This window comes from Benincasa hispida, chromosome 8, assembly GCF_009727055.1.
Source record: "Benincasa hispida cultivar B227 chromosome 8, ASM972705v1, whole genome shotgun sequence".
In the NCBI taxonomy this organism is placed as follows: Eukaryota; Viridiplantae; Streptophyta; class Magnoliopsida; order Cucurbitales; family Cucurbitaceae; genus Benincasa; species Benincasa hispida.
In genome coordinates, this window is record NC_052356.1 from 37,577,434 (window position 1) to 37,649,522 (window position 72,089).

The window sequence follows — 72,089 nt, forward strand, 5'->3', positions numbered from 1 at the left end:
CTAAACGATCGTGTACCTACAGGAGCTAAGCGACGCATTCATTTGCTATACGATAGCATTACGCGATCGTTTAGTTTTAGTCGTAGGGACTAGACGATTCGTTGATTTTGCTAAACGATGACGCTATACGATCGTTTAGCAATGATGCGAGCTAAACGATACGACGAAATGCTACGCGATAGCACTGAGCGTTTGTTTGGTCGCGGAGCAAAGGATCGTGTAGATAAATGCTATACGATGCGATGATGTTCTATACGATAGAGCTGTGCGATCGTTTAGCTGCGGCGTATACTTAATGATGACTTGAATGCAATGGGCAATGGTGTTATGCGATCATTTAGTACTATGCGTTGGAGCTAAACGATTACACTGCAATGGAACTAAACGATCGTCTAGTCTCATGCGATAGAGCTAAATGATCGTCTAGCTTCCAGCAAACACTATGCGATCGTGTACTTCCTCTCAACCCAAGGCGACGACGCTAGACGATTACCTTCAGGCACTACATGATCCGCCTTAGCAGCATATTGAGGTTGGACCGAGAGCAAACGATTCGACTGGTTTACTCAAGGTTCAATCTGGTGCAGCCTCAAATGGTTGTGGTTGGTCTGGTTCAGGCTTTGTTGGTTCGGTTCAGACTCGTCAGCCCGGTTCAAATTGTTTTGGGTTCGGTTTGGAGCGGTTCAAAGACGGTTATGAAGCTGTTTAATAGTTAGCTATCTGTTTGCTTGTTTATGCCAAAACGAAAAACATAACAGTTAATATTTAATTGTTTATGCATGAGATGTATGTGATAATTAAATAAATTAATGTATATGCATACAGTATGCCATGTAGATTTAAAACCCCACTGTAGGAAGCATGTTACATGCATTGACAGTATGTTATAATTGTTATGATATATAGTATGCATTATGTTTAATATAATAGTTATATTAGATACCTTCGTTGTTTGTCGTGGATGTTAAGCATGTCTAAATTTTGTAAACTGTTATAAAATTGGGTTAGACGTTTAAAATCCATAAAAAAGAACAGTAGCATGCTCACTTAGGTTAACCACTTATTTTAATAGTTAAAATAGGTCGTTAAACTTGTAAAACTATGGTTACAAACTCAACCAGTATATAATCCTGTCGAAGGCTGGGGGTATTTAAGTTGACGGTCTACGAAACACCTTCTACCTGGGGATTATAGCCGAATAATTTAGCGTTGGTAACCGGTTTTATGAGCATTTGTGAGCTATGTGAGGTAATAAAATGGTTTATCACTTAGACATTGTAGGTTAAATCCAATTATAAGAGTTATATTTGGATAAACTACTTAGACTTAGGTTGTATGAAATTAACCGTCTAACCTAAGTATAAATATACCCAAACATTTAGAACACTTCAGTGGGAGAATAAAAGTTATTAACTCTCACGTCCTTAAGAGATTGAATGATCATTACTTGTAGGGAGCATTTTTCTTTTGACGAAGTATAACCACATATTGGCTTCTAGCATTAGATTGTGTGGTGACAATATCTTGTCCCCTTGGGCTGAGATGTTCCATTTTGTCCCGGGTAGTGCTACCACCTTCAGCACTTCTTTTTGTTCCTTAGATGTTGGGCTTTCGATTATCCTATTTCCTTCAGCGTGAAAACTGTCTTCCAGATTGTATAAATGGTTAATATTCTTGACGCCGAATCCTATGGTTGCTTCCCCAGCATCTGCTCGGTAGCGCCCAGTATAAGGCTTTCCTTCGTAGAACGCAGTCACCACAGATGGTTTGACCGTTCTTGCCCCTTCACAGAAGTTTCTCCACCACAATGCGTCAATCATGTTTGTGATGAAATGCGGTAGAGACGTACTTTCCGGGAAGAAGCCCATCTCAATTAGAATAAGGGGTCTCTTTTTTGGAACTTTTTTTTCCTCCACTGCAGGCACCTTGCCCTTTTCTTCCTTTCTTACTGCTGCTTGCTTTGGCGCTTTTTCCTTCTTTAAAATACTATTGATAGTGCCCTTCTTCATCTCTTCCAACCCAGACTTATCTTCTTTCTTTTTCCTCTTATCTTCTTCCCTAATCAGTCGTTTTTCTTCCCTAATCTTTTGCAAGTTGCGCTTAATGCGCTTAGCCTTTTCCTATTTGGCTCTTTTCTCTTCATCACTTTCGTTGCACATTTCCTTTTCAAATTCCAGCGTAGTGTGCTCCACACTATCTGGAGATTTCTTAAACTATGGATGCGATGGACTTCCTGTGCGTTCAAGCTCTTCTTCGCGTATCTCAAGATGGACTTCAGTTGTCGCGATTAGGGATGCAACTTCCTTTCTTATTTCTCCTAAGTCTTTCTCAATCCTTCTGGCCTTCTTTTGGAATTCTTTTGCCATCGCCTTTGCAGAGGAAGTGGGGATACTAGCACCATCGCTTCTTCTTCTTCCCCCTTTCGTATTTTTCCTTAAGAGGGGCTCCTCTTCAATGTTAATCAATTCAATGCCACCTTGTTTCCCCTTTTTTATCACATGGCTAGACCCATACAAAGATACTTCAACCCTACCCTTCTAACTGTTTGGTTGATTTACTACTCCATCTAAGGAGACGAACTATTTTAGGTTTTTTTAGAATGTCCCCATAGACTTCTTGTTTGTCCCGTCGCCTAGCTTCACTTGTGGTGAAGTAGTTGGTTGTAGGTGATCTTGTGGCGATGAGGACTGCGATAGGATAGAAGCTGATGGGATGAATATGGGATTGAATGAGGAAGGTGAAGCCACCATGGGTGGAGGTGCATAAACTGACATAACGACGCTTGTGAAGGAAACAGGCTGGATAGAAACGATTGGGGATAACACCTCATAGAAATAGGTGGGAATGGAGGAATGAGTGGAGGAAGGGGTATTTTGGTGGGCCATTTAGAATGCGAATAGGTTGGGTATGAAAGAAAGGCAGGTTGGAGAGCTTGAAACTTCGCCAGAGAATTTCCAGAATTCAGAGGGTTTATAGTTTTGGTGAAGCGTAAGGATCTTGGGTTGTTTGAGAAGAAAGGTTTAAATAGGTGAAGTAAGAGTGAAATAGGAAACGATGGGTCGCCTCGCGATTCAAGTTAATCATAACGATTCACGCAATAATGGCAATCTGATGGAATACCAGACGACACATATTTTCACCGACTTATGGTAAAATGACGTATGTTCCCTCACATGCGATGAGCTTTTTAGGGATGCGTTAGCCTACAAATTTCCACGTATCGCCAAGCTCATCACATCACTTATCACCTTAGAAACCCTAATTTCCCTTCCCCAAAATTTGTTCAACTTTGGCTAGCAATCATTGTTCACAAAATAAGAAATAAGAAAAGCATAAACAAATGAGCAATTAATTAAAAAGAACAGGTAACAAAAGTATAAAATGATACAGAAAAAGGATATGATTTGCCCCTAAAAAAGATATTGCTTTATGGCATAAAGACTCCTTATATCGCATTACTCAGGTTTTCCCACGTCTATAGAGGTCTTTTCGCGACTGAAATCACCTTCATAGTAAGGCTTGATCCTTTGTCCGATCACCTTGAATGCGTTGGTCCCGTCTTCACTGATCAATTATACAGCTTCGTGTTGGTAGATTTCCTTGATAATTAAAGGTTCTGACCAACGTGATTTCAGCTTTCTTGGAAAAAGACGTAGTCAAGAGTTAAACAATAGTACTTTTTGGCCAATTTCAAAATCTTTCTTACGAATGCATTGTTCATGCCAACGCTTTTTTCATTCCTTATAGATTTTGGCATTCTCGTATGCTTGTATCCTCCATTCGTCTAGTTCCAATAGTTGGAGCTTCCTCTCCTCCCTTGGAGCTTTCAAGTCAAAATTGAGTTTTTTTTTTTTTGTAGCCTAAAATGCTTTATGTTTAAGTTCCAATGGCAAGTGGCAAGCTTTATCGAAGACCAGAGCGTATGGGGACATTCGTATAAGAATTTTATATGTAGTGTGATATGCCCATAATGCTTCATCTAGTCTTTGTGCCCAATCTTTATGCATTTGATTGACAACCTTCTTCGGTATTATCTTAATTTCTCTATTGGATATTTCAACCTGACCATTTATCTAGGGGTGATAAGTTGTGGCTATTTTGTGATGAATGTTGTATTTGATCAGAAGTTTGCCAACAATGCGATTGATGAAATGTGTGCCTTCATCGCTTATAATAGCATGCATAGTGCCAAAGCAAGTAAAGATGTTTCTCTATAACATTTTTTAGACAGTAATCACATCGTTTGAAGCACATGAGATGGCCTCTAGCCACTTAGATACATAGTCAACAACTAACAAGATGTAGTTGTGGCCATTGGATGGCAGAAATGGACCCATAAAATCGATCCCCCAAACATCAAATAATTCCATTTCCAGAATAACATTCATTGGCATTTCATTCTTCTCATAAATGTTCCCGGTGCGTTGGCATTTATCACACTTTATGATATATTCGCATGCATCCTTGAATGAGGTGGGCTAATAATATCCGCTTTGCAGCTGTACATTGAATTCTGAAATGCCCACCATAGGGCAATTCATGGCATTGATAAAAGATGCGTTGAAATGTTGTTTTGGGAACGCATTGCCTCAAAATTTGGTCAGGTCCTCTTTTATACAGGTTAGGCTCGTCCCAATAAAGAAATTGACGATGTCTGCAAACCAGGGCAAGTACTTGTCAATCTTCAATAGTAACTCATCAGGGAATGAGGCGTTTATAGTGGGTTGAATGCGATCATTTTCATGCTTTTCAAATCACGATAGATGATTTACAACTTTATTCTCTAGCCATTTTCTGTCTATTATTTCTGTATCAAACTTTTGAAGCAATATAACCCATCTAATCAGTCTTGGCTTCGCATCTTTCTTTGTCATCAAGTATTTAATAGCTGAGTGGTCTGTATGGATGATGACCCTTGATCCCAACAGATAATGTTTGAATTTTTCGATGGCAAAGACTACCGGCAGTAGCTTTTTTTCAATAGTAGTGTATGTTGGGGTTGATGCCTTAAATCTCGTAGGGTCTTATAGTTTGTAATTGTAATGTACAAATAATTTTATTTATGAAATAAAAAATTTGATGTTTTATTTCAAAATTAGTTTCATTAATCACAAATCAATAAACTAACATCCAGGGTTATCTTGTAGCTTAAACGTGTATGTAGAGACATACGGGTGGATCATGTTTAAGTGATAACCTAAATGATCTATAGTAGATGGATGAGGCTGGATACTTTATCTTGGTGACACTATGAGTATGACCCATTTTATAGGTGTTACCATTGTTTTAAAGTGTTACAAATGACCTGGTCTTGATTATTCATGTGGGGACATGTGAATGGGGATATTCTATACAAAGGAGTTTGTATAAGACTGGACCATGAAATGTTTAGTCTCATTATATAACACCGTTCATAATAGAGACTTACATTTCACTAGGATGACCATAGGTAACATAACCTGAATCCTGAGTGAGTTGTGAACTCCTGCCTATGAGGGTGGTCCTTTGATTTGTATGGGTGAGAGTGGCAAGATCGCCGACTCAACAACCCTACCATTTTGGAGATTCGTCTGATTGGGGAGCTGGGAACATAGTTACACAAGAAGTCACTCCTTCCCCCAATGTCAGGGCAAGCAGATAAATTGCTCTCTTAAGGACTGATTCTGGGGCTTGAACAATGTGACGCTTCACCCTCTCCAGGTCCGAGAGGGATTTGATCATAGTTGGATTATGATTTATTGTTCATTCGAGAGATTAGTGATACTTAAGAAGTTAGATGTAACTATAGGGGCAAAACGGTAATTGGTCTAGTTGTACTTACGAGCAAGTGAAGAGTCATTGTACTGTTGATTGGTCATATCCAATGGACACAAAAAGATATCCGAAGTGTGAAGAGTGTAACTATCGGTCTTTAGTGGAGTGCTCGATAGTTAAAGAATGGTGAATAATTTAATTAAAGAGTTTAATTAATTATTCACGTACCGTTGGAGCTTCAAGTTACAGGTCCATAAGGTCCTCTCAGTAGCTCAATAGGACTAAATGAGAATCAGATTATATGTTATATTTGATATAACATATAGTTTAATATATATTACATGATAAGGTAGTCATCATATTAATATATATTAAATTATTTATTTAATTAGATATATTAATTAATATTATTTAATTATATTAAATAAATTATCTGGAGGGAGTTCCCTCTTTTTTCTCTCCACTTTCACGTAAATGGAATTGGTTTTTCTAATTTGGCTTATCTCCATCATGCAAAAATAGATAAGAGATATAGAAAGATATAGAAAAGTTTTGTAATTTTTTTTTAAAAGAAAATCTCATATCTCTCTTCCTCTCTAAATTTTTCTCTCCTTCCTTTAAACCTCCAACATAGCCAGAGCACTCACTCCTCCTGGGTTTTCTACCTGAGGATACCGAGGTCGCCGTTTGTGGTTGTGTTCAAGGATTACATTGAAAATCTTCTTCAAAGGTAAGGGTTTTTGAAACCCTATTTCGTTTCTTTCTTTTTCATAAGCATGTTGTATTTTTCTTTTCCCTTAAATGCATAATTTCTTTTTCACCTTAAAAATTCCAATTCTGAAAAATTGGGATTTGGGAGATCTGCTTACGCTCAAGGGTCCCTTCAATGTGGAACCTTCAGTGTAATTCTCCTGAGCACTATTAAGAGTCTTACTTACGTATGCGATGAGATGAAGAACCTTTTCTATTCATTGAGCCAAAACTTCCCCCATCGCACATTAGCTCGAATGTTTTTGTCCATTCGGGTGTAATAAAAACTGGAGCTAAGACTAGCACATTCTTTAATTTTTCAAATGCGTTAAGGCAACTGGCGTCAAAATCAAAAGGTCTATCAGCTTTTAGCAACATGTTCAGTGGTCTGACAATTTTTGAGAAATTTTTGACAAATTTTCAATAGAACCCAACATGTCCTAGGAAACTTCTTAGAGTCTTCACATTTGTAGGTGGTGATAACTTTTCAATGGCCTCAAATTTTTCTTTATCAACTTCTAGGCTATATTTGGAAACTTTGCGTCCGAGAACAATTCCCTCAGTTACCATGAAATGTCACTTCTCCCAATTCAGAAATAAATTTGTGTCCTCGCACCACTTTGGGATCTTTTCCAGATTTTCTAGACCGTCCTTCCATAGACTGAAAAATCATCAATGAATATTTTTGAAGAGTCCTCAATGTAATCTGAAAAGATAGCCATCATGCACCTTTGAAAGGTACTCGGGTCATTGCATAGTCTGAAAGGCATGCGTTGAAAGACAAACATCCCATACAAGCATGTGAAAGTTGTTTTTTTCTTGATCCTCAGGTGCGATCATTATTTGATTGTACCCCGCGTATCCATCCAAAAAGCAAAAGTAGTTGTTCCCTGCTAGTCTGTCCAACATTTGGTCAATGAAGGGCAATGAGAAATGATCTTTTTTGATCGTCGCATTGAATTTTCAGTAATCCATGCAAATCCTCCAATCGGTGATTGTGCGCATTGGTATTAGTTCGTTGTTCTTATTGGGTACAACTGTCATTCCATCTCGTAGGACTATGTCCCTAGTTATCTATCTGGTCTTATCCCCAAAATGGGAGGTTTGTTGAGCAGTGCTGTTAAACTACTCTCACCTATACAGATCAAAGGATAATCTCGAATAAACATGAGTTCATAGTTAGCTTAAGATTAAGATCGATTTACCCTAAGTCATCGAATTGAAATAATTAGTTTTAACAATAAACAGTCATTATAAAGAAAAGTGACTATTTCATGGTACGATCTTATGTAAAACTCTTTTGCATAGAATGTCTCCACTCACATGTCTTCACATGAACGATTTCAGGATCACATAATTTGTATCGGTATACAAAGTAGGCCGTATCCATAATGTCCCCAAGATGAGGTACCCAATCTCATCCATATATTTATAGACATTTTTGGTTATATACTATAACTTGGTCCTCTTTTATGTCTCTACGTAAAGTTAGAGTATTCATACTATAGCCATGGATTCGTTATTGGATTTTATATCATAATGCAACTTCGATTTCAATAACACTCTTACTGAATAAATTCTTCAATAATACTTTTATTGATAAATATAATTGTTTCCATGATTACGAACTACAAGTTTTAGGACAATCCCAACACTCTCGAGGTTGTGAAGCGCAGTGTCGAACCGGGCTCAACTATTTTCCCGATTGGTATATTTTCTCTGTGTTGGATAGCCAGCTTGGAAACCGTGAATCTGACTTTTTCCTTTTTGGATATGTATTCCCTAATGTCGCCTTCCAGTTTTCTGGGCTTTATGGTTTGCTTAGGGCAACACTTGACAGATTGCAAAAATTTCAAAAGGAACACCTTTTAGTCCTAGAAGTTAGAAAAAAAAAATATTACTAACGATCTGACCATTAAGGTATGTTTGGGAGTGATTTTGAATAAAAAAAAGTTATTTTAACAAATTTCAAAATCATTTTCGAACATACACTCAATTAATCCTACAAAATAATGATGTGGAAGTAAGAAATGACTACACTAAGCTAATGTAGCCCATTTATATTGACTTGACTAAAAGTATGACATTTTCTTTCGAATAATATTGCTAAAACAATAAACTTCAATGTAGTTAAGACAAATATCTTAGGAGCTAATTTCATAAATATCTTAGGAGCTAATTTCATCTCGAGAAGAAGAAATATATATGCTCATGTTGTAATTTATCATTACATTCGACTTTATATAGCTGTTTTTTTTCTAACATCCTAGTGTGGCCGAACCTAAATTGATTTTAACTAAAGAAAATCAAATTGCCTTAATAACTTCCAATCTATGGGGGATCGTTGGATTAGATCAGTGGGGAGTGTACGGTTAGGATTACAAAGACTAGGAGAACTAAAATAGGGAACATCGTGGGGAAGCGAAACCCACCCCTCATAAAAGAGCTGGTAGAAGTCGGCTATATAAATTCCTTGTGTCCACCTTCGAATTTGGATCGCGTTGCTTTGCTCCTAGTCCCCTGCCCAGGCTATGTGCTTGCTATGGCCAAGCCTCGCAAGCCAAAGAACACCGACGACGCCAAGCCACCTGACAACTCCGGAGCTGTAGTTCGTCACCAGAAGCTGTGTCTTTCCATCGACATTGACAAACGTCGCGTTTATGGGTTCGTATTGGCTCTATCTCCTTCAATTCTGATCGCTACTCCCTCTTCCCATCTTCCCATTTGCGTTCTTTCTTGGTGGAATCTTGGTTTTGTTTAATTTTCTCCTATGCGTTTGAGTTTGTTGTTGGCTTTCTTCGTTGGAATTTGTTTTATTGAATCTGATACTCACCGTTCTTGTTGCTGGATTTTAGGTTCACCGAGTTGGAAATCGCGGTTCCCGATATTGGCATAGTTGGGTTGCACGCGGAGAATCTTGGGATTGTGAGTGTTTCAGTGGATGGTGACCCTACTGAATTTGAGTATTATCCGCGGCCTCAACATGTGGAAAGTGAGAAGAGTTTTAAAGCTGTGTCGTCGCCGAACTCTGCTGCAGATGTTGCGTCGTCAATTTATATGTCTTCGATTGAGAAAGAACTGGTTCCTAATTTGTTGATAAACTGCTGCAAGGCTTTCAAGAGCGGAAGTGAGCAGCATGACCAGCCATTTCTGGAGAATGGAGTGCAACCTGCGGACGAGGACAAGCAGGTTTGTAGCTGTTAGTTATTATTATGATGCCAGTAGTATATATGGGGGAGAATATGCACGTGGTTGCTAAATGTGGTGCGCTAGTTTCGATCTTCAATCAAGTTATTTGTTTTTCTGTGTATTATGGCATGCAAATACTGTTGTTATGAGTATATCATACATGACATATTACTTGGCTTTCCTTGGAAATGGTCTGGTTAAATTTATTGTTCATTCGGTTCCTATAGCTTGGAAGCTTGGTAAGTCTTTTGAATCATCTATATGTAATGAGCAGAACTCATCATCCGTTTAGTAGGTGGTAGGTTTGGAAATGAAGAAGTTATCTTTGTTTAAGCATCCATTTTTCTCACGAGTAGAAAGAAATCAGTATCATTCTTGCTTAGTTCAAACTGCAGAAACTGAGAGATTTGAGGTTAAGGTGAAGAAAATTGCACGTGAATAAGAAGATTAGTTTCAAGTTGGGAACAAGTCATTTTTTCCGCATAAAGCCGTGTGCATATCACAAACCAACTTAGGCAGTTATAATTGATGTAAGTCTACAGACTTTTGAGAATACCAAGGAAAAAGGTTCTCTTATGATATGTAATTGTTTCTGAAGCTACTGAAGTTCTATCATAAGTCATGTTTATGGAATCTTACACGTAGCACCTTGGGTTTTGCGTTGAGTTTTATTATTTCTTTTGTGGCTACTGATAAAGGACAATGTTTGATGCAGAATGTAAGGCTGGTTCGTATTGATTACTGGGTAGAGAAATCAGAGGTAGGTATTCACTTCTATAACCATATGGCTCACACTGACAACCAAATAAGGCGTGCAAGGTGCTGGTTCCCTTGTATGGATGATGGCCTACAACGATGCAAGTAAGGATACGATGATCTGACTGGGTTATCTCGTGACAATTTTAATTTTTCACGATCTATTTATGTTCTCCATGCTTTCTCATGTTCAGGTATGACCTCGAGTTTACCGTCTCTCAAAATCTTGTGGCTGTCAGTAATGGAATTCTGTTGTACCAGGTGAGAAATACTCTGAAATGAGATGTTTGTGTATCAGTTCTATGATGGAAAGCAATTTTGTTGAGTAATGTGAACCATATTTTATTTTTCCTCTTGTATACTTCTTTTTTGGATTAGAAACAATTTCATTGATTGAATGAAATAATCCAAAGAGGTAAAAAAGGGCCCTCATGAGATTAAAAAGATGTCTCCAATTTGCAACAATAAAATTTAAACTAAAACTGTTAAAGGGGTGTGTATTTTTCCACCAAAGAAATGCATGGAAGATTGATAGATCTAATGTTTCCTTAGAGGTTCTATCTTTGCATTTGAAAAGCCGAGCATTTCCCTCATTTCACAATTTCCACAAGACGGCATTGACAATATTTGTCCATAGGTGACCCTTGGTATTTTTGAAAGGGTGTTCATTGAACATCATTCTCAACCAATTCATAGAACCCTGCGGAGGTGCATGCTCTAGACCAATCAAAGGTAGAAAGTAATTCACCCCACATATGAGCAGCTAACAGGCAGCGGATGAAAATGTGACTTTGAGATTCATGATCATTCTGACAGAGGCAGCAGCAAGAGGGAGAGAGGCTTATCCATGGACATCTCTATTGGAGCCAATCCATAGTGTTGAGACAAGAGTGGCTAATTTCCCAAATGGGAACTTTTACTCTGTTTGGGCAATGGAATATCCACAATTTCCTTTAAAAATCAGCATTAAGAGAGGACCCATCAGAGGAGAGGTGTATGAGCAAAGAATTTGTGGAGAAGACAACACTGTTATATAACTTCCATCTCCAGTGGTTAGGCTGTTGTGAGAGATGAATGTTGGGATAAAGCTATGTGAAGGAGACCCATTCATTGATTTCATCATCTTTAAGATTCCTTCTAGTTCTAGTATTCAAAATCCACGAGCTGTTTTCTGTGCTCCAAACATCTGATGTAGGGGCAGATTTAGACTCTGATGTTGCCAAAAGCTTGGGGAATCTATTTTTGAGAGGATCATTACCAGTCCATTGATCAAACCAAAAGGATGTAGGTTTGCCATCACCAACAATGGTAAAGATACCCGTTGGTTCAAGATGTATTTCCTAGGCATCTTTCCCGTTGGTTTCCTAGGGATTTTTTGGATTATCTAATGAGACACAATTTTTAACCATCATGGTTTAGCCCAATTTGTAAAAAAGGATAATGGGTTCAGTAAAGGACTTAGAGGAAATGTGTCCAATCCATGGTGGCTACCTACCTAGGATTTAATTTCCTACAGATTTCCTCCCACTCAAATGTTGTATGGTTTGTGGATTGTCTTGTGAGATTACTCGAGGTACACGTAAGCTGGTTAGAATACTCATTGATATCGAAAAAAAAAAGAAAGAAAAGTAAAAAATAAGGCACAATCTGTTTCCTTGAAGTTTATCGTATTGATCTTCACTAACTATTCTCTCATTCCCTAGATAAAGAACAACAAAATTATGGAATCTCAAATTGCTATCAAAGAAGTTTGTTAAGAAACGATCTTTTTCCTTGAAGTTTATTGTATTGATCTTCAGTAGCTATTCTCTCAGCCTCTAGATAAAGAACACAAAGTTACAGAGTCTCAAATTGCTTAAATCAACTAAGTTTGTTCTTAGTAGTATTCACCCTTATTAATACTCGATTCTAAATGTTCATTTGCTCCTTGCCAAATTTAACAGAATCAGTAATCCAGTAGTCAGCATATTGATGAAAACTTGGCACATTTAGTAGTTTGACCATATTCAATGTTCAATGGAGAACTGTATAGTATAAATGATCTCGACTGTTGGTCTCTTTCTTGATTTTTTCTTCATGGAGTTAAATGCAAATTTGGCTTGAAGGAGAGCAGCATCCCCTTGAAGGATGATAAATGGAAATACATAGTAAATAGCCCCAAATGTTCACGTAGGTTCTATCTGGCCACTTTTTGGAGATAACAAGTAGTACATTATTTCATACTATTAAATATTCTCCCTAAAAGCTTACCTAAGTGACCAAGAAATTATTGGTCTCAATGTGAATAACTAATCAAATTTCATGAAATTGAATAAGACATATAAGATGAGACATCTTGCTAAATTTATCCAAATCATGAATTCAAAATGAACTCCTCTTTTATGATTGTGGGAAATAATGACAAACTTTTCTTCTCCAAATGTTATCGGGAACATGGACTTGTGAGTAAAGATTACTTGTTCAAGCTATTCAATTCTTCATCTACTTTGGCAATGTCGTGAACAGAGTTTTTTTTTTTTTTTTTTTTTCAATGAACCGAGCTTTCATTGAGGAAAATGAAAGGATTTTGTGAACAAAAGCACATTCCTTTGATATATGTTCAGAAATCTATCTCAAGGTTTTTCTAAACAAGAGATAACTGTCAAGCCCATTTAGATGTATCTTTTAATGTACATGTTCTTGTGGAAAAATTTGAGTGGAGGCCTTTTCTTTGATGGCTCCCTTTTATTGTGGGCTTGTTTTTTTTTTAGATGTCTATGTACTTTTCATTTTTTTTCTCAATGGAAGTCATTCATATATTAAAGAAAGATTAGAATAAAGTTGTCTAATAGTGCCAAATCACCAGTGCTCTAGTTTTTATTCAAGAAAGTTTTTGTCAAGATTAATTTATGTTTGAGGTTTCTCAGGGCTTTGTAGATATTATATTTCTTATTATATTGAAATGATTGCTAGAGAATTAAATTTATTTTAATTTAAACTCCCTCTCTCTGTTTTGATGCTCCTATCTTGAATGTGCTTTTGAGGGTGAGGGGTCAGTATATTATGTTTTATGGCAGAGTAGGATTTTTAGTGTATGTGTTTGAATTAAATACCTCCTAGATTGGACTCTTTATTGAGTACAATTGTGCCTCCAATTCAACTGGGGCTCGATTCCGGAAGGTGCCTAATTGCGGGGATAGCTCAACTGGGAGAGCATCAGATTGAAGATCTGAAGGTGGCGTGTTCAATCCACGCTCACCGCACTTATCTTTGGGATTGATTCTACCCTTTTCCCATGTGAGCCAAGGGTTGGGCAAAAAGACTCACCTGGAGCAATATTCTGTTTGAACACAGTTATTTTTATGAATTTTTAAAGATAATGACCTTGATATCATTATCTTATAACCGCTGCTTCAAAACATATTTCCGTCCCATATTGTACGAGGATATTATTAGTTATGATATTATTTGTCCTAGCTGGGTCAGTGCAAAACCATGTTATGCTACCTTATTTAATAAATGAAAAACTGTGAAGGTTTTTTGAACTTATATTTATATATTCACTCTTTCAGGGAGGCTTCCATTTATTACCTAAAAGAATTGAAACTATGTACTGTGCTTTCAAATGGTGTGGACCACAACTTTTGTATGTTGAAATATTATTTTTCATTCAGATGATTATCTCAAATTACTCATCCAAAATCTCCTATCCATTGTCTCCCAAACTCCGTCTCTTTGTTTTACAAGTGGAGAGGAGGTAGGACAGGCACATGTCCTGTGCAAGATCCTTATGTGGCTTGTATTTATCCATTTGAGTTGGTGGAAAATGTATAATTAGTCGTTAGCTTGTGAAATGTTTTTCATGTACCAACCTTGATTGGATTTTTAGAAGGTTTGCAAGACCCCTTGGGAGGTCTGGTCCCTTGTTTAGTACCACGCCTCTCTTTGGAACTGCGTGTATACAACTTTTTGTAATTATATTTTAGATCTTATCTTGCTTGACTGGAGCCACTTCCTAGATTAGTTGGGCTCCCCTTGAATGTTTCTTTTTGCATCTTTATTTTATCTCAATGAAAGCTTGGCCTTCAATTAAAAAAAAACTCATTGTAACTAATTTTGAGATTTGAGGGGAGATTGGAGTGCATGCCAATACCACTGAGCTAAACTTACTTTGGGGAGATTTGAGGGGGGATATTTCTGCGAAATGTATCTTGAAAATAAACCAATGTAATTAACAATAAGATGAGTTGCATGCATGTTTATTTTGTCTTGAGTTTGACCATTGTGGTGGGGTGGGTAGTCGAACCATTGATCTAATAGCTTACTTATCCCACTATGCTATGCTTGGATTGGCCATGCAATGTTTATTGTATCCAGTGATAAATCAATTTAACTAACATTAACATGAGCTGCACATAAGCATGTGGATTTATTGGCATTGTAAAACCATGGGGGATCTGGTTTTCATTGTCTTCCTCTTGATTGCATTTTGCTTATCTAAGAGACATATCAGTGTGAAGATCCCCTCATATAGAAATCTCGAAATTCAAAGCTTGGTTAGAGGTAGCATATTACTTCTTGCTGCAAGGTGCCTCTAATCCGGCTATGCAGATACGTTTTCTTGTCCAAGGCAATCTCGTTTCTTGTTTGTACTCCATAAGCTTCAAGCATTTTTTATGTTTAAATGTGCACATATTACTTCTTGCGCAGGTGATTTTTGAATGTATATATATCAAGTTTCTCTCTACATTTCAAATCAACTTCAAGCATTTTGGATGTTTTGACTTTCCATATATCTCCATTCCTTTCAGGTCTTGAGCAAGGACAATCCTCCCCGCAAAACTTATGTGTATCAGGTAGACATCCCTGTCAATGCACATTGGATATCACTTGCCGTTGGTCCGTTTGAAATCCTTGCTGATCACCAAAATGGACTTATATCACACATGTGCTCGCCTGTTAATTCTTTAAAGCTCAAGCATACGGTGGAATTTTTTCATAGTGCATTCAGGTCTGTTGTTCAATTTTTTGAATGCTGCAGTAATGATTACAAAGTACAAGTTCTATATTTTAAAATTATTTCTTACTTTGAAATTTACTTTGCATAGCTGCTATAAGGATTACCTCTCTGTGGACTTCCCATTTGGGTCGTACAAACAAATCTTCATAGAGCCGGAGATTGCAGTATCATCAATATGTTTGGGAGTTTCCATGTGTATATTTAGTTCTCATCTTTTGTTTGATGAGAAGATCATCGATCAGGTTTGTTTATTTATAGGGCTTGTATAGCATGGGCTCAACAATTAATTTGTTTTGAAGTTTATATCTGTTGTAGGTGGACATTCAGTTTCGTGGATATATATATATCATATGCTTAAACCATGAATTTTTTGTTGTGTATCGATGCCGGAAATGCATCAGTATGGGGTCCCACATATGCAATACTGTAGCGTTTGCAAATATCCACAATCAACTAAGCACCAATACAACCACCATGGGCTAACCTAGTGGTTTCTAGGGCTGGGGAAATGGTGAAGTAGTGAAGGGACATGTATGAGTTCAAACTATGGTGGCTACCGAATTAGGATGTTAAAATTCTATGAATTTCTTGGCAGCCAAATATTATAGGGTTTGGTGACTATCCTATGAGATTCATCGAGTTATGTACAAGTGGGTCCAAATACAATATCTTGATATAAAAAAGGGAAAAAAAAAGGAAAAAAAGAAGTGAAGCACCAATCTCCCTCTCTCTCCCTCTTTCGTTTTGTCTGGTTTGAGTCTGTCCAAATAACCACCAACTTTTGTTGGTAAGGTGTCTGGCTCCACAGTGCACACGAGAATCATTTAATGTTTTATTTATTTGTTTGTTATTATTATTTTTTAATAATAAATTTATTTTAAATAATAACAATGATAGTGTCTATATATAGGTAAGGATCCGAGAGAAATGACATAAATGACTTGAATGCTAAAAACTCGTTTGGTTTGCTTCTCTAATAATTGTGTTTTGGTCAATGTTCTTTTTTCACAGACCATAGATACGAGGATTAAACTTGCTTATGCTCTAGCAAGACAGTGGTTTGGCATTTATATTACCCCTGAAGCCCCAAATGATGGTAAATGATTATCATATGTTCTCATTACAATTTACTGTTTCATCTTCGTTCATCTTATTTTTGATCACGCATGTGTGATTCTTATTGCTAGAGTGGTTGTTGGATGGTCTTGCTGGTTTTCTGACTGATTTATTTATCAAGAAGAACTTGGGAAATAATGAGGCACGCTACCAGAGATACAAGGTTCGCTTCATCATTTTCTTAGTTGCTTGCAGTTATTCTGTGTGAAATTTCTCTGTCTTTCCTTTCTTTTTTCTTGAGGGCTTGGAGCTACTTTTCTCTCAGTTGGTCAATCAAAGTAGGTTTACTATTTCTGGTGTCATTAAGCATAAAAATCAGAGATAATTGCACTTTGTACCTTGCCCATTTAGCAATTAGAATAATTTACGTGGTCTTATATTTAATGTATTAATCCTACCACCGATGTCATTTGTAATTAGTCCTCTGGTTAAGTCCTACCAATGAGTTTCTTGTTAAAAAACATTTCACATTTTCATATATCAATTTATGTTGAAAAAACTCTGTTATGCTTTTATGCAGGCAAATTGTGCTGTTTGCAGAGCAGATGATAGTGGTTTGACCACCTTGAGTTCCTCTTCTGCTTGTAAAGATTTGTATGGGACCCAACGTATTGGTATATATGGAAAAATAAGATCATGGAAGTCTGTAAGTTCACTATGTTTAGTTAGGTTTTTACTTCTGATTCAACTTTCTAATGATTTCTTTCTATTTTCAAAAAGGTGGCAATCCTTCAAATGTTGGAAAAGCAGATGGGCCCTGAGTCTTTCCGCAAGGTAATGGGTCTGGTTCTGGTTCATGAAAATTGTGAAGATATTAAGTAGAAAGATGTAAGGATGATTATAGATTGTGCCGTTGGTTGCATTTTAACTTCTTTTGGCTGGATAAAATAGAAGTGTTTTCTTCTCCATTTTTTTTTCCTTGAACATTTGTGGATTTGGACTACCACATGGAGACTCTTACGTGCTAAAATATTCTTTTCCCTTTGGCGACTTTAACTTGGGGCCTTGGGCTAGAAGCCAGCCCCTAGCTCTAACCAATCCAAGTGTCCCCCCACCAACAAAAAAAAGAAAAAAAAGAAAACATTTTGTTGGTTTCCTTTTTGACCATTTAACTTTCTTGAGTCGTAGTGCATCCTGATGTTGCATATGTTATGTGACTTGATTTTGTCAATTAATTTTCCTAGTATGTTTGAATACACATTGTGCTAGAAAGACCTACTATTTATAGAAGATAAGTTTCTTTCTTGATCTTTATATTGATTTCTATGGTCCAGTGGTATCTTTGTCCTCCTCTTGAGACTAGGTTTGAAAGAAGTTTTAGAATTTTTTGTGGCCAAGAAACTAACATGGACATTTTTTTGGACACTTGGTTACTCTTTTTTTCTTCTACCTAGTCAACTACCCCATTTTTTTAATTATTATTATTATTGTAATTAAAGGCAAGCTCATACACCAATTGGCATCTTTTTTCGTAACCATTGGTGTGTGCAAATATCTCATCTCCCCCTCCTTTTGTATTTTCTCCCTTGATAATTGAAGTTCTGTTTCTTATAAAAGAAATGATCTTTATATTGATTTATTTTTATTCTACTGTGCCAGATTCTACAAAATATTGTTTCTCGTGCTAGAGATACAGCCTCTACATCACAATCCCTTAGCACGAAGGAGGTACTAATTTTCTTCTATGATGATTCTTTAGAAGGGCCTTTTGTTCTGCAGCATCCATTTAGTTATTTGTTCAAGGTAGTGATCGAAAGATTGTTGGTCGAGTGGAATTCGTCGTCCAATTCCAGACCAAATAATTTTAACCGTTACCACTAAAAATGTAGTAGTGGCAGCATGGGTAGAACATAGGGAACTGAAGAATTTCTCAGTCAAATAGTTTACAGCCTAAGGTAATTTGGGGGGGGGGGGGGTTGGAATTTGAAGTTTGTTGGTCGAGAATAAATAAATTGCAGTAAGTAAATTGAGACTGAATTCAAATAATTAAAATATCTAACCTAGCCCTTTGAGTTAATTCCACATATTGCAACTTGATCATGGATTCCTCATATCATTCCTATATTGCCTAGCTTAGCCACCTCACCTTGAAAAGCTAGGTGAGGGTCCAAATTATCAAATCAACCAAATTGATTAGATGTAACACATCCTAACTAATTTAGCTGACCGCATTAAGGATAGAAAAACCGCTAAGTCGAATGTCCAATTGGAAACGACAAATCAAGCATTCAAATTAACTCTTCCCTAGGTTAATTAGACAATCTTCGTTGAGGTGAATATACAACTTACAAGCTAATTTAATTTATTTCTACACCAGATTAACATGCAATTGAATGTCACGTATTGCAAATTAAATCATAGCGACCGATCATACATCGTAAGCAAAAATATAATCAATAATCATTCATAATCAGAGAAGAGATTGATGTAGTAGGAGTTGGGGTAGTTTAGTAAATTCAAGATTAATCACCCTATCCCACATGTAATTCTCTATAAACAGAGAACTCCTCTCTTGTATTGATTAGATTTTGATGACGAATTAAAACTTCGACTCCAAGATTCTTCCAAGATTTCTCCAAGACTCTTTAGTCTTCACCAATTGGTATTAGAACGCCTTTGTGAAAGGGTCTGATGGTGTTTCATCAAGAACACCAACAAGCTTCTCGACCTCCAACCTCTAGATGCGAAAGCATCCTCTTTCTCCTCTCAACCTGTCAACCAACAATTAACTCTTGTAGAGACTTCTCGAGGAAAGTTCAACACGAAATTGCTTGAAGTTCAAACTAATATGGCTAGAATTATCGCCACAAAGTTGTGCATTCAGCAAGTTGTAGAAAATCTTACTCAAAAAGCGAGAGATTTCAGATGTTGCAGCTCCAAATAATGCAATTCCTATTCAAGAACAACACCATAACCTTCTGCACAATCAAGAACAACACGACAATCCAATCCATGGCCAAGAATGTGGGAATTTTCATCAAGATTTTCATGGGTGTGATCAACAAAATAGCCAAGAAATTCAAAGGCAACTTCAAGATTTTCCGCAAAAGCAAGAAAATAACCAACAAGTCTTACCAAGAAACCAAGAAAATAACCCACAAGTTCTCTCAAGAAATCAAGAACCAACAAGAAAATCTCGAGGAGAGTTAAACAGAGTAGTTTTAATGCCTAATCCTATTCCATATCTTCTTCCAGTCCCAAATTATCTGCAAATAAGACCAATGTCACAACATTTGACGTGTTTAGATTATGACTCATCCGAAGAAGAAGAATGCCATAGTCCTCAACCCATTTATCCTCCAAGATTTCAACCTCATCGTCATGTAGAAAATCCTTTATTCCAAAGGCAAATTCCTCTCATTCAACTGCAAAGATGTGTTAATCAAGATTATTTTCTATATTGGCAAGATCAACCATATTGGAGGCAAGAAACCGACTTCAAATCAATATTTCAGCATACAATAGGAAGATGAACATTGAGATCTTTTTAGATTGGATAAAAAATGTGGAAAATTTCTTCGATTACTTGAGAACCCCGGAAAACAACAAGGTTAAATTGGTTTGAAACTAAAGAGTGAGGCATCGGCTTGGTGGGATCAAATCCAAGGCAACCAACGTGCTTATGGAAAAATACCTATGACTAGCTGGCCAAAAATGTTCTTTTCTATGCTTAGAGATATTGCCTTTGTTCAGAATGCACTGTATGGGATAAGACTAATCATCATATCCTCGTACCCAGTGTGGTATGCTATAAAGCCGTGGTTGTTGCTTATTGCCTTCTAGCTTACTACAATCTTTCTTTGCTCAAATCATGCTTTCTAACGTTTGCGAAAACCTTTTTCTCTAGTTTTCTAAAACATTTTCTCAAGAACGGGGTGGAGGTTGTGAGAAATGCCCATTGTGCCATCGGCTATTTGAATTTGGATTGGCTGACTTGTTTGAGGGCGAGAACAAGTGCCGTACAATTGCCTTGAGACCCTTACGAGTACGCGTTTGTGACATTTTGCACCTAGGTCTGTTGAAAAATTGGGCAAATTGTCATAGAATACATAATGAGAGGAGTGGTTAACTGCCATAGTTCTCCATTCCTAATTGGAAACACCTTTTGTATACCATATGATTGGTTCCTTTATACTTGAAAATCTTTGGATATTTCATTTATCAATGAAATTGTCTCTTATAATAAAAAAAAAAAACAAAACAAAAGAGGAGTGAAATGGGGTTACCCACTCCTCATCCTCTCATTGTATAAAACTCCCTCTTGAGGGTGGGCGGTCAAATGAGGAGTAATAAGTTGTCAACATGGCTCCGGAGGTTGTTGAATGGATTAGGAGAATTATGGACAAAGTTAATTCTCAAGGATATTGCTCAAAATACATATAAATATATATATGCAAATGAAATTGGTTCTCAAGGATATTGCTCAAAATACATATTTATTGATTGGATTAAAATCAGTTTCTTGGACAGGGACTTCAAAATTTTGTCAAAGAAAACCGCTTACAGTTTCTTAAAAGATATTTTTGCAACGGAGGCACCTCTAATGTATTTGTGTCAAAGAATTCTCGGCGTGGCTTGCTTAAATATATTTTGGGTGTGTTGCATTCACTTGGTTGATAATGATGATTAGAAACTTACTGAATAATGAAATTGAAGAGATCTGTTTAACTCTAACTAGAGTTCTTAGTCTTTCTGGACAAGGAATAGGCGGAATTCTGATTATAGAAGGAATATAACTGGCGGCTATTTGGGAAAGAAGAGTTCTCAGAAAGTGAGGTTACTATCTGGGCTTTGGTACTTGAGGGTGCTGTGCCACTGTGGGAGGGAAGGGGATTGGCAGCCAAAAGAATTCAGAAAATTTGGAGTAAACTACAATGCTGTCAGGCTACCTGGTACTTTTTATGCCTGAAATGGGAATGCAGGAGTCTTTGTTTTGCTCTTGCCAGTATGGGTTAAGATGTTGGTATGGTCTTCAGGCAATTTCCCGACACATTCTATGGTAAAAATTTCCAACTATTCTCCAAGAATGTTTAAAGCTTTGGTTGAAAGTATGTTGCAAGTCCCAAAGCCCAAAAACTGAAAAAAGGTCGTTATCTTAATATGGACTTGACAAAATGGTGAATTGAATTTTAATCTCTTCTCGTGAAGGGTAATCATGCTAAAGATGGGCTACTTCAACTTCATTGTGGATCATACCCAAAAGCAAGGCAAAGTGATATGGCTGAACATGGTGAAAGCAATCATATAAGATATCTGGTGGGAAAGAAGCCATAAAATATTTGATACCCTCGCTCAAAGTGGTGGGGAGATTAGATGTGGCTAAATTAAGCTGCCTCTTGAAGTTCGTTATCTGCTGGAAGTTGTGGAAATTGGTGGGTGCGTGTGAACAATTGGGTTGTTTTGAACCTTTGATGAGCTACTAATGGGGGAGTCCTTTGGAATTTTGTTCATACTTCTAATATCAATTATTCATAAAAACAAATAAGCAAGAATTAGATTTAAAATTATATTATCATTAATTTTACACAATCTAATAAAAAAATTTGGGTTCGTGGACATGCTGAATGAGAATGACATGTCTAATGTCTAAATTTTCTATATATTTGAGATGCAGTTTCGCCAATTGGCCAATAAGATTGGAAACCTTGAGCGGCCGTTTCTTAAAGAGTTCTTTCCTCGGTGGGTTGAATCATGTGGTTGTCCAGTGTTGAGGTAAACAATATACCATTTTTTATGCTCTTACGTGTCTGCTTATTTTTTGCTTACCTTGATTTGTGTGTGATATCAGGATGGGATTTTCCTACAACAAGCGAAAAAATATGGTCGAAATGGCGGTGTCACGGGAATGCACAGTTTCACCAGCCACAAGTGTAGAAAATCGGGACAGTGATACTGGATGGCCTGGCATGATGAGTATCAGGATTTACGAACTTGACGGTGTGTTTGATCATCCAGTTCTTCCAATGACTGGAGAGACTTGGCAGCTACTAGAAATACAATGCCACTCCAAACTTGCTGCTAGACGCCTCCAGAAAACTAAAAAGGGGTCAAAACCTGATGGTTCTGATGACAATGCTGATATACCTGCACTTGACGTTCGCTCTAGGTTTATAATTAACTCCTGATTTGATTTTATCACCGATAAGACAATCTGCTTATCATTTGCTTGAATGCGCTATACTGTCTCTTGACAGTGTGGAATCTCCTTTGCTATGGTTGAGAGCAGACCCGGAGATGGAATACCTTGCTGAAATTCATTTTCATCAACCTATTCAGATGTGGGTAAGATCAAATTTTGTTGTTTATAGTATTTTCGTTGGTAGGCTACATGTTTGCCTGTATTTCATTTCAGGTCTTTCAAGATGGTTTAGCAGGGTTTTAGGTGAACGAGCACAAGGAGTTTCATTATCATGCAGATGTCTTATCTATTCGTGTTGTTGTTGCTTTATTATTTATTATTTATTTCCTTTTTTTTCCTGTTTTTGTTGGGGGGAGACTTTTATAAGAAAATTAAATGCAGAAGACATCGGGAAAGGAAAATTATTTACACTCGTTTTTGGTGGGAACTATGGTTGGTTCTTTTCATTTCTCTTCTCAGCTTTAATTGGTTATAAACCTGAAATAGGAGAGAAGGGAGAGTTGGTTAGGAAGGGGAAGCTATAAGCCCTACTGAATGTACAATATTTACAAGCAAAGTGAGCTTTAACTGGCTAAAACTAATGTTTGAAAAGTGGGCTTTGATACAGGGAGAGAAGGGAGAGTTGGTTAGGCAGGAGAAGCTATAAGCCTTACTGAAGGTACAATAGTTACAAGCAAAGTGAGGTTTGATGTAGGGAGATAGGGAGGTATCAAAAGTGATATTATTAGGGGGAGAGGGAGAATAGGTTAGATAGGAGCGGAAATTTGATAGATCAATAAAATTTCGAAGATATGCTCGGTTAAAAACTTAGTGGGATGACCAACTCAAGAGGAATGAAATATTCTAATTCGACATCCCCGCTGATATTCAAAATTGTAAATATTCTATAGGGACTATAGTGCATAGTCGGAGTCTCATTCTTAAAATGGTGTTCTCCTTTTTTGTGGGCCTGTTTTTTATGCCATGTATTTTTTCATTTTTTCTCAATGAAAGTTGTTTTCAAAAGGTCAACTTGATTTTCAAAATTGTGGTAGTTCTTAAAAGTGTAAAAGTGTCTTCATAAAAAATATTTACAATTTGCACTCTTGTTTGCATTTGAGTGTTGAATATATATGTATGAGACCAATTTTATGCACTTGTGTTTGGTTGGTTTAGAAGTGATTTAGCTCGTTATCAGAGTAGGTCTTGTGGCCAGCAATGATTTTTTTCCTTTTTCAGAAGAAGATACGAAACTTTTCATAAAGAGAATGAAGAGTTCAAACAAAAGGATACAAAAAACAAAACATATCAAATATTATCAAAAGACTTGAAAACCAAGAAACTCAGAGCACAAGATTATAAGGAATTAATAAAGCAAGCCTGCAATATATATCTTGATTTGAAAGCCCTTCAAACCCTTTGGAGAGAGAACACCATGATGAAGACTTAAGCCGAGCCGAGTTAGAAATGGAAAAGCAAGGTTGAGAACACTGCTGGAAGATGTGATGATTTCTTTACATCCAAATCTCAGAAAGCAATGCTTTGACCGCACTAATCCAAAGCAAATAAGCTTGTGAGTTCCAACTAATGCCACAAAGCAAATTAAATGTAGAAAATACTGGGAAGGAAAATATTAAATTTGTTATAACCCATCAACTTAAGCTCTTGGGTTGATTGGTGATTTAACATGGTATTAGAGCACGAGCACAAAGTTCTAACTTCAAACCTTTGTAGAGTTATTTTCTCTTTGTTATAATTCTATAATTAGGATTTTCCATTCTTGTAAATATTTTGTGATATTTTCCTTTTCTATGCCTTACACTTGTATATATTCATATCTTTGGTGAATGAATAAAGCATTCTGATTTTTTCTCAAACCTAAGAGTTTTACATAGTATCAGAGCTCTCTAAATAAACTTAGGGTTTTTTGTGAACCTTGGGGTTTGAGAATTTAGAACCCATTTGTGATATGTTTAGGGTTTTGTGGAGAGGTGAGTTTACACTTTTGCTCACAATCGTCGTCTTTGGTTCGTTCGTCGTCGTTAGCCGCCGCCGTCGGAAAAAAAAAAAAAGAAGCTGTTTTTTTTCGACATCGCCCAGTCCAAAGAGAAGTCCAGCCGTCGATCTACAAAACCTCAAAGTCCGGTTGCCATCTGACCAGCGCGTGAGGCTCACGCGCCAATCGTTCTTCTCTGCTGTCCGTCCTCCCGCCGGCGCATGCGCCGTCCTTTTTTGTTCGTTTTCTGTGGGTTTTCTTTAGTGTGGTTGACTCTTCTTGGTGGTGTGTTTGTTTGGGATATATAGATATTCTCACTGCTTGTAAAGACCTCTCTTCGGTAAATTAGGGTTTGATTCTCTGCTGTTCGGTGTCTATTGTTTTTTAGGTAATGGCTGATCAGAAACTAGTAGTCATGTCTGAGATTGTTCCTATGGTGTCAAAAGTAACTGAACACAAGTTGAATAGATCCAACTACTTTTCATGGAGATCAAATGTCCGCCACTTTATTAGGAGCATGGAGATGGATGATCACATCACAGAAGAGCCACCGATTGATGTTAATAAGAAGCAGAACAGACACTAACCGTCCGAACATTACTTTACTATTAATTAATTGGAAATCCGAGGGGTTGACCCGACCTATAGCCTTTATTTATTATTAAGCGCTGTGCCAACTTGCGTACAAGATTGATATATGGATTTGATGAAAGCAAGCCCTTTCATCCTAATCTCATCTACTGAAATGTGAGAATCTACTGTGTGTAAAAGGACCACCTTGTATGCAAGTTGTGTCTTCCAGTGGTCTTCTAGCGTTAGAAGAAGTCGTGTCCACCTTCTCGGTTGATTCTGTGCCCACCCTATCTATCATCGTAGAAGAAGTTCCTAGGAAAGATTATGGTTCTCGGGTATTGGTGGCGGGACGATTCAAGGATGCTTCTACAAATCAAGAATTCTATTGACCGTGAAATTGTTGAACTAGTAAATCACTGCGAATCAGTCAAGGAACTATTGGAATATCTGGATTTTCTTTATTCAGGGAAAGAGAATATTAATAGAGTGTTTGATGTTTGTAAGACTCTATATCAACCTGATCAAGGAGAAAAATCCCTTACAAGCTACTTTATGGAGGTTAAAAATACATGCGTGGAATTCAATGCCTTGATGCCAATTAGCACGGATCCAAAAGTTCTAATGGCTCAACGTGAAAAGTTGTTTATCATGAGCTTTTTAGTAGGCCTTGCACTTAAATATGAGATGGCCAAAGATCAAGTGTTGTCAAGCTCAAATATCTCCTCGTTGGAAGAAGCTTACACTTGAATACTTCGTACTGAAAAGACAAGCAGTTACGTCATCTGATTCTAGCAGTGCTTTGATTGGGTGCACAAATGATTACAGAGGTAATAAGGGGGGTGAATCAAATAGCTTCAAAGGTCATCCAAATAACCAAAGATCAAATCCAGGAGGTATTGTTTGCTATTATTGTCATAAACCTGGCCATACGAAACGTGAATGCAAAAAATTGCTGAATAAGGGTCAGAGGATGCCATCACCCTTTGCTTATGTCGCCTCTACTCTTGATAATCTTGACAAGTCAATTACGATTTCTGCAGAGGAGTTTGCTAAATTTCAGCAGTATCAAGAGTCATTGAGGGCATCATCTTCTACTCCCATTACGGCCATCGCAGAGACAGGTAACATTTCTAAATGCCTTCTTTCTTCCACGTCAAAATGGTCATTGATTCTGGCTCTACAGACCATATGACAGGTAACCCTAGTTTATTCTCTAACCTTTGTACATCTACCTCTTCACCTAATGTTACTATAGCTGATGGAACCTCCACTCCTGTTTTAGGATTAGGAACTGTCCATCTTACTGAATCAATTTCTTTGTCATCACATTTAAATTTACCACATTTCTCGTTTAATTTGATTTCGATCAGTATACTCACTCGTGATCTTCATTGTTGTGTCTCCTTTTTTCCTGGTTATTGCTTAGTTCAGGATCTTATGACGAAACAGACTATTGGTAAAGGGCGTGAAGTTGGAGGTCTTCACATCTTTGAACCACAAACACCTACGGCCATCACATGCTCAAGTGTGTCGTCTCCCTTTGAAGAGCATTGTCGTTTGGGTCATCTGTTTATCTCTGTGTTGAAGAGTCTTCGTCCACAACTTCAACATCTGTCTTCTTTAGATTGTGAGTCATGTCAGTTTGCTAAATTTCATCGTTTGAGTTTGTATCCTCGAGTCAATAAACGAGCTAGTGCTCCTTTTGAATTAGTCCATTTTGATGTTTGGGGTCCTTGTCCTATTGAGTCCAAAGGAGGGTTTCAGTATTTTGTTACATTTGTCGATGACTATTCTCGTACTACGTGGTTATATTTAATGAAAAGTCGTTCTGAGTTACTTTCTCATTTTTGTAACTTCCATGCTGAAATCCAAACTCAGTTTAGTGGTGCTCTTAAAATCCTACGGAGTGATATTGCTAAGGAATATTTCTCTCATACACTCAAGTCTTATTTAGATGTCCATGGTATTCTTCATCAATCTTCTTGTGTCGATACTCCATCCCAAAATGGAGTTGCAGAACGAAAGAATCGTCATCTCCTTGAGACAGCCAGAGCTTTGATGTTTCAGATGCATGTTCCAAAATCCTTTTGGGCTGATGCTGTTTCCACAGCTTGTTTCTTAATAAATCGTATGCCTTCTTCGAGATACCTTTTCATACTTTATGCCTCAAGCAAAATTTGTTTCCCATTCCACCCAAAATATTTGGTTGTACCTGCTTTGTTTGGGATGTTCGGCCTCAGCATACCAAGCTGGATCCAAAGTCCTTAAAATATGTTTTCCTTGGTTATTCCCGTGTCCAAAAGGGGTATCGGTGTTATTGTCCTAGCTAAATAAATATTTTGTCTCTCCTGATATCACGTTTTTTGAACATATCTCATTTTTTCATCATCATTATTCTCTCCGAATAAGAGTCAGGGGGAGCATAAGGAAGTAGGAGATGATTTCCTTGTCTACACAGTTGCTTCTCCCTCCGATCCTCTTCCTGATTCATCTCTACCTGTGGCTATCTCTACTCTTCCACCCATCGTTAAGGTCTATACACGAAGACAACCTCCTTTAGTTCCATGCCCTGTACCAGAGTCTTCTTCGTAAGTGGATCTAGAAACGAGTGATGATCTCCCTATTGCTCTTCGTAAAGGTAAACGTACATGTGCTCATCCTATTTCCTCTTTTGTTTCATATAACCATTTGTCGCCTTTCACATATTCATTCATTGCATCCTTAGAGTCTGTATCCATCCCTAAGACTGTTCATGAGGCTTTGTCTCATCCTGGTTGGTGTGCCGCAATGGTGGAGGAGATGACTGCCTTAGATGATAATTGTACTTGAGATTTAGTTTCTCTTCCTGTAGGAAAGAAGGCTATCAGTTGCAAATCGGTGTTTGCAGTTAAAGTCAATCCTGATGGTTCTGTTACTCGGTTAAAAGCGCGCCTCGTAGCGAAAAGCTACGCACAAACTTATGGCGTTGACTATGCTGATACTTTTTCTCCTGTAGCCAAAATGGCATCTGGGAGGTTGTTTATTTCATTAGCTTCAATCAATCATTGACCTTTACATTAGCTTGATATTAAAAATGCATTTCTTCATGGTGATCTTCAAGAAGAGGTGTAAATGGAGCAACCACCAGGGTTTGTTGCTCAGGGAGAGAATGGAACAGTGTGTCGCCTTCGTAAATCCTTGTATGGATTAAAGCAGAGCCCACGAGCTTGATTTGGTAAATTTAATCAGGTGATTGAAAGCTTTGGAATGCGAAAGAGTAGGTTAGATCATTCAGTCTTTTTTAAGAGATCTGAGGGTGGTGTCATCTTGTTAGTTGTATATGTGGATGATATTGTGATTACTGGTGATGATGCTTCAGGTATCCAGTCTCTAAAGACCTTTCTTCATAGTCAATTCCATACTAAAGATTTGGGCATGTTGAAATACTTCTTAGGAATTGAGGTAATAAGAAGCAAGAAAGGAATTTTATTATCACAGAACTTGACTTGTTGACTGAAACAGGAAAGCTAGGGGCTAAGCCATGTAGTACCCCAATGTTGCCCAACTAAAAGATCCTGAAAGATATAGGAGGTTAGTGGGAAAACTTAATTACCTTACAGTGACTCGACCCGACATAGCCTATTCAGTAAGTATTGTGAGTCAGTACATGTCATGTCCTACAGTTGATCATTGGGCTGCATTGGAACAAATTCTTTGTTATTTGAAGGCTGCTCCCGAACGTGGTTTATTATATAAGGATTATGGTCATACTAATATTGAATGTTTCTCAGACGCTGATTGGGCAGGATCTAAAGAAGACAGAAGATCAACCTCAGGGTATTGTGTTTTTGTTGGTGGTAATTTGATTTCTTGGAAGAGTAAAAAGCAAAATGTGGTGTCACGTTCAAATGCAGAATCAGAATATAGAACAATGGCACAATCTGTGTGTGAATTGATTTGGATATGTGAACTTCTTGTTGAGTTGGGATTTGAAATCACCACACCGACAAAGTTGTGGTGTGATAATCAAGCAACACTTCATATTACGTCTAATCCAGTATTTCATGAAAGGACCAAAAATATTGAAGTTGATTGCCATTTTGTACGTGAGAAAATTCAACAAGGGTTGGTATCTACAGGATATGTGAAGACTGGAGAACAATTAGGAGATATCTTCACGAAAGCATTGGATGGAAGACGTATAGATTTTCTATGTAATAAGTTGGACGTGATTAACATATATGCTCCAACTTGAGGGGGAGTGTTATAATTCTATAATTAGGATTTTCCATTCTTGTAAATATTTTGTGATATTTTTCTTTTCTATGCCTTGTACACTTGTATATATTCATATCTTTGGTGAATGAATAAAACATTCAGATTCTTTTTCAAATCTAATAGTTTTACACTCTTCAACTAATATTGAATTCCACTTGTTGGGTCTTCAACAAATTTTCAAGCCCCATGCAGTTCATATTAAATTCAAACCCATCAGCTTAAAGCTAAAGGTTGATTGATGATTTAACAATTGTGTACATGTATTTTTACGTAAAATATTTACTCCAATTTGTCTTTCATTATCAGATCAATCAATTAGAGAAGGACAAGGATGTCATTGCCCAAGCACAAGCAATCGCGACCTTAGAGATGTTGCCTCAACCATCTTTTGCTGTTGTTAATGCTCTGAACAATTTCCTGAGAGACCCCAAGGTCATAAATCTTTTTGAGATACAGTTATTTATCATCTTTTAAACTTACAATGGATTGTGAGTAGCTGAACTTTGGTATGAAGGCCTTCTGGAGAGTAAGAATTGAAGCAGCAGTGGCAATGGCCAAAACAGCCTCAGAGGTATTATTGCCATTATTTTATTTCAGACTTGAACGCTTAACTGAAACCTTTATTTCTTTATCTAAATTGGTTCTACAGCAATTTATCTACTTATTTATTGACTATTCCTTGTTGGAAGGTTAAATAACGATTCCTCATTTTTCCAACCCAGTGGAACGTAGACATTCAGGAGCTATAAATTTGTCACTTAACCTGTGTAAACTGTAAAGTAACGCAGGTTCCTCATTCTTTTAGTTGAATTTGACTTTCTTCTGCAGGATACTGATTGGGCTGGTTTGCTTAATTTGATTAAATTTTTTAAAAGTCAGAGGTTTGATGCAGATACTGGACTCCCCAAGTAAGATCCAAAAGAGTTTTGTTTTAGTGAGTTTACTTTTGGATCGCCTATTATGACTCTTTCTTTTTCTGATATTCTTACCAGGCCAAATGAATTTCGTGATTTTCCGGAGTATTTTCTTCTTGAGGTAATGCAATGAGGTAGGATTTGTAATGTGTTGTGGAACAGCCTATTTGGTTTCCACAGTTCTGAAATGGTTCTTGTATAAACCATATGAAGCCATAAAATTGTCACAATTTGTTGCATATCCTTTCTGGATATCTTATGTGGGCATCGGTTATTCAGATAATACTCATGCAAAACAACCTGATACTAATACTATGAAAATCATTAAAATGATACCTAAATAATTCCAATTAAATCAGATACTCTCCAAGTGGATATAATCTTGAAAGCTTTGTCGTTCTCTTTCTTCCAGATTGTTTAAAAGATGACATTGTTGCCTATTTTTTACGTTCTGCTGTCTCTACAGTCCTATTCTTTTCTATATAGAGTTTGAATTGACCTTCATGCAGACTACATACAAACAATGCACAATAAGGAGTGGCTTATTTTATGAGCATTTTCAGAATATGCATCTAATGATCTAAAGGACTTTTTCGTCGGTCTGTGCTGTGGTCATTGATGATTTCAGAATATTTTGTATGCTCTTTTTGTACTCTTAATAACATTACGAGGCGGTCCCCACGACTCATGCCCATAATTAAGAACATGAGCACATACTTAGAAGTGAATATTGTCTGAGTTAAAGTTGATGTGTGCATCACTGATTGAATGAATCCTTCAATCACGTCTAGATATTAGAAATCTAGGATTGTTGGTTGATCGTTGTTTTTTACTTTATTTGAGTGACAATTTCTGTACACTTAATTTTTTACTTTATTTGGTTCTCACTCGAATACTAAGGTGCTATATTTTTCCTTGTGTGCGCATGTGTGGTTCTTTCTTCCTTTTTGGGGGTTCTTATAGGCCATTCCTCATGCTGTTGCTATGGTCAGGACCTCTGACCAAAAAAGCCCTAGAGAAGCTGTTGAGTTTGTTTTGCAACTTTTGAAGGTAGTGTTCTTTCTGCTTGTTTTCATGAGCGGGCCAATATGTTTGACCCAAAAAAAAAAAAAAATCTTGATTTTCACCCTGCTTGTTTGTTTAATGCTCTTTAATGCTCCGTGTTTGTTTACAAGGGGTTACATGGGAGTATTTAGGTTTGTATGTACTTGAATTTTCCTGTAAATGGTGATGCTATTCTTTGAACTTGACAGTTGGCCAATAGTGAATATGAGAATGATAAACAAGTTTTCGTTTTTTAACTATGATGTTTTTGCCAAGTTGTCTAGATTTAAGGTTCAACTATTTAATTATGTAAACAGTAGACAACAGATGCTTTGGAAGCTGAAAAACTGCTTTATACGTAACTATTATATGTATTGGTTCTTTCTCCTCTTGATGTTTATCTGAATTTAAACTAAATCTAAGAGGCTTAACTAGTGATTATCTTCTTGAGTAATTTAGTTTTGTTAATACCTTAATAATTGACGCAGGCAAATTAGTGAGAAATGGTATTTTTTTTCCTCATCAGTTATTGTACTTTTTTGTATTTGGTTCTGGAATGATAAAATATTTAATTAAGACTTGGAATAAAGAAGCCAGTAAAAAAGGAAAACAAATCCACCAAATAGGAGCAAACCAAGATTTGATAACTTGGAATAAAGCAGTCAGTAAAAAGGGGAAGGCAATAAAATCCAACCAAAAAATAAAGGAGAAACACAAAAAAGTTACAAAAAAATTTCTAGTGGTCCAATTACGTAGGGAGCTCTTTTTAAAAATCGTTTGGTGGCTGATTTTTGGTATGATCTGGAAGCTAGGTCTCTTTTTCTTTTGGTTTCTGTCATGTGTTGACCGATAGATAAGCGGTGGATGTTTCCTCTCCCCCGTCTTTGATATGAGAGGTTGACTTTAGGTTGGGAAGGGAAGGGTTCGGACTCCTTACCCCTTTGGGTGGTCTTTCTTGTAATTCCTTCTTTCGTTGTTTATTGGACCTTTCTCCTAACAGTGTGTCTATCTTTTCTACTATGTGGAGGATAAAGATTCCATAGAAGGTTAGGTTCTTTAACTTGCAGGTGTTACATGGTCAAGCTAATAATTTGGATCGACTTTCGAGGAAGTTTCCCTTATTGGCCCATTCTGTTATTCTCTCTTGGAAGGTAGATGATAACCTCGAGCATATTCTTTACCTCTTTGGAGGTGTGAGTATGCAAGATCTGTTTGGCTTAGCCTTTTTAGACTTCCAGTTTCAAGCTTGCCCATCATAGGGTTGGGAAGGAAGTTTCCCAAATTTTCCTTTTAGGCTAGTTTTCATGGCTAGTCAGGTTTGTGCTATTTTGTGTGATCTTTAGGGAGAGAGGAATGGTAAAACATTTAAAAGTTTGTAACAAAGCTCTATTGGCTAAGTGGCTTTGGCGTTTTGCCCCTAAATTCAAATCTTTGTGGCATAGAATCATTGTGAGTAAGCATGGTACTCATTCCTTTGATTGGGTGGTGAAGGGGGTTAAGGGCACACGCTGGAATCCTTGGAAAGATATAATGATCAAGCTTCCTTTTCCCATTTGGTTCGTTATATTGGGGGATGGTAAGGAAATGTATTTTTGGGAAATCGGTGGGTTGGGGATAGTCCCCTTTGCTTTGCATTTTTATATCTTTATCACTTGTCTTCCTTTAAAAACCGTCCGGTCTATGACTTTTTGGTTTGGTCGGGGAGCTCTGTGTCCTTTTCTTTCGGTTTTAGTTGCCATTTGTTCAATAGGGAGACAATGGAGGTGACCTCTTTTCTTTCTTTGTTGGAAAGGTGCAATTTTAGGGAGGGGAGAAGGGATGTTCACATGTGGATAGCTGATCCTATGGATGGGTTTTCTTGTAAATCGTTATGTAGAATGTTGCTGGATCTCTCTCCTGTTAGTGAGTTGGTTTTTGATGTGGTTTGGAAGATGAAGATACCAAAGAAAATCAGGTTCTTTACTAAGAGGTTTTGCTTAATTGTTTGAACTCTTTGGATAGGCTTGCTAAGAAGATGGATCCGTTAAGGGTCCTTTTTGCTGTATTCTCTATTGGAAGGCGAAGGAAAATCACCTTCTTTGGGGTTGCCAGTTTGCGAGGTCTATGTGTAGTTGTTTCTTGCAAGAGTTTGATATTCAAATTGTTGGCTAGAGGGATATTCGAACGATGATCGAGGAGTTCCTCCTCCATCTGTCGAGAGATGGCTCATTTGTTGTGGTCTGGTGGGGTGTGCGCTGCTTTGTGGGACATTTAGAGTGAGAGGGTGTTTAGACGGTTGGACAAGGACCCTAACGAGGTTTGGTCCTTAGTGAGGTTTCATGTTTCGCTTTAGGCTTCGGTTCCGAAGCGCTCTCTCTCTCTCTCTCTCTCTTTTTTTTTTTTTTTTTTTTTTGTAATTATTCACTAGGCAACATCTTACTTAACTGAAAACCCTTTCTCTAGTGGGTTGTTTTGTGGGCTTATTTTTTTTGTATGCCCTTGTATTCTTTCACTCTTTCTCAATGAAAGTTGTTTTCAATAAAATAAATAAATAAAAATAAAGGTTTGGAGAGCGATTCTTCAAATGCTTGGTCCTTCGATAGATTTCATGTTCCTCTTTAGGCTTCGACTTTGAAGAGAACAAACTTTTCACTGATATAATGAAAAGAGACTAATTGCTCAAAATACAATGCTCGAGATACAACAATACGAGATAATTATAATAATTCGAAGTTCTATGGATCAGTTGGTGCACGAGAACATCTCAACTAGGTCGATACCTCCATAGCACCCTCATCATATCCATTTACAAGATGAAACTAACGAACAAAAATAGAGGCTACTAGTTGATTATAAAGAAGGTATAAAAGCACTCCAATTGAGCAAAATGTTCTGAATAGAATAATCAGCAAAAAAATTTGGACTGAGAGCACTAAGAGGTAGCTAATAAGCGGGCTGAACCAAAACTGTCTGACCATTCAGTAGCCTTGTTGTGGAATACTCTTTGGTTTTGCTCAAACCATATTTCTGAAATCATGGCTTTAACCGCATTTGACCAAAGAATATAAGCCCTTATATTCTTTCATTTTTTTTTCCTCGAAGAGCGGTTGTTTTTTCCATTAAAAGAAGTCTTCAATTGTTGAGAATTAAAAACAAGGGGTAATTACAAAACACCATAAAGAGATACTAAAATGATCCATGGACTCCTTGGACCACACCTTCCCCCAGAACTATGAATTCATGTAAACGTTCTCTTATTTCTCTAAATAGGGTAGGGTGACATGTAACAGACAACCCTTTATCCCAAATTGAAACGGCAAGTAGCAAATCTGTAGTAGATGATTCAAATCCTCAGAAGCAAAAAAAAAAAAAAATTGTTATTAAAAAAAAAAGAGAAGAAGAAAAAGAAAAAAGAAAAAAATCCTCAGAAGCACAACCGCATCAACACATCATTGAGGCCTAACATAGACCTCTGGGTAAAGTCAACAGTGTTAATCCTCCCCAGCCGGGTAAAAAATGTTAACTTTTTGGGGATTTTGACTTCCAAAGAGGAAATAGGAGGAATTGGAAGAAACAATGGCATTTAATTTGCGCAAAATGGAGTAATGAGAGAACACACAATGGCCATTTATTCAGAGATTCTTTTTCCTCTTTTGATAGATTGTTGGATTTGGTTTTGCCATTGTTTTTTATTGGTGCAAAACTAACCACCCATTTACTCATTTAAGTTTATCTTATTTAATTTCCAATTGGTGTTGAAATCACCTATTGATGTTGGAGTTTCTCTTTATTTCATTCATCAATGAAATGTTTCTTATCTTAAAAAAAAAACCAAGAATTTCAAGGCTCATGACAGTTATGAAATCCATTCGACAGAGGCGCCAAAGAAGACACCTCAGAAGTTTTCTTTTTGAACAATGTTTTTAGTATGTGGCGGGGGAATATTCACATGGCTCTGAGGAATATGGCGATACAACATTTTAAAACGATGCTACATCACAAAAATGCGCTAGTACTTTGAAATTTCAATAGGGGAATATAAACTGAAGATTTGGGGTAATTTTTAGACTTTTCTCGGGGAATGCCAAAAAGAGAATCGTTATCTTATGATGACCACTGTTATTATAATTATTATTATTCTTTTTATTTTTAAACAACCTCTGCATGTAGTTGGGGTAGCATAAAAATTATAACTTAATTTTCTTTTTGATATTATGTTTCTTTTCCTCTCCTTTTTTTTTTTTTTCAAAATTTTGTTTGTGATTCATTTTTAAATACCAATTTCTTTGTATTTTGGTAGTACAACGACAACAATGGGAATCCGTACTCTGATGTTTTCTGGTTGGCTGCACTAGTCCAGTCAGTTGGTGAGCTTGAATTTGGGCAACAGGTTGGAATGTACTCTTCTCTGCTTGTATCATTTGATAGTTTCTTGATATGATATGTTGTAGAACTTAATTTTCTATCTCTTAGTTATTGTTTATATGACTGCACCCAGTGCTGAATTTTTTAGTATTTTGCCCACTTCAAATCTAATGGATGGTTGCCATCGTAGTTACAAAAGTTCCATTTGATAACAAATTTGTTTTCTGTTTTCTGTTTTAAAACGTGAAGTTTGTTTCCTAAACCTTTGTCTTCGTCATCCTTGCACCAAATTTAGCTCGAGAATTTCTCAACTTAAGAGGAAATCTCGTCTTCTTAAACCACCAGAACAATCTTTGCTCATATATGTGGACACCGCCATTTCAAGGCAATCTACTTGCTCTAAAATATAAATGACTACATTCCCAAAACCCATTTATTATTACACTTGTTCTGCAATCCCTATTCAACCTTTATGTTCCTTTTTGGTAATGGGGTTACTGTACATCTGTGTGGTCTTTCATGGGTGGGTGTTTTTGCTGGAAAATATTAATCTCTCTTATTTCTCTTAGGAGGAAAGAGTTTCTTAAATAGAAGAACACCCCGAAAAAATAAAAATACAGCAAATATAATAAAATAAGATACGACAAATATAATGCAAAAATACTAAAAAGGAAATAATCAACACTTCCCCTCAAGCTGATTTGAAGATATCATTCATGGCCAGCTTGTCAATCAAATTGTTGAACTACCACTTTGGAAGACCTTTAGTTAACACATCTACAATTTGCTATGTTATCGGAAGGTAGGGGATACATATTATTCTTGCATCAAGCTTCTCCTTTATGAAGTGTTTATCAACTTCAATATGTTTTGTCCTATCATGAAGGATTGGATCGTGGATAATGGAAATTGCTAACTTCTTCTTATCCATACGCCTTCACAAATAGTATGGGCTAATGCCCTAAATTATGCTTCAACACTACTTTTTGCAATCACACTTTGTTTTTTACTTCGTCAAGTAACCAAATTTCCTCAAACAAAAGAGTAATAACTCGAAGTGGATCTTTTATTAGTCGTGCTACCTGCCCAATCAGTATCAGTGTAAACCTCAACATGTAGGTGGTCATACTTCATGAATAATATACCTTTTCATGGAGTACCTTTTAAATATCTCAAAATTCTATAAATTGTGTCAAAGTGAATGGGCTCGGGAGAATGCATGAACTGACTTACCATACTAACTGTAAAAACAATGTCAGAACATGTGTGAGAGAGGTGTATGAGTCTCCCTACAAGTTTATGGTACTTTTCCTTTTTTTTTACATCTTTCTTAGTTGCAGCTACCAATTTTAAATTCTGCTCAATGGGAGTTTCTGCTATCTTGTAATCAAGTAAACGTGTCTCGTTCAGTAGGTCAAGAATATACTTCCTTTGGTCGACAAGAATGCCATTTTTGGACCTGACAACTTCCATGCCAAGGAAATACTTCAAGGATCCCAGGTCGAAATCATTAACAAGTTTTTTTCTTCAAGATATTCAGTCCTGTCTCATTATTACTTTTAAGTATGATATCATCAAGATACACTATCAACCCAACAATCTTGCCATTTCTAGTATATTTATAAAACATAGTATGATCAGCTTGACTTTGACTGAATCCATAGCTAGTGACTGCCTTTCCCAAACATTCAAACTATGCTCTAGAAGATTGTTTAAGACCATATAATGATTCTTTAATTTGCACACTTTATTAATCCCGAGATCCACCTCAAAACCAGGTGGCAAATCCATAAACACCTCTTCTTTAAGATCCCTATTAAGGAAGACATTTTTAACATCAAGTTGATAAAGAGGCCAATTTAAATTGTTTGCAATAGAAGCAGGATTTTGTTAGAATTAATTTTAGCAACCGGAGCAAATGTTTCTTGATAATCAATTCCATAGGTCTGAGTGAACCCCTTGGCCACCAATCTGGCCTTGTACCATTCAATACTTCCATCAGCTTTACACTTTACAGTGAACACCCATTTGCATCCTACTGTTTTCTTATATTTTAGTAGTTTAACTATGTCCCATATGCAATTTTGTTTCGGTGCATTAATCTCTTCCATCACTGAGTTTCCAATTCAAATCATTTGGAGCCTCCTGAATATTCCTTGGAACAAATAGGTTGGTTATTTTAGATGTGAAGACTTGGTTATTTTATGACAGACAATCTATGATAAGAAAGATTGCAATGGGATATTTGGTACATTTACGAGTACCTTTCCTATGGGCAATTGGAATATCAAGATCAGAGACATCAGGTAAAGGATTATGAGAAGGCGAACCAGGAGAAATAGAAGTAGAGTGTCTAATACCTGGATCCTCAAGATCATTCATCGGACCATGGTCTTGCAATAAGTCAATTGTTTGATCTCACTCTCTTTGAGTCAAGTTTCTTCTAGTATAAACTTGAAGTTCAAGATTTTGACCTGTCAAGTCAGTTTGTAGTGTCTTTCCCCCTAAAGAAGAACTTCCAACTTTTGGCATTGAAGGACTAGAACTTATAATTTCAGAACAAGTGATGTTTGGGAGAGGTGAAGTGTCCCAAAAATTATCTTCAAGGTTGGATGTCTCCCCTGAAGAGAATTTGGGCTAAAATATGGTTGATTTTCCAAAAAAGACGCATCCTACTTTCAAAATACTTGTTGGTCAAAGGATCACAACATTTGTAAGCCTTCTTATGAGAGACATAGCCTAAAAAAATGCATTTAATGGCTCGAGGATCAAGTTTAGTGTTAGAAAGAGTAGGGTAAGAATATAAGCAATACCCCTAAATAATTTTAATGGTAAGTCAGAATACAGTCGGGCATTAGGAAAACACTCTCGGAAGTGACTCAGAGGAGTTTTAAAATTCAAAACCTTAGACGACATGAGATTTATTAGGTATGCAAGCATCACCCCACAAATATTTTGGAATATTCATAGAAAACATAAGGGCACGAGCAACTTCAACTAAGTGTATTTTTTCGCTCAATTATGCCATTCTGCTAAGGAGTATCGCGACATGTAGCTTGATGAAAATTACTCTTATCTTGTAAAAAATTGGTTAATTGTTTATTAAAATATTCAGTGTCATTATTAGAATGAAGAATACGAATTTTAGTTTGAAATTGAGTCTCAATCATATTGTAAAACCGAACAAAAACCTCTTTGACCTTGACTTTTTTGTTAACAAATAGAGCCAAGTTAGACAAGTGTGATCATCTATAAAGGTAACAAACCAACACTTACCACTATGAATCAAAACTTTAGACGGATCCCAAAAATCAGTGTGTGAATTAAGGAAAAAGGTGATGAAGCGTTGTAAGGTCTAGGCAAATAAGTGGACCGATGATGTTTGGCAAAAATACAACTTTCACAATGAAAAATTGAACAATCAAATCCTTTAAATAAACCGGGAAACAAATATTTTAAGTAGAAGAAATTTGAATGTCCTAATCTACGATGCCAAAGCATGATAGTTTCTTTAGCAGAAGGAGAACAAACACTACACAAACCTTGAACTTTTTTATGACTAGCTGAAACTTCATCAAAGTAATAGAGACCATCAATCATCCTAGCACGCCCAATCGTCCACCCGAGTCCTGATCCTGGAAGATACAATGAGTTTCACAAAAGATATTTACTAAAAGATAACAAATTGCAAGCTAATTTTGGAACATGAAGAACAAATCATAATGTAAGTTTTATAGTCAAAGGAATAGTTCCTTTTCATGCAATAGAGGTGAAACTACCATTGACAATTTAAATTTTTTCATTGCAATACACGAGGGAATATGAATCAAATAAACAAGAGGAGCTAGTCATATGATCAAAGGCTTCGGAATTGAGGCAAGAGAGAGCCTGAGAACAAGTACTTGATTGTGCCAAGTAAACACTAGGATTACCAGATGATGAATTGGTCTCTAGCATCTTCAGAATTTGATCAATCTGCTCTTCAGTAAATGGGCTGGAGTCAAGAACATTAGCATTAGAGGTATGCTGATGGGAATTCCTCTCACTTTGCTTAGAACTTTTCCAATTTGCAGTTTTTCCATGAAGTTTCCGACAAGTTCATGCGTATGTTGAGGTTTATTGCAGTGGTCGCACCAGACACGAGACTTTTCAAGTGGCTTGTTGGATTGATCAGACGCCTTCAGTTTGTCACCAATGCAGAGCATTCAACTTAATCAATAGTTTTTTTTTTCCGATCATAACATTCCTGTGGCTTTCTTCCCTACGAACTTCAGAAAACACATCATTAATAGTTGGAAAAGTAGTTTTCCCAAGTATCCTACCTCTAACGTCATCAAACTCAACATTGAGACCAACAAGGAATTTGTAAATGCGACCATCTTCAACAGTTTTCTTATAGTGCTTTTGGTTCTCTGTAGATTTCCTGTTTCCGGTCATACATATTAAAGAGATCAAGGTCTTGCCAAATAGGGACTAAAAGTTTTGTGTAACTGATTGGCTTCCTTGTTGTATATCATCCAATTTAAGATTCAACTTAATCACCTGTGACTTGTTGCCCAAATCAAAATACATTTGAATCACACTATCCCATAATTCCTTGGCAGTAGAGTAACACATAGTTACAACTGGCGTCTTCAACCATGGAATTTACAAGCCAAGTCACGATCATGGAATTTTCAACATCCCACACAACAAATGAAGTCATCTAGGCTAGGGGCGATTGTTTATTTAGTGATGTAACTAATCTTCCCTTGTTCACGAATATACATCCGAACACTTTGGGACCAATGAAGAAAAATTTCCCTATTAAGTTGAATGGTGGTTATTTGGACAGTGGGACTGTTGGAATGGATGCAATTGTCAACGACTTTAGCAATAGGTGTCTTAATGTCTGGCATATTGTGGCGGTGAGTGGTAGCAAGCAGTGGACGACAATGCAATAGAGACCGGCCGATGAAGATAACTTGCGGTCGAGTTAGAAGAGGTGCGAACTTGTGAGCGCAGAGATGCGAAATCGCAAGGGCAGAGACGCATTGCAGGTAGATCGCGAATGTTGACCGGCGGAAGAGAGTGGGCAGCTGCGTAGAGATCAAGGTCTTGCCAAATAGGGACTGAAAGTTTTGTGTAACTGATTGGCTTCCTTGTTGTATATCATTCAATTTAGAATTCAACTTAAACACCTGTGACTTGTTATCCAAATTAGAATACATTTGAATCACACTATCCCATAATTATTTGGCAGTAGAGTAACACATATAGTTACAACTAACGTCTTCAACCATGGAATTTACAAGCCAAATCATGATCATGGAATTTTCAGCGTCCTACACAACAAATGAAGTCATCTGGGCTAGGGGCGATTGTTTCTTTAGTGATGTAACTAATCTTCCCCTGTCCACGAATCTGAACACTTTGGGACCAACGAAGAAAATTTTCCCTATTAAGTTGAATGGTAGTTATTTGAACAGTGGGTCCGTTGGAATGGATGCAATTGTTGATGACTTTAGCAATAGGTGTCTTAATGTCCGACATATTGCGGCGGTGAGCGGCAGAAAGCAACGGACGACAATGCAGACGAGATCGGCTGATGAAGATAACCTGCAGTCAAGTCTGAAGAGGCGCGAACTTGTGAGGGCAGAGATGCGAAATTGCAAGGGCAGAGACGCGCTGTAGGTAGATCGCGAATGCTGACCTGTGGAAGAGAGTGGCAGCTGCGAAGAGACGACCGGTGGCGGCAGCGGCAGCAAGGCTAGGCTTGTTTTTTTTTTTTTTTTTTTTTAAGTTTTTTCAGAAAATTAGGGTTTTTAAGGTTTTTTTTGGGGTTTCAAAAAATTTAATGCGCTGGAAAATATTTCTCTCTCTTATTTCTCTTAGGAGGAAAGAGTTTCTTAAATAGAAGAACACCCCATTAGAAATAAGGAAAAGTAAAAATACAGTAGATATAATAAAATAAGATACAGCAAATATAATACAAAAAATACAATGGAGAATATCACTAAAAGGGAAATAATCAACAGTTTCCAATGAGCCCTTAATAAAATTAACCTATTTGTTTAGATAAGTCATTTTGCCTCTGCTTTTATTGGCCATGTTTCTTTCTCTACCTAGACCCTTGTTTTAATTTCTTTTATTTTTCTTCCTTGATAAATTGCAGAGCATTCTCTTTTTAGCATCGCTTCTTAAAAGGATTGATAGACTTTTGCAGTTTGACAGGTTGGTCAACCTATTGGTATTTGATTATATGGAGTGTGTTTATGAAGAAACTAGATCTTATGCATCTCTAAATGATATGTGACAGGCTGATGCCTAGCTATAACGGGATCTTGACTATTAGCTGCATCAGAACCTTAACCCAGATTGCACTGAAACTATCTGGACTTCTCTCTCTTGTAAGTTTTTTCTTGCCTTCATATTATTAGTCAAGAGGTGCACTTTATAATGATATTCTATTCCACAAGAGTATCATATTGTATTTTAAACTTCCTACAGGATCGTATTTCTGAACTGATAAGACCTTTTCGAGATTTTAGTTCCATGTGGCAAGTTCGAATTGAGGCAACCCGAGCGCTTCTCGATCTTGAGTACCACTGCAACGGAATTGATGCAGCATTGTTGTTGTTTATCAAATATTTAGAAGAAGAGAGTTCCTTGCGAGGTTTGATTCTGCCATTCATCTTTCTGTCTCGNACCACCATATACTCTTCAAGTTATCCCTAGTCTTCTATGCTTTTGATCTCTTGTTTTGTTTAATTATTCGTTCATTCAAATGACCATTCCATTTATTTGTTCCATATAAATGGGTTTTCTCTAAGCGTAAGAAAGAAAGTTCTCATATTGCAGGGCAAGTGAAGCTGGGGGTCCAAGTTATGCGTTTATGTCAGATAATGCGAAGATCTGATTCAAATGATGTAGTCAATAATGACACTCTTGTTGCTTTGCTCCTCCTACTTGAAGGCCAGATGGCATTTAACAATGTCTATCTTCGTCACTACTTGTTCTGTATTTTACAAGTCCTTGCAGGAAGGTGGGTACCCTTTTCCCTGGTAACCCAAGCGTTGAATTGAGTAGAGACGGGAATACATAATTGCTCTCACTCGTAGTTCAATGCAAGCTTTACTGTTTTGTACTTAATTATTGTATTTTTTTTCCTTTTTTTTTTCTATTATTTTTATCCCCCTGACCATGTTTCTGTGACAAACAGAAGACAAATGGGCTTAACATGCCAAGTAATGCTTTAAATCGTTGGTAGGTCTAATAGATTTAACTTGTGCGTCTTCATTTTCCGCTACTATGTATCCAAGCTTGTTTCAAGTGGATCTTTGGGGATAAGTGTCATCGGCTTCTCCAATAGTCTTCATGAGAGGGCACGTTACGGTTCTGTCTGCTATTGACATTTTCCTTACATTTTTCTACTGTATTCAATTAGTCTGACCTTAATGTTCCTGCACTAAGAAGAGATGCTCTTTACTTAACTGAAGCTGTCTTTAGTAGCGCCTGTGTTGGTTTTGTATATAACCATCAGTATGGATTTCCTAGAGAATATAGCATGATGGACTTTGATGTATTAGTCTGATAAAACATGGTCTAGGGCTATGCTAATGTTTGTTATGTATTAGTCTGACCTTAATGATGTCAACGGTTTTAGTCTGACCTTAATGATGTCAACGGTTTTGTTATTTATTTATTTATTTGTTGTATTCCTTTTTTGACAAAGCATCGTTTCGTATAAACTCTCTTTTTACTTCATTTTCAGGCCCCCAACACTTTATGGAGTTCCTAGAGAATATAAAACATTGCATATGGGTGACACGGGAACTTGCAGTGAACAGAAGAGGATGTTAACTTCTCTCATTCCTGAATTCAATCCACCAGAGCCATCATCAGTCTCTGCAGTGGCGCCTATGCCGTATATTCCAGCAACTCTGTCATCAGAACCACTTCATACTCCTACACTAAGGCCTGACAGCTTGGCAATTCCCGAGCTTTCCAAGGAAGGAGGAGCAATTGCAGAGGTTCCTAAGCAAGCTAGGGCAATAGCAGAAGCTCCCAGAGAAGCAGCCTCTGTTTCCAACAGTCACGAGAGGAAGTTGCCGGTTGTTAAGATCAAAGTCAGATCGTCTGCTGCTACAAGTAGAGCAGATGCTGATAATCTGACCACTGAAAGATCTCATGCTGCACCTCGTGAAACAGATGTTGGTCCCAGTAGTTCCGTTTCTGTTGACGCACCCCAAAGAAATATTGCTGAGGCTACAAGTATCAGCAACCATATTCTAGAGGAAGTTAACTCCTGTCACGATCGCGGGTCTCACATGACAGCCAGCATTGGCAGTGCAAAACTTACAAGTTATGGTGACGAACTCGAGAAGGAGTTCCAATGCACGGCTGATTCCAGTAGGGCTTTTGGACATTTTCAGCCAGAAGATCCTTCGTCATCGAGCATCATACAAGATAACAATATTGATGCTGATGCACAGAAGTATGCAAGTCTTCAGACACTTTCTTTACCACAGCATGATCATGGCTTAGCCTCTTCGCACTCTCGCCATGGGAAAAAGGAAAAGAAGAAGAAAGACAAAGAAAAGAAACGTAAACGAGAACATAAAGAACATCGCAACGATCCTGAATACATTGAGCGCAAACGGCTGAAGAAAGAGAAGAAACAAAAAGAAAAAGAGATGGCAAAGCTATTGATTGAAGAGGTGAAGCCACTGCCAATTGCAATGCCTCGAATAAAAGAACCACCAACCAAGTCAACACCCGTGCAGTTGGAAGCAAACGAACCTAGTGGATCAAGATTAATAGTAGGAGTTCATAGTAAGCCCGAGGCATCAGAAGGTACTACTTCTGCTGCCCCCAAACTTAGAATTAAATTCAAAAATCGGACGCTGAACAATTCATAATGGATGTAATCAGCTCTTCTTCTTACATTAGTTGAAATCCTTCCCAATTGTTGGCTCTCAACCTTAATCCTCTTCGAGGCTAGGTATATAATCTGAGCTCTGTGATATAGCACAATGAAATTCAATCAATCAAAGTCCCTCCTTTATCACAATTCTTCACTGCGAGTTATTCTTGACATTTTTTATCCTCCATCACAAAGCAGTACATAAGTTATCATTTCTTTTGTTATTATCTGCTTACATTGAAATGAAGATAAATCATTCTAGTCACAATTGCGCATAATTCAATTAGTTGGAACCTTAGAATGGTGGCTACAAACAACCTTAGATTCGGCTACAGTGAATGAATGGAATCCCAAAATCAGGCTAGACAGAAGAGTTCCAAGTGCACGGTTTAACCTATTGGGTGAAACTTGAAAGATGATATAACCTAAAAGATAAAAGGAGAAATCTTTTGGAATAAAACCGTCTTTATTTTGAATAAAAGATTCTCATGAGATTTTTTTTAAAATTTTTTTTTTTTTTATATAGAATTGGAAGTAAACTAATCCTAATTTTAATTAATCAAAGAAACTAACCCTAAGTTTAATAAATTTAGGAAATGAATCTTAATTTTATTAAAATTAATCTTAATCATAATCAGACATCTTAATTTACTCCAATCCTATTAATCATAATGCCATTTCCATATCAACTGGGCCAGCTTTTGGGTATCAATTGTACCGATCAAAAAGAAGTTTCTTACTGCAAGATTGAAGACTTCAACAGAAGAATTCTAGCGTACATATCCACAAATGGGCCTTGAATAGTTTTATTTTGTTTTGGATGAAGGATTGAGCCTTAGGACTTGAAGAAGAAAGTACATTTGTTTATTGCATTATGCTCAAATTGACTTGACTCATTAATAAGTCATTTTTTTTGGGGGAAAATTGTAAAAAGTATCCTTAAAATAGGATAATAGTTGCAATTATATCCTCAAACTTACAGAAATATTAAAATTGGACCCTCAAACTTATACAATTACAGAAATCGTAGAAATTGTAACAATTGTATAAGTTTGAGGGTTCAATTTCTATCATTTGGGGGTCCAATTTCTACTATTGTAAATTTGAGGATGCAATTTAACACGTAAAAGTTTGAAGGACCAATTTTTATTTTATAATTGAAAGCTTGAAGGTTTGTAACTACCACTATACTTCATGAGTGGTTTTTGATTAGATAAAAGAAAAATATTCCACATCACTAGATTAACTAAGGAATAGATATTCTCAGGGCAGCACAACGCTACAATCATAAGCCTCGATTTTTCATCCTTTTCATGTAGGAGGAAAAAATTGCATCTCTCTTATCTTAGTTGATTAACATTCACAATGTTATCGGAAAAAATTCTCTAAATTTTTAGAATTGGAAGATTTATATATGAAGAGTTCAAATCAACAATTATTTCTCTAAATTTCTCTTAGTTGCTTTAAAATGCTTGGCCCGCCATTCTTCTCACTACAAAGATCAAAGCAAGATCCAAAAGTCGAGTGACAGTAGAACCGAAGGAATAAACATTAATTTTATGCATAAAAAGAACAAAAAACAAAGAAGGTACTAGAACAACAAAAGGAAAAAGAAAAAAACAAAAAAAAAAAAAAGAAAAAGAAAGTGAAAATTTAGTCAAAACAAAGGACAGAAGAGACGTGTTAGGTTTACAGAAATCTTTTAGTAGACTGTTTGAGTTTTACAATAAATGTTGATGGTTAGGCTACTCTATCACACACTGCAAAATAAATAATTAAATTGCTAAAATAAAAATTGAATTACACAAAATCAGTATTTAGATTTTGTTGTTTGTTCCATTGGATATTGCATTATTTCAGAACAGCCACCAGATTCTCTTATCCCTACTTTTCTTCTGCATAAACGTGTCAAGTGTCAACTGCTCATTCACTTGAGGGCCCAACAATTTACTCCATCACCATTTAAAACCATTGAAAAATCTTCCTTTTTCTTCAATCCCTCTTCCAAAGTAATGATTTTTTTGACAACCCATTTCTTAAAAATGTATAACTATCCTAAAAATCACTACTTCAAGTTTCAATTGATGTTATAATTACATAATTCTCTACTTTGTTGATGTGAGGGTGGCAAATGTTTGCAAAAGAAGAATGAAGATGGGGATTCAATTAAACATTTGTGTGTATAATGTTCTATATCAATGATATGATTGTAGAATGGTTGCTCAATCTACTCGATTTAATATATACTTAAAAGAGCAAGGTCGTTGTATTTATATGCTTGAGATATCTCATTTTTAAAGATAACATATAAGAATCTCCAATCTTCATTTCTTTAGAAAAAGTATATATATATGTTTTTTTTCATATTTTACAAGTTTTTTCTTTGAAATTAAAAAGAATTTAAATTCAAACAACAAACACTAACAAACAAATCAACATCATGAGGATTTAGAGGCCTGGCCACTTCCAAAGGAAAGACTCGATTTCTATTGGAGGAATTTGACCATGCCAATGTTTATGGATCTCAAATAAGACCAATTTTATTTCACGAGTGAGTTATATATATGGAATATATAATACAAAGTAGGGAGAATTTAAGCACAAATTAGCAATTTGAGTATTTAAACTAATCTATTCTCTCATTTCATCTTAAAGCATTGTCCATCTCAAGGTTTCATCCCTTAATATATATAGACAAATTTTATGAATTGTGAATATCAGAAACTCTTTTCTTATTATTGATGTACACAACTTTTATATGAACCATGACTTTAACATCTCAAACTGTTGGCTATTCTAAAAGAGAATGAAAGATATAGCCAATAGAATTGACAAGCATTTGAAATATGAACCAAAGTTATTGCAAGACTTCAGTCATGGGTTTGACTTGCATGCTCTGAATCTCTGATATACATATATAATTTGAATACATATCCCACAAAATCTAACTTTATCCCTTTCCATGTTCTTACCTTTGACCACATTCTTCATAGATCAATTGTAGAGCCTAACATCAACCTTTATATTATAATTTTAACACTTCTTATACCCTCATTTTATATATCATTTACGATGTTGAATTAGTATAGGATCACGAATCCTTATATAAATAAGGTCATAGCTCAGTTTTCTTTCTCAACATGAACATGATTTAATTATCTTAAAATATATATTATCGATGTAAGAGGTTTGAATCTTTGTATCTATACTTGTTGAACTAATTAAAAAAAAGAAAGTTTAACTTTAGGAATCAATATGTAACGTTATATATCTCTATCTCGAGAAACATCATGTCTAATAGGGATGAAATTAATTAATACAAAGAATAGAAAATTAGTTGCAAAATTATTATTTGGGAACATCCTTGGACCAATAAAATTGAAGAGCCTTCAAGAGAAAGGACAACTATGTTTTGTTTTATTTTATTTTATTTTTTTGAAGGGCCAATGAGAGGGACAAAGGGGAGATGTTAGGTGAGGAAGAAACTACATTACACAAAGCTGACACCTAATAGTAACAAACCCTCTCTCCAAGAAAACATCCCTAATTTTTCCAACCACATTATCAGATTTTGCTATTTCTTCCACAGACTTCGATTTTGCTTTCGTTCATCGTTTGAGGCAAGGAATGAAATTGTAAGGTCCAGAGAATGGTAAAATCTCGAATTTTCCCAATTCCTACTCTTCCAACTCTTTAGATCAAACATCTCCTCGAAGAATTCCTATCTTTTCCCTTTTATCATAGCGTGACTAATAATTTGTCTCTCGAACAAATTTTTGTTCATGATTGGTCTATAACCAGTGCGTATGTTATAACATTGAGAAGGTCTTTCCCTAATACAATAAGACCACAAAGGCCACACATCTTTAGTGTACCTATTATCATGACCATAATAAATATGGTGTATTATTCTAACTAAAGACACAAGAATCTCACCATCTTTAAAAGATCTGAGTTACTCTTTTTATTATCGATTGATTTGAGATGAAGTTTGTATTTATCTAATATGATTTCAAAGCTTTTGAAATCCAAACGGATATTCAATCCAAAAATTAACGATATCTGATTCAAGAATGATGCCTCCAACGAGACACTATCTTAAAGAATATGTTAAAAATCTCACAATTTTTACAAGATATATGAACTACCCCACAATTTATTTGTCTAAATTTATATACCATGAGCTTTAAACAAAATGAATTTATTTAATTTGAAAAGTGAGTTTTAAAATTTTGAGCTCATGTTAATTACTCATAAGATTATTAATAGTAAATATATAGACCAAGGATTGACCTTTACCAATTCAGATAAATGAGAATAATTCAGCATCTTAAGTTGAGCATATATATTCACAAACTATGACATATTTAAAAAATATATATGAATTTAAAAATGCATAAAAATGAAAGATGAAAATTAAGTATATAAAGATATTTGTGTAGTATATAGTTTATACTATTCATAAAAAGAAAATTCCTATTTTTATGACTGTGTTTATGTTCTTCATTTGAAATTGAAGAGACTATATCATTTTAGATGTTCCCTTTTTGTGCATTGCTTTCTTAGCTTTGGATCCACAAGCTACTTTTACTTCCTATTTTCAACTTAGTTTTTATAGCATAGCTTCACCAAGTTCTTAGGTTCTTTGTAACTTTATATATGAACCTTAAAAATTATTCATTTTGATCTTCTTTTTAAACAATATATACGATGTCTGAGGAATCAGTAGACGCCCCCAAATATTTCGACTAGGTCGACACACTCTTAACGTCTTCATCACATCCCAAATCCAAAATAATTGATCCAATGAGTTAATTAGTCCAATTAATCTTATGGGTTTCTTCCGTTAAATGATTTTATATTTTAGTAGCAAAGATATCCTTAAATGCTTTCTTTTTAAAGGGATGGATTTGCTATGATGATTTAAGCTAGAAAATTATAATTAATGGAAGCCAGGGAATCAAAATAAACCAAAGCTAAAACTATATACTTTGTGTAAGCAACCTACCATTAATTTATATATAGATAAATTTTCAAAAGAAGAGATTAAGAAAAGTTCAAGATTTGCATATAACTGTTTGGCATGATAAATTATTCTTAGTGATGTAATTGACCATTTTAAATGGTTGGATGTATGAGAAAAAAAAGATAAAAGTATCCCAAATTTATATCTAATCGTTAATTATTAATAATCTAGATTATCTAATGGTTATTAAAAGCAATTACATTATTGTGACGATTTCATTAAAGATTTTTTTTCCTTTGACATACTATGTTTTAATAGATCTCATGCTCCTTCAAGTGCAAGATTTGGCCGTATTATTCAATCTTAGTGCATATATATATAGTTCAACGATGTTAAGTAGAGATTTAAATTATAAATTTTAAGAAATAACTGTGGAGTATGAAGATTTGAACATCCAACTCTAAAAGAATACATGTTAATTATTCTTGAGCTATATTTATGTTGAAACAGTTTTAATCGTATAGTTGAAAATTACAAACAAACTCAAGATTTTCATCTTTGCTAATTACTTGTTTAATGATCTATATTATAAGATCTTGTTTTCTTTTATCCATGAATCTTTATGTTCATAATTGTTCCTTCTTCCAAGTATTGGGGATCTAATGATATTCAACAATATCTATTGCATGTTATATTAGAAAACAATAAAAGAACATATTTACATAATTATGCCAAGTCCGAATATGACCATAACAAAATAGTACGATACTATACTACATATTTTTCTTAACAAAATTCAACATTTTTTTTTTCTTGAAAAGAAGTAATTAATTTTTTTTTTAATATATTGAAAATAAATTTGAGAGTTTTAAAAGATTAAGTGCAAAATTAAGAATTACCTAGAAGTTACACCACCTAGCCTTGAATCTTAAACATGACATTTTTAACTCTAATTTGATAATTATTTGTTTTTTTTTTTTAAAAAAAAAAATTGTGCTTTTTTCATATAATTTCTTGATCATAGATTTCATATTTTCTATGTAAATATATGAATCCTTGGCCAAACACTGAAATTTTTTTTTTTTTTTTTAAGTTTTCAAAATTTAGCTTAAAATTTAAAAATACTCCTAAATGTGAACAATAAGACATACACAAATCAATATATGAAAGTGGTAATTATATACTTAATTTTTTTTAAATAATCAAAAAATAAAAAGTAAAATGATTATCAAATGAAGCCTTATGTGTTTTTTTTAATATTTAAATAAATACTAAATTCGAACATAGATATATCTCTAAATTTGTTAGATTGAATCAGTTTGGACCATAAAATTTTTATTTAATTCAAATTTGACTCTAAATTTAAATAAATATTAAGTGCAATTTTTACTTATTTGCCCACTAAGTTTAACCAAAAAAGGGTAATATCTTCACAAACTCAATAATTTCAACACCATAAAGTTTTGCACTAAAAAAAGTTGGACAATAATACATAAATTAACCATTAAATAATTTTATCAACATTCATAAATTTCAAGTTTTTTTTATAATTCTAGTGGGCTGTTTGGTTGGAGGGAAAAGATGGTGAAAATGAGAATGGACTTAGAAAACCCATGTTTGGTTGGTGGACTTTGTTTATTTATCTTGAAAAAGACATTTCCTAGAATATTTTAACCACACAAGTGAAGGAATTACATATCCATTGAGAAGTATGAGTTTTCACTTCTTCTTTCCCTTCCTACCCTATACCCATTGATTAATTACACATGTTTTTCAACTGAGGATTTGATCATCCATATATCTCCTTGGTCTCTTGCTGAATTTTCTGAATGTCTCTGTTATACATGGACAATTATGGATATGGATATATATATATATATATATATATATTTGGTGCCCTTATCAAATGACTTGTACTCCTTATTTTGAGTCAACATGTTAGTGCTTGCTAAGTATCTTCATTTTGAATGAATGTTGCACTGTACTCTTGTTTGTAACTACAAATATTGACGTAATATAAATGCTTATTTTGTCTACGTTTAGTATTTATACTTTGATATTGGTTATATTTGATTTTTGGAATAAAATATAGTGTAGCTATCTAAGGTTGTTTTTAATAATTGCATAATAAAAATAAAACTGCACAAATTAATTATTTAAAATCAATTAAGGCAACTTTTTTTTTATTAGTTATATGTTTTATAATTGCACAAAATTTTGAAAGTGATCACACAATTTAAACAAAAATAACATTTATCTGGGTGATCTAATAATATTCTCATGCAACACAAAACACATATATTACTTATTCTCAGGAAAAGTTGATAAAATTTTTTAGACAATCAAATATAGTTATCTTTAATTCCCATACATACCATTCTCAGGCATTGTTTTTCCATGCACAACCAAATATAGTCATCATTGATTATTAATAATTTTATTCCCATACATATAATTCTCAGGCATCCTTAATTCCTGGGTATTGAGAAAACCTCAATCCAAATGACCATGTCATTTCAAGCTTTATTAATTTCATATCATATATATATTTTATAATTCATTGAATGGTTAATGAAAAACATCTTTATGATATTTGGAAAAAAATCAAATGATTTAAATTACAAAACTTAAAAAATTTTAATTTTTATCTAGTATAAATTTATGATTAAACTTGATACAAATTTTAATATGATAAAATAAATTCACCATTAAACTTGATACGACAAGTTTTTTAGTATAACAATTTTGGAAATAAGAAATCGAACCTCCCAAATTATGTCAATTATCGTAAAACAAAATTTATTTTGACAGTTAATTTTTCCAAGGATTCAAAATATAAGAACTAAAGCCAAAGGTTGTCTTAGGGGTTGGAATTCTTGAATTCAAAATGAAAAATTAATAATTGCCGGATCCGTCCTCCCAAGATTGCAGCCTTCAATTTCGGTAAAATTTGTCTTGTCTGATCTCCTCTGCACAACTAATAACTCCTCTTTCTTTTTCTTTTTATTATTTTCTTAAAAATTCTTTACTTGTTATTCTAAGGTGTTCATAAGAATTCAAATAGTTCAATCAATCAAATCAATCAAACCACCAAACATTAGAGTCATATGAAGAACTAGTAACATCTAACATGTTCTTCAATTTAAAGGAATTTTGTAACAATGTTTTTTAATAATAATAATCTAAGTTTTAGCTCAAATTTTCGAAAAATTAAACAATTATATATTAATATAGAGAGCGAGTTTAATTCTCCCATTCGAATTCTAAACACCTCAAAGAAGACACGTCTTTTTTTTTTTTTTTTTCTTTTTAAATCTATAATGTAATCATATCAAATCTAAAAAGTACTTAATATATATATATTTATATTGTCCTATTGGAAAAATCCTTGCTAGAGTACATGAATTTATTCAAGTAATGGATACTATTATATATCAATAATACACACTTTTTGAATTAATTTAAATTTGATCACATGGGCAATTCATCAATTGATTTAGACTAGTATATGAATAAGTGACACGTTACAAAAGTTCAAATCTCTTTTTATTTTAATTAATTTTCTCTTATAAGAGAGACCATTAATAATCTTTTAAAAATTGTTCGAAAAGTTCCAACAATATGTACAAGTACTACGTTGTTGTTTTGTTTTGCAGAACTGTAGTGCTTTTTGTGGCCATGGAAGTTCTCCAAGTGCTTATGTTCAAAGCATTGGCCATCTTATATTTTCAGGTACCCTTTTAACTTCTCTTCTTCTTGTTCTTCTCTTCTGATATATATTTTTTTTCTTTTATATACAATTTTATTACGACGTTAAATTAAAAAATGGATCAGTGTTGAAGCAAACATGTCTTTGGTTTCTTATATTGTTTTTTTTTTTTTTCCTTCTCTCTAATTCTTATGTGTTGGACTTTGGTTTCCTTTCCTTTACCTTCTGTTTTTTTTTTTTTTTTTTTTTTTTTTTTTAAATTTTATTTTCTTTGACATGCAAATGGGTTACTTCATATTTAAAAATTCAGACATTTTAATGTATATATATAAAAAAATTCTATTTTAATTTTGTTTTTTTTTTTTTTTTAATTTTCCTCTTGTTGGTTCATAAGCTTTATAAAGTTAAGCATTGATAAGTGATTTTATTGTATTTTGGAAGTTTAAACATCATGAGTTTCAATATAATTATAAATTGGAATAATGTAATTTCTTTTAAAAAATGTGTAAGGAGGAAGGAGAAGATATTTGAACTTTAGATGTATACTTTATGTAAATTGGTTTCTAGTTTGTATTAGAAAAAAATCAACCAACAAATGAATTAATTCTTGACCATGTTTGATATATTAATTAGGAACAAAACTTTAAAATACATATAATAGAAAAGAGATGGGCATTTATTTAATTATATGTTGCCTCTTAGTATTGGGATAGTTTATAGAGTGTCTTACAGAAGAAAGCCCACTGGCCTTATTTTTAAAATTTACCCAGTTGGCTTGAATAAGAAATAGAGGATAATTTTCTTGACCTAATTTATAATAAGTGGATGGCCCATAACTGTTCTGGGAAGAGGCAAATTTCTCAGCTTTTTGGACTTTTTAAATTAAAATATATAATATGGTGTGAATAATTTCTACTACAAATAGTGTTTTTTTGTAATAACCATATGTATTTTAGAAAATTTGAAAATATATACATAAGTCAATTGAAGTATGTTCAAATTGGTTTAAAAAGGTTTACTTCTAGTTGAGTTATTCGGGTGCGCTATTAATCCCTTGACATCTAGTATTCTTTAATTATTTTTTTTATTAATTTTTAATTATGTTTATTAGTTATCAATGTAATTTACTCTTCAGAATATTTTTAAAATGCTACTCAAATTTCAAAAACAAAAGGAAGAGGTTTTAATTCTTAGTTTTTTATTTAAAAAATGGGTCAAGATTCAATATTGTTTTTTTTCTTTTAGGCAATCATCATAAGGACTTAACAACAATAATAAAACTTAGTTGAATTTAAAATTTAAAGATTCAAATATTCTATGAATATTTGAGATATTCCAATACATCGACTAATCCCCTTTTCACCCAATCATATCCTGTTAAAAGCAAAAAAAATTCTATGAATAGTTTATCCTTCCTAAAAATAAAAGGAAAACAAAGCAAATATTAAACATTAAAAAGTTTACTTCTAAAAAGAAATGTGCAAAAATAAATTTATCCTTTTAAAAAAATCACGAAATTAAAAATAATATTCCTAGGAGTTTTATATTTTGACTCTCATCAGTTAAATTTTCAATATCTTTATATATAAAAAAAAAGAGAAGATAAATATAAGTCACATCACTTGTGGAATAGGAATATGACACGGGTGTTACAGATATGTCAATCTAGTTGATGTATCCCAAAAGAAAATAATGACAAAGAAAACAAAGAAGAGATAAACATATCAAAGTGATCTATTAAAATATTTCTAAATAGTAATATTTTAAATGAAGAATTAAGTTAGAAATTTTTAAAATTTTCTGACAAATTTTGACTATAAGTTGGGCAGAAATTTTGATGTATCCTTTGTATATAGTGTGATTCTTAGAAAAATTATACTAATTATCTCATGATCAGTCCATAGAAATCTCTAATAATTTTTTTTAGTAAACCAAAATCTTCTATTAAACATTAATTTTTACATTTAGAAAGATAAGAATTTAGTAAAAAAAAAAAAGTAGAGATAAATAATAAGTAATTAACCTGTACTATCTTCTTAGATAAAAAGTTGAAATTTTCTTACGCCAATTATTGTAATTAAAAAAAGGCATGAGAAGATTTTGGATGTAGGACAGTTGGTATAATAAAATTTGTAAAAGAAATGTGAAGAAAAAACTAAAATTGGAATTAATCCGTAAAAAAAAAAAAAAATAATTGTATAAAAAGAATCCAAAGGTTATTGTGATGGCCAAGTCACAGCCACAATTTTAAACGGTTGTCGTCAACGGGCTCCCACTTTTCCAGCCCTATTTAACTGTTCTCCGTCGCCGTTAGGGCTTCCGTTTCCTTGTTGGGTTTTGTTACCCTGTGGCATTGTTGTCTGAAACAAAATGCTCCTTCATCTCTTTTTCTTCTTTCATTCTTCCAAATTCCTTCTCTATATCCTAATTCTTACTGTTTTTTCTAATTAATCTGCTCATCTTTTTCTTCTTTCATTCTTCTTTCTCTCTTCTTTCTCTCTTTATTATTATTATTATTATTATTAATAATTAATTAATTAATTATCAATTCCAGTTCAGATTTTGTAAGATCTACCGAAGAAATGGTAGATCAGATCCAACAGATAATTTTCCTCTTTCTGCTTTAATTATACTAAAGTTCCCATCTTCTCAGAGGTATATATCTTAAGCTTATTTCAAGTTTTGAATTTTTTTTTCTTTTAACATCAACATAGATCTAGCTCTCTAGGGTTTCCTTTATTTTCTTTAGATTTTTTCTTTTTGCTTAAATTCTTTAGATTTGAAGAACAAATTTCTGCCTCCTAATTTCTTTTTTTACAAGATACTTAAGATAGAGGAGTCAAAAGGTATATCCAAATATCTCAACTAGGTTGATAATCTTTTAGCACCTTCATCATCCTCGAGCCAAAAACAGACGATTCATTCCCAAAAAATACATACAAGGAGAGAGTTGTAGTTAGATACAAACATGCCTGAAATAGAGGCCAGAGGAAAGCCTTCACGAACATTATGATCACAAAAAAATAGCAGATTTGTGCTTCCTAATTTTAGGGTTTTGTTTTTGGTTTTTTGTTTTTTTTTAAAATGAGAAGTCTCAAAGATGGTATCTTTCTCTCTTTTGTTTCATGGGTTTTTCTTGCTTTTTCTTTTCTTTTGTTTTTTTTTTAAAAAAAAATAATATGTTAATTTCTTTTTTCTGATTTTTTTTTCTTGTAATGTAAATTTTCTTTCTGGAGTTGTGTAGAACATTCCTTTCATATATTTTTCATCTGTTTCCAATATTTTTGTGCCTCATTTCTTCTTATTTTTTAGTTAATTTTTTTTTTTAAAAAAAAAAAAATCACATTTTCAGCTGCTTGAGAATGAGATGGGTTTACTGCTAAAATGCTTCTTCTGCCTGAGAAATGTATTGGAATTATTGGTTCTCTATCTCTCTCTCTGTTTTGTCTATTTTTGGAAAGGGAAATATTTAGTGCAGAAAGGAACCCTTTGTCAAAAACTTATTGGTTTGGGCTTTTAATGGTGAAGAAGCAAAAATCAATTGAGTGATTTTGAGGAATTAAAAGTTGGTATTTCACAAGTGGAGCAATTATACTTCCCATAAATTTTGGCCCAAATGGATTTTTGCATCAAATCAAAGGGAATTTTAATAATGGAACCAAAAGAGATAGAACATTATTGTGATCTGATGGACTAGCTGTTCTATCTAGGTTACACAAATCTAGGCTTTTAACATTTATTATTAAACTAAAATAAGTAGTAAAATTGGATTACTTACAATAAACATCAAAAGCTAAAAATCCAATCACAAATTTAAAGCTGTGTTATTATCCTTAAAATGGGTTACATCAACCTTGCTTTACACAAAAATAAAGACATTTCAAATTTATGTCTTAGAATTTATTCTAAGGTAAAGTTTTCTTTACAAGAAATTCGATAGTAATTTTATAAATTTTTCGATTTTTAAATTGAGAATCAAATGCTTTTAAAATAACTAATTATTCAGTCAAATTAATTTTCGATGGTGAGTGAGAATAATTTCTTTTTGAAGTGACGATGATTGGGAAATGAAACCCACTAATATAAGTGCTCTATTATATTTTGGTTAAGGGTTTTCTATAGCTCTAAAAATCAAACATGATTGTGTGTTAACAGTATTGATCTTTTTGCTTAAAGAACCCTAGGAAGGATGTTTTATATAATAATATTTTTTTTAAGGAAATGTACTTCATTAAATGTTTTATATTATATTATTTGTCACTATGTACAAACAAACTCTATGGGAGCAGTGCCTTTTTTTTTTTTTTTTTTTTTGGTTATCTTTTCCCAAGAGGACACTCATTATGACAAGACTCTTAATACTTTTTTTCCTTTTAAAATGTCATGTTCCTCAATCCATTATCCACAACTAACTAAAATCATTAGTAAGTTTAACAATTTTAATTCATTATTAACAAACATCAACTCTTGATTTGTTTTTTTATTCTTTGGCATATATGTGAAAAATTCTCTTATCCTAAACTACAAAATCATTGGTAAGTTTTTCCATTTTAATTTATTATTAGCAAACACCAACTCTTGACTTGTTTCTTTTTTTCTTTTTCTTTTTTTAAAAATTAGCTTTCTAAAAAAGACTTTTTTCAGTGGATATTGTGGTTGGGGTGTAATTGTATACATGTGAAATTTTCTGATTCTAAACCACAAAATGTCCAGATTTCACTTAATTAATTAATAATAACATTCTGATTCAAGAGATATGTTTGGGTTCTTCATAAAATTGAAAAGTTTCTGTTTACAACTTTTTCCCCTTCAAATTCAAAAAATTTAGGATCAAAACTTTCTATGCTCGAATTGATCGAAGTTGAAATTTTCATACTTTTTTGACCATGTATCGATGGAGAAATCGATCATTTGACTTCGAGGTTGATAGTAAGAGCTTCATGCTAATATTCATTTTTACTAAATTTCTTAATACTTAAATTAGGTATAGCTAGCAAAATTATATTTAAGAAATATTGAACTTTTGTAATTTTAATACAAACCCTGCCCTAATAGTGCAGTAGTTTGTATGTTTTTATTCTGTTACTCTTTACTTGATTTTTTTTCCTTTAAAAACTACGACAAACAGCTCCCAGGCTGGCTCGAATCCATGACCTGCTGCTTTTTGGACGCAATTTAGTCTTTACTTGAATTAGAATAATATTTAGGTTCGAGAATTAAAACGAATTGTGTAGGAATATAAATAATATTTTTAAGGAATAACTAGTGTTCTCAAAATTTTCAAGATTTTTAACTTTTGAAATAATAACAAATATACTCTAAGCATGTTTTTAAGTCTCCTTAATTATTCTTAAAAAAAAGTTGATATGAAAAAAAAAAAATCTCATCATAATATGTGGCTCAAATTAAATTTAGAATTTAACAAGAAAAATTTTCGAAGAAACCCCCAAATATCTTCATCTCTTTGAAGGATGTAATCACAAAAGCCATTTTTTGGAGCACCAAATCTAAGGTTTTTTATGATTATTATACTTTATATTTCTTAATTGGAAGGCTTTTCTCTAATCTTTGTATTTTCTCATATTAATAAAGATTTTCAAAATTATCTTTTATATAAAAAGAAAATGAAATTGATAGAAAAAAAAAAAATACTTGTATTAACCATCCGATGATCGATATTTCAGGGGCTTACGTAGTGTGTTTTACAATCCCAAAAAGTACAACTTTGGTGTTAATGATGCAACGATCAGAAAAAACAAAAGGAAGATAATCAGGCTTCGAATTAGGTACTTTTTCTTACCCCCTTCGTACTTCATATAAATACATGTTTGTTTTTCCTTTCCTCTCTAATTAATTCCATGGCTTCCCCTAAAAAAGATAACACAAAAGGTCTCCTCAAACAAAGTACCACTTCGAATCTCTCCTCAAAATAGTCATTCCTCCAAATTACATTTGATCATATTGCATTTTTTTTTTTTAACTAGTCAACTCCTCACTAGAGGATACCGTCGTCTAAAATTAGCTCAATCATGGATTCACTATAACTATGATTATGCATCACATTAATTCTAGTGTTACCTACTAGTCCCTCCTATCTCTTTAATGACTTGTTAAAAAATAAAAACTATGACTATACATCATTGAGACTTGTTAATTTATTTATTTTTTTTTAACAAAATACTATACATGGGATGAGACATCTTAACTAGGTTGACATCTTCTTAGTACCCTCATCATGTCCTGAAAATGATGATGCATTCCATTAAAAAAGATTCGCATAGAGAGGGCAAGGTTTGTAATGTTTCCCATATTTGTGCTCCACTAGAGGATTTTTTTTTTCAACAAAGAATTTCCTGTCGACAAATGGTTAAGTCAAGGACATGACTCAAATAGCAGTTGTTAGGGGCAACAATCCTTCATATATCTCCATGATGGTAGGATAATGTCCACTTTAGACGCTACTCTCATGACTTTGCTTTTGATTTCACCTAAAATTTCTCATAGCATTGGAGATAGTTGTCCTTAATTTACCTTATGTACCCATGATTATGTTATATGAATAATATCATTAAAAAAATTAGAAAATACAGAACTTGATATACCGAAAAGAATTTGAGCCCAACAATTTCATGGTCTTCTTAAAATAATTTTCCTCACTTTAGTGCCTGAGTTTCATGAGTAATTGTTTCCCAGAATAGAATATATTAATTTTCGTATAGAAATGACATGCTGTCCACAAGATCCAATGAATTATACCTTATGGAAATAAACTGAACTTCAATAACTTTATAAAAAGGGAGAAGTTTTATTGGGAGAAAAAAATGTTTATGAAAAAGTTCTTTTTAAAAGAAATTTGTAGAAGAGGGATATTTATAGACTATTCGTGATCATTCGGATACTCGTGTCTCTTCTTCACGTTAGATATTTTCAAAAGAACATATTCATTCATGAAACAATGCAACTCTACACAAAAGATCACTACCATTTATTCTAACAAATCATTCTTCAAATCTATTGGACTTTGGTTGCATTCATAACAATACATGTATGGTTAGTTACCTTATATACCCATGTCCTTCTAATCTAGCTAATATTGCCTTCCTAACAATATATCCTTCTAATCTACTAGCTGCTTTTGGACTGAGGTATGATGAAGCGGTTAAGAATGTATCAACCTAGTTGAGATATTTGAGTACACCAACTGATCCCTCGACTTCTTATTAATTGTTAAAAATAAATAAATACATGTATGGTTAATGCATGACATGGGAATAGTGGAGTAATCATATATAGTCTATCAGGCAAGTCATACTCAAATATTATTTTAAAAAATTACTACTAAATCTAAAAGGTTAATCCATGGTAAATTAGTGTTTAATTTATTTAACAAAAGAAAAACATTTTGAATTATTGTATAGAGTTCATCAAAACCATGTAGAAGAGTTGTAATTGTTCTTGGGAAACTGACAACTTTCTTACAAAGATTCTTGAGACTAAGAAGACAGAATTATAGTTAAAAACAATGAGCATAAAGTTTCAGTTGCCAATTTGTTGGGTCAATTATAGAAAATTGTCGAGGAGTTTGGTTCGTTGATAAAGCTAAGGAAAACACCAAGCTAGCTGTTTCAGACATTTGGATAACATTTGATTTGAAAAGGACACTCAAAGTGATGAAGCCAAGCATTGTTGAGAAAAACTGGGATCGCATTTCCTTTGATATGACAACAACATATTAAGCTTTGTACTTCATAAAGTCAATTCCACTACAATTACAGTCACCAATACTACACCAAAAATTTAACCCTCAAATAATCAAACAATAATCAGTTTACTTTTTGTAGATTATGACCTCAGGTTATTAGATGCAATAAGCTTATTGAATTTAAACAGATATATGGTGACATAAATTTCATATCTCCATGATAAACTTACTTAGGGCTTGCATATTAACAAAAAAAAAAAAAAAACACATAAATTAATGTGGTTTACTAATAGTGTGTTAACTATGTTCATGACTAATCCCTAACACTCGCATGTATTTTCTAATAGTGTGTTAACTATATGCACTCACTAATCCTTCAACCATCAATTTATCTTTTTTTTTTTTTTTTTAACAAGATAGTAAAATAGTGAGATTAGTAGTTGCACCAAGATATCTCAACTAGATTCACACATCCTTAACATCCGCATCATACCCCAAGATCCAGAAGATGCATTCATCTACCAAAACATCCTTTATCTCACAAACTTTATAAATTCGTACTTTCTAAGCCTCTGTGATAAAATTACTTTGTACGAATCATATAAGCTTTTTTCTAAAGAAACGATACTTTATTGCATATGTGAGAAACATACAAAGAAGATCAAGAGACTACAAAAAAAGAAGTCCAAGTTAAAGCGGTAGAATAATCAACAATGATGATAATCTAGTAAATCATATAAACTTACAATCAATAAACACACAAAATTATATAAAACTAAATTTCTACTATTTATCTCTATGAACAATATACATAGACCATTGAAGCTTATTATCAAAACTATGAGCTGATATTTCCCTAAATTAGTTTGGTTGCCTATGACATGATTTAGTGGATATATATGTTCTACAAGGTAATGGAAGCACTTTTATTGTTAAACATAATCCATCATTCATACTTTGAAAATTTTTGTCATTAATTAGTGTCTAAGAAAATTGGCATAATCCACAATTTGAGAAAGTGGATATGGTTAAATTGCTCTCTTGTGTCTATTCTATCACTTCCTAAAAGGTATGCTCTCTAAATCTCTCCTTATTGGCTTCAGAGTAATCCACAGATTAGATCATCATCATGCATAGTTTTGAGGAAAATAATAAAAACATGATCCTTGTGGGATAAAAGGAATTGTGGATAAGGAAAAAAAAAGGGAAGAAACACAATAATAATGCTAATAATAATGAATTTCGAATTTAAATTTCTCAATATTTTCAAGCCTTTTCTATTCCTTAATTCGACATCAACTTCTCAACAAAGGGTTCTCAAGAAATATCTACAAAAAGTTCAAGAAGATCATGAAGAGAGAAACATAGAAAAAAGTTTGCACAATATTTGTGTCCCTAATTGAAAGTTCATGAAAATATATATTGAGAAACATTTCTATGTTTTACATTAATTTCAAACAGAAAGTGAAGAAGAACAAAACACACGACATGAAATTATCTCAGAATAATAATAACAATAATATTTGTTTTTTCCAACTTGATATACCTCCTAGGTAGGTTCCTTTGAGAAAATTAAGAAACATAACCCCATGTTGTTGGATTGTAACATGCCTTGCAGACCATCCATAAACCTATCCAAAGATATCAGAGTCTTCAAATTCATGCTGCAAAAAAAGAGAAAAAAAAAAAAAGGTTATATGGGTTTGATCAAAATCACAAAAATTTCTATACCCATGTACTTCATTTTTGTCTTGGTCAAAAAGTTACAAACTTTAGTACTCTATATATTCAAGTAAATAGAGCAACTGTTTGATTAAGATTTTGGTTTTTTTTTAAAAAAGGAAACATTATAGCTAATTAACTACATAACTCACCTGTTGATGCAGCAAATTGAAAGTTGAATCCTCAGATGGGCTCCACTTTGGCAAAATAATATCAAAAGAAGAAAAATTTTGGTGGAATTGGTAATCAAATTGGGAATTAGTGATTGGTTTTTCAACCTCAATGGCAAGATTGAGATTATGATTATTGTAGCTTTGAGTACCAGCTGATTCCTCTCCACCACCAGTAGTTTCAAAAGGACTGCTCCAAGAAGAAGATGAAATAATTTTGGTAAAATTTGGATGATGATCTGAACAAGAATCCCTAATAAAGATCTGATTTTTCTTCTCCAAAGTTCTTGCTCTTGCTCTTTCTCTAGCCTTTTCTCTCAATTCTTTAGCCATGGCTTTTCTTGGAAGCTGTTTGGCTCTGATCATCATCTTCTTCTTCTTCTTTATTTTGATGTTATTATCTTTGGTGTTCAAATTTTGATCACCAATAATAACTCCAACTTCATTATCAAGCTCTGAAGAATTGGAATAAGCTGAATAATAATTAGAAGAAGAATTATTACTCATCAAGAAATGATTTTTTTCTCTTGCAAGTTTCAAAATTTCAGGCTTGGCTTGAATCAACAACCATTCAACTGTTTTGCTTCCTTTGTCAACACCCAACAAATCTTGTAACCCAAAGAACTGTTTAGCCACTGGGAGTGAAAGCCTCATTCTTCTATCTCTTACCCCTCTGGCTGTTGTGATTTTGCTATGCCTATCCTTCTTTGACAATCTTTTTCTTGGTGGAATTTTCTTCATCTTCTTTTGAGCTGAAATTGTGGGAAGAATTTTGTCAAGAGAGGGAGTATTATTATTAGTGGAAATAATGGGTGGATTAATATTTTGAGAAGAAGAAGAAGAATTATTATTGAAATTGAGAAAATCTTGATGATGATGATGATCATATTCTTCATCAATTACCTCAAAAGGAGAAGGAAAAGGGAAGAAAGAAATGGGAAGATGGAATGAATGGTCAATATGAGGCAAACTACAAAATGGGTCATGGCCATTTTTGGTATTACTACTACTATTGGTGGAGAAGAACATGTTTTTTTTCCTTTTTTTTTTTTTTTTTTGAAAATTTTTGTGGACAAAGACCTAGATTTGATGATGAAGTAGCTTCAGTTGATGACAAGTGCAAAACTTTGAAGAAGAAAGAAAGAAAGCTTCACATCCTTTTCACTTCATTTTTCTCTCCCTCTCTTTTTCCAGTAATTTTGGCTGCTGAGGGTGAAATAAAACCAACCACAATAATTAAATAAAAAACCAATAAATTCACTTCATTTTTCACCTTTTTTTTTTTCAATAAATGGGAATTGAAGGACAAGCTATAGATAGAGCTTGAGAAAGACAGCACAGTGGAGATTACTGTATATAGACTGGAGGGAGCTGAATAGAAAGAGACAGACAGAGAAAATTAGAAGAGTTTGAACCCCCACCCCCCCCCAAAAAAAAAAAAAAAAAAAAAAAAAAATTGAGTAGTGAGTTTGTAAAGAAAGACAGAAAAGGTAGAGGAAGGAGGTTGAATTTATTTAATGTGTAAAGAAAGACAAAGGCAAGGATCCATCTCTTTCTAAAGCTCTTTCCTTTTGAGCAAAAAGTTTGCATCTTTAGTGTGATATTATGGGAAGTTATATGTGAATTGAGTGAGTGGGGTAATTGGAAAAAAATAAAAATGTAGGCTATTTAATTATTAATCAAAAAATGGTTTCTTAGTTCCACTTCTTCACGTGGTTTGTAGCAATGAAAGTTACAAAAGGGAAATTAGGTCTTGTTTTGGAACCCCACAACCCACCAAACATCTTCCTTCTTAAACCCTCTCAAGTCCTCTAGAATTCATTTTCTAAACAAGAAATTAAATGATAAAAAATGATTAGTAGGTGCATCCGAATATCTCAATTAGGTTGACACATCTATAATACTCTCATCACATCCCAAATGCAGTAGCCGAATATCATTGTTTCAAAGGATGAACTTGACGAAGGTACACTGGGTCTGAGATATGATGATAGTATTATAGATGTAAAAACTTAGTTGAGACGTCTCAAAGGATGAGCTATATGAGAAAGTTAGAGAAGAGCCCTTCGCCTAATCATAACTTTCAAATCCTTGCATGGATCATTTTAGGGCTAATTAGGGTTTAAGTTGTGTAATTATATTATGATCCATTATTTGTGATGGTTTAAATTGACCAAACTTAATGTTTGTTTAATCATCAACTTTACTTTTTTTTTTTTTTAATAACATGTTTGAGAATGATTTTAAATCGCTAATTTGAGTTTTAATTAAGATTCTTATTTCTTGAATTTTCGTCTTTAAATTGGTTCATCCATCCAATTGAATAGTCAACCAAAAGACCAAAGAGTTAGTTGGATTATTATTTGATCCCAATTCAACTTTTATTAATTTCTGAATTGTTCATCATCTTCAATATTAAGAGTAGCCTAGCTATTTGTTCTTTTTATATAATCAGTAAATGCCATTTTTAACTTAAAAGTAAACATACTCTACAAGATCTAGGCAAGATTCTTGCTAATAAAGATACTTCCCTCCTTTGAATTTATATATATAGACTAAAGCTAAAAAGCCTAGATTTGTATAGTCCTGTTTTTAATTAAGAGAATGAACTAAAAAGACTAACTTTATCTAGTTATTTTTTTAATTGTATTTGTATTGTAAATTCATCTATTTTTTTCAGACACATGGAAAACCTAATAAAGGGGGGTCTTCAAATTTTAAACCTACACACAAGCACTTTTTTCTTTTTTTTTTTTGAATGATATTAGGAGAGATCTTCATTGATAAAGCAAAGTGGCAAGGGAGAGGTGAAAGGCATCCAATTTAGTGAAATACAAGTATTATCATAATTACTAAATAATTTAGATGTAGTATACCAAGATGAGTGATAATGTCCTTACATAACAAAGCATGATCTTTATCAATACACACATCCATTAGATTAATTAAATAAATTTCTATACTTTGCAATAAACTCAAAACTAGAGTGAACGAAACTCGACACTAATTAATTCATCATTTTTTTTTGCAAAGGTTTTATAATTAAGGTATGGGGTGGGGGAATCTCTGACTTTGAAATCGATTGTACAAATACTATGCCAGTTGAACTATGCTCATATTAACCATTAATTCATCATTTCACGAGTGTAATTCACTTTTATTTAATTATGACGAGTGCGATAAAGTTGCATATTGAGAGAATCCACGTGGCCATGTCTAAGATTTTAAAATGAAAGGACAATTATTTGACTCAAAGAGGCACGCTAGTGGTAGAGAGAAAGATTAGATGAAAATGGGGAATATATATATGTGTATGTGTACATTTTTTTATTTAATATTATTATTTTTTGTGTGTGTGTGTTTGTTTGTGTATGTGAGATTAGCCAATGTCACTTTCTACAAAAAGGAGAAACACCTTCTTCTTTTTTTCTTTTTTTCTTTTTTCCTTTTTTTCTTAACCCTTATGTGTCCATCAATCAAATTCACCATAGGAGAAGAGAATGTTGTTGTTGTTATTGCCTTTCCCTCCATGCGTGCTTATCCCTTTCTTCCCCCTCTTTCTTTTCTTTTTTTTTTTTCCCCTCCCTTTCTCTTTCATTGACTATATTTAGGGGAAAAAAAATTTCGGAATGTTACAAGTTTACTCTTGATATATTTGAGTTTTGTTTCATTTTTTTTTAGAAAGATACGATATGTGGATTAATCGGTGTACCGAAAAATCTCAATTAGATTGACACCTTCTCTTAATGCCCCGTCATATTCCAGCTTCATTTCATTCAAGTATATCAATAAAGTACGTACAAATGAAGGTGTCTATCAATGAAAAAAAGACCAAACATCAAGGGTTGGAGAAGAGCCACAAGGAAGAAGAAGATAGAAATTGTACAAAACCATGTATTTTTTTTTTTAATTTAGTTTCTAGGTTTTAAGATTTACACTTTTTTAACCCTTTACTAAATACGACTGATTATGTTCCGTCTTTGGTGTTAATGGCTATTGATTAATTTAAAAGACATATAATTAAATTTCACTATTTTTCATTATTATTGAAAGTAAATTTAAAATTTTACTTATTAATAATTTAAATTAATTAATAGAATGTCAAATATTAAAAATGAATATTTAGTGAAAGATCGAGATGAAAAGTATAAAATTTGAAATATGGGGACGAAATTGAAGCAAAGTCGATAAAATTATAACATTTTAATTAGAACCTAGAGATTAAATTGAAATCAAACTCAAAATTTAATAAAGATTAAAAGGTATTAACATTTTGAAAAATAATAAAAATGTATTTTTTTTTTAAAAAAAAAGATTGAAATTGAAAATAAAAACATAAAAATATAAAAACAGTCCATTTGTACTTTGATCACTGTTCATACAAAGACCTTCTGAAACCCTAGCCAATCACCAACTACCATAACCACACAAAACCATCTCATCTTTCTTCAAAAAAATGGCAATATTCCCATCAGCCATCAAAGCCCCTCCTTTTTTCCCCTTTGTTTTTATTTCTCCACTTCTTCTTAATTCCATAGCTTCCCCTAAAAAATAATTTTTTTTTTTTTTTTTTTTCTTTTTCCATTTTTACATGCCGTCCTCTCTTATCTCCCCACCCACTTATTCCAAAATAAAAATAAATAAATAAATAGATAAATAAACCCTAATTTGTTTATATATATATATTCCTGTTTGTGTGAAGTACTAGTAATAAGGCTACGGCTGAAACTGACTGCTTTGTACTGACATAATTATAAGAGGACCACACAAGATAATGCAAAGCTAGCTGTTGTTGATGTTGTTGTGTGTTTTTAAGGGTTACTTTAAAAAAGGATAACTATAAAGATAAGGGGGGAGCTGAATAATGTACAAATTTGTGTGACAGTGGGTTGATATATCAAGGTATCAATTCATACACATCTAGATGTAACCCTAGAAATCTCTATATATCATTACATTTTATGTACTTTCTTTACCCATTTAGTTCTTTCTTTCTTTTTTTTTTTAATGTGAGCAAAGCAACCATTTTTTATTCAAACCCATGATAAGCTTTTTTACCTATATGAATTGGTTTGTGTATTGTGACTCTTGTAAACAAAGGCCAGTTTCAAATTTTGTAATCATCATAGATTCTATATAAGGAATGATGTTGGACAAACACTCTTGCATTCATTTCTTTCAAGAATGTTGTGTATCTATATGTTATTTGAGCATCTTATATGTAATATTCTCATAGAATGTGAAAGTACTATGTTAGTCCAATCATTTTTACTTTCTATGAATATATGTTGTTGATAAAGTTTTTACTTTTAATTCATCGATCGCTATTGGTTGGTCTATCTAATTGGAAAGAAAAAAACCACACCTTCAACATAACACATTTAATATTGTCAATCAAAATCTGAAAAAACATATATTCTCTAACAGACTGTTGATCTCATCGATCAAAATTCTTTACAAACTACCGTCCAACCATGATTTCCTTTAACTTAGCTATTTTTATGTAATTTGGCATGGTCTTTTCATTTGCTACGGGGTTTCTCTTTAGCCCTCTATGCTTTTGATTATTTTTGTCTTTGTGCTCTTCATATATATTGATTTGATTATAAATGAATTGGAGTGGGATATGATAAGAGTACTGCGAATATGTCAACTTAGTTGAGATATTTTGATACATTTTCCGATCTACATTTATTATCATATATTTCTCTAAAAATAAAGTTTTAAAAGAAAATGAAAATGGACGGTTGGGATCATTAAAAAAAAAATGCAAATTGACTTTTAAAAAAAATTGAAATATAAACTTCGGGACAGCTTAATTGATAAAAATTAGGTAAAAGTATGAAAATTGAATTTATCTTTTGGAAAACTAAACGGAGTAAAAATTCAACCAATAGCTTAAATTGTAAATTTGGTCAAATTCGCCGTTTCGTTGGTAAATATTCAATTAAGATCTCTCAATTTAGTCTTATGCATGTGATATGACTTAAGTTTAGTTGCTTTTTGGTCATTTAAGAGTTTCAATATAGTCATGTGTTACCTAGTAAAAACCTCACAAATCGTCAAAGTCGTTACAATATATTGAATACGTAATATGTTCCTAACTAATTTACTTCGTGACTTTTGAGGTATGATGAGAGTACAATGAATGTGTCAACATTCATTCTTAATTGAGATATCTCGGTGCACTTTCTGAATTATCTTATTTTTTATATATGGTTGAAAAAAAAAAGGTAAATTATGGTCTAGTAACTATTTCAAAGTCTTAATGTTGTTATTAGGACCCTATTGAAATTTTTATCATTAAGTTGACCAAAATTGAAACTAAAGTCCAAACTATAAAGATTGTATTTAAAATTCAACCCCATCAATGATAGGTTAAATAATTGAATAATTTTTTTTTTAAATTATATAAAATCTCACTTACATGTTGGTACAACATATATAGTATAAAAATTTGCACATGAAATTTGTTAAATTTTTGTTATTACTAAAGGTAATTGCAAAGGGTAGAATTTATATGGATAATAATTAAGTGTATGACAACATTTAAAAGAATTACGAGTATAGCAAAATCAATTTGTGATAGTGTCTATCGTAGATAGACTCCTATCAACAATATGGTATATCACTGATAGACTCTAAGAGTTGTATTTAAATTTTGCTATATCTACAAATTTATTTACTTTGTGCTATATCTATTAATACTTCGGACCTGATTGTTATATTAGCAACCATCGATTTTTTTTTATTTAGTATGAATGTTAATCCAATCATATAAAGTCCCTTTACTAGGAAAAAATATATGCAAACTAATATTTTTCAAATTCTTGGGATAGCAATACTTTTCCTTTAAAAATCACCGAGGACGACAAACAATAAATAAACAAATAAAAGACGATCAACTTGAGAATATAGGAGTGAGGGATTTTGAGATTGACATTATATTTGTTATTATTATTATTATTTACTAGTTGAGTTATATTCATTTCAAATAGAAAAAAAAAACTTTTTCTAAAAAATACTTATTTTTAAATGTTGTAGAGTATTTTATTTATTTTGCACCTATTGATTCCTCTTTAAGTATGTTGTTAAAAAAAAAAAAATAGAAAACTAGATGGAAAAAGGAGTTTTTATGGCTCCATACAACCCTAGGAAATGCTTAACTCATAGATTTTTAAGAAGTTAGCTAGAGTTTATAAAAGTAAGGTTTTGGGAAAGTGTAATTGTGTATATTATATATCTCAGGAAAAACTTGAGTACTGGAGATCCATTGTATTTCCTGACAAGCCAATGACGTTGCTCACTCTCTTGCAAACCAAGTTTTGTTAGGCTCTTCATCAACCGATTGGATCAAAGAGGTGTCTAATTGGGTCTCATTACAAGAAATTACATTTTTGTTCTGACGTCCCAAATCGTCGGGAAATGATGGAAACTACGTCAGGAGATCCTCTCTCAACGATAGATGAATCGTTGGAAATTTGATCGAAAAAAATCCGTCGGAAGAGGAACTCCCAACGCATAAAATAGGTCATCGGGAGTTGTTCTAGAACTCCCGACGCATAGAATAGAGCGTCGAGAGTTCCTAGAACTGCCGACGCATAAAGAGGCTTTTTGTTCTTAGAACTCTTCAACTCTTCAAGATAAAAAAAAAAGGTTGTACCTAATGACTCGCCCAAATGTTCTTCAGGGATTTTCTTTCATGTCATAGTTTTGTTATTTTTCTTTTTTTTTTTATTCCTTTATTTTGACGTATAATTGACATGTCTTCTTTTTTGTAAAGTCAAAGATTTAAATATTATGTCCTACCTTTATTTGTACTAAAGGAACTATTGACTATTCAAAGAAAAGTAATTCATGACACAATATTCATGTGAAAGTAAATACAACATGCTATCAATTTTTATAGAAATATGTGTATGGATCTAGAGTAAATGACCCTTTTGTAAGCTTAAAAAATATGGAAAAAAATTTGGTGCATCTGCACTGCACACATCTTCTGTGCAGTCCAAACTATACCCAATAAAAAATGATACGTGATCATTTTTTTAGAAAAATATTTTTTTTCTATTTTTCTTTGAGTGGTGGAGAGAAGAGAAGCATTAGGGTTAGATATAGTCTGATATGCACTTAATCATTACCTTAATCAAAGGAAATTTAAGATCTGACATGATTTTTTAAAAGTTTGGATTACTCAATAATCAATGGTATATGTCTTAATGACTATTTATTTATTTATTCTTAAATCCGGAGCCATGATCTTTTTTAATTTTTCTTAAAGTGATATGTTCTGTTTTAAACTAAGATAAACTTAAACAAAAGCAATGCTCCAAATATTTATTTTTGTAAGTTTTTGCTATTAAACATATGGGTTTAAACTGAATTTCGAAACTAACTTCTAATTTCTTTATTACCATTAAAAGATTTTACTTAATTTATTAAAACACGTACTTGAGAAACAAAATACAATATATACATACGTCATAATATAAAAATATCAGGTTAAAATAACTATGATAAAGAATTGATTGATAAATCAACCATAAGCAGATAAAATTTGGTTGTTACTCTCTAACTAAATATGTTTTTTATGGGATTTGATCAACTAGGTGTTTTTATTTATTACGTACGTTTGATTCACTAAGTTGAGTTGAGTTGGGTATAATATACCAATTCAATGTTTGGTCTACAAACTTTAAATATTGGTGGAGTTGAATTGGTATATTTTACCAACTCATCCCAACTATCTTCTTCCAATATTTTTAATGGCTCTACCTATCGACCAGTATCGGTGACTATCGTTGTCACACTTCGGGAACCAACTCACTTCGGCAGCCATCTTTGATGACAACTCGGACGACCACCTTTGTGTGGCCAATTCCGACGATCAATTTCAGGCTCCACTCAACCACCTCCAATGACAACTCTGATGACCCAACTTTGACGACCACCTTTGCGCAACCAACACCGACGATCAATTTCAGGCTTCGACAACCACCTTCAACAACAAACTCCGATAACCAACTCCAACAACCACTTTTATAGGCTCTGACAACCATCTCCAATTACAAACTCCAATGAGAATCACCTTCGATGATCAACTTC

At 33.9% G+C, this 72,089-nt stretch overlaps 2 protein-coding genes and 1 non-coding gene across 4 annotated transcripts; 2 read left to right on the plus strand and 1 right to left on the minus strand.

Annotated features, from left to right (window-relative positions):
- The first annotated feature begins 9,046 nt into the window (after positions 1 to 9,046).
- On the plus strand, positions 9,047 to 44,862 carry LOC120083139 (transcription initiation factor TFIID subunit 2). 2 transcript variants are annotated; one of them, XM_039038722.1, is made up of 25 exons: positions 9,047 to 9,168; positions 9,360 to 9,693; positions 10,409 to 10,554; positions 10,644 to 10,710; positions 15,240 to 15,439; positions 15,537 to 15,690; positions 16,460 to 16,544; positions 16,636 to 16,727; positions 17,085 to 17,210; positions 17,285 to 17,338; positions 18,164 to 18,232; positions 22,179 to 22,276; positions 22,353 to 22,670; positions 22,759 to 22,846; positions 29,815 to 29,940; positions 30,023 to 30,079; positions 30,337 to 30,416; positions 30,501 to 30,543; positions 31,386 to 31,472; positions 35,746 to 35,835; positions 41,965 to 42,023; positions 42,109 to 42,199; positions 42,300 to 42,465; positions 42,651 to 42,834; positions 43,564 to 44,862. In XM_039038722.1, the coding sequence occupies exons 1-25, from the start codon at positions 9,047 to 9,049 to the stop codon at positions 44,708 to 44,710; spliced, it is 4,083 nt and encodes a 1,360-aa protein (XP_038894650.1). In that variant the 3' UTR covers positions 44,711 to 44,862. The 2 variants fall into 2 exon arrangements, with proteins under 2 accessions (XP_038894650.1, XP_038894651.1); XM_039038723.1 differs by lacking the exon at positions 9,047 to 9,168 and adding an exon at positions 10,089 to 10,223 and having other exon boundaries at positions 9,555 to 9,693.
- Positions 13,619 to 13,691, plus strand: TRNAF-GAA. Its single transcript has one exon. It is a non-coding gene; the product is annotated as a tRNA-Phe (tRNA).
- A 16,723-nt stretch (positions 44,863 to 61,585) lies between the features above and the next one.
- On the minus strand, positions 61,586 to 64,398 carry LOC120083478 (transcription factor TCP18-like). Its single transcript, XM_039039247.1, has 2 exons — positions 62,967 to 64,398; positions 61,586 to 62,756 (listed from the first exon to the last, which is right to left on the minus strand). The coding sequence occupies exons 1-2, from the start codon at positions 64,011 to 64,013 to the stop codon at positions 62,724 to 62,726; spliced, it is 1,080 nt and encodes a 359-aa protein (XP_038895175.1). The 5' UTR covers positions 64,014 to 64,398; the 3' UTR covers positions 61,586 to 62,723.
- Between the last annotated feature and the right edge of the window lie 7,691 nt (positions 64,399 to 72,089).

Bases quoted from the DNA above. Each gene is read 5' to 3' on its own strand.
- LOC120083139 (XM_039038722.1), top strand. From the start codon at position 9,047: ATGGCCAAGCCTCGCAAGCCAAAGAACACCGACGACGCCAAGCCACCT. The intron at 15,440-15,536 runs GTCTGTTGTTCA...TACTTTGCATAG, and splicing joins TTTTTTCATAGTGCATTCAG to CTGCTATAAGGATTACCTCT. The intron at 15,691-16,459 runs GTTTGTTTATTT...CTTTTTTCACAG, and splicing joins ATGAGAAGATCATCGATCAG to ACCATAGATACGAGGATTAA.
- LOC120083478 (XM_039039247.1), bottom strand. From the start codon at position 64,013: ATGTTCTTCTCCACCAATAGTAGTAGTAATACCAAAAATGGCCATGAC. The intron at 62,757-62,966 runs GTGAGTTATGTA...CTTTTTTTGCAG, and splicing joins TCAATTTGCTGCATCAACAG to CATGAATTTGAAGACTCTGA.